General features: G+C 38.6%; 2 protein-coding genes across 2 annotated transcripts; one reads left to right on the top strand and one right to left on the bottom strand.

Annotated features, from left to right (window-relative positions):
* Positions 1 to 28,042: 28,042 nt before the first annotated feature.
* Positions 28,043 to 29,302, bottom strand: LOC111895542 (cell number regulator 6). The gene is made up of 4 exons (XM_023891627.2): positions 29,204 to 29,302; positions 28,914 to 29,028; positions 28,541 to 28,806; positions 28,043 to 28,431 (listed from the first exon to the last, which is right to left on the bottom strand). Exons 1-4 carry the CDS (start codon positions 29,300 to 29,302, stop codon positions 28,168 to 28,170), a joined length of 744 nt encoding a protein of 247 aa, XP_023747395.1. The 3' UTR covers positions 28,043 to 28,167.
* A 31,039-nt stretch (positions 29,303 to 60,341) lies between these two features.
* LOC111895537 (uncharacterized) lies at positions 60,342 to 61,733 on the top strand. The gene is made up of 3 exons (XM_023891622.2): positions 60,342 to 60,530; positions 60,610 to 61,252; positions 61,339 to 61,733. Exons 1-3 carry the CDS (start codon positions 60,342 to 60,344, stop codon positions 61,731 to 61,733), a joined length of 1,227 nt encoding a protein of 408 aa, XP_023747390.2.
* Positions 61,734 to 67,144: the final 5,411 nt, after the last annotated feature.

Genomic DNA, 67,144 nt, shown 5'->3' with positions numbered 1-67,144 from the left:
ATATTTTGGGAATAGAGTGGTCTGATTTGTGATGCCTTTGCCTAGGAATTACGACTACTATGAATTTCTGTGAGTACAAGTAAGTAGTAGAGAAGAGCTTATGAGGAATCTTCTAGAGAGTAGCTTACATTCCGAGAGTCATAGAGTATTTGTGATCTGAGGTCCTAGGAGGAGGACTTGGGGTGAATATGAATGCGGTGTGGAAGGTAGTATTGGGCCCATACTACTGGAAACACCAGATTAGTGAGCAGCCTAAGTAAGAATCCTTTGGATGCTATGGAACCAGTAGGGTCGGGTGATCGAGTGTGTGTATACTCGAGCGAGTCTCTGATTATTTTGTGTTGTGTTTCAGAGGCGTCATTGGGAATGCGCCACAACCCAGGAGCCAGTGGTAACAGTGATGAGGAGATTCGTAGGATGATTCACGAGGAGGTGGCCGCAGCCATTCGAGCTGAGATACCAGAAATGTTTGGGTCTATCAAGACCACGTTGATTTAGACATTTGACGAGTGATATGCTGCTATTACCGAGGCTGCTGTTGCAGCCACCACAGTTGTCGCCACTGCTAGGCCACAGGGGGGTGACTCGTTGTTGTACCGGGAGTTCAGCAACACGAAGCCACCAGAGTTTGATGGGACTCAGGATCCGATTGTCACGATGAGATGGATATCTGACATTGAGGGATGCTTCTACACTTTCTCCTGTCCAGAGCACTTGAGAGTACGGTTCGCGCTGAACCAGCTTCACTTGGGAGCAAAGGACTGGTGGAAGTTTGTGACAGCTCATTTCACCCCTGCAGAGCACACTGCAGTGACATGGGAGATGTTTACTGCTATGTTCCGAGACGAGTATGTTCCCCTGGTGGAAAGGGAACGGTTGGCCCAGGAGTTTCTGTCCCTCAAGCAGGGACAGAGTCAGTGACAGTCATCACGATGATGTTTCATGAGAGGGCAATGTTCTGCCTTGAGCACATGTCGAACGAGCAGGCACGCATGAGCCGCTATATGAGTATCCTGAGGAGGGACATCCACGATTTCATGGAGAACTCATCTTACCATACGTTTGCCAAGCTTCAGGCAAATGCCCGAAAAAGGGATATTGAGCTGGAGACTCAGGCCAGGGAGCAGGCGGAGTCTCAAGGGAGGGATCGACGGCCGACACAGTCTCAGCCGACAGCCAAACGGGCAAAGCCCGCCGATTCCAGATCCAAAAGCCAGAAGGGCTGCACTTGTGGGAAGTGCGGCAAGGGTCATGAGGGGGCCTATTGAGCAGGCGCTTGCTACAAGTGTGGCAAGGAGGGGCACATAGCCAAGGATTGCCCCAAGGGGTTCACAGTTTGCTTTCACTGCAACCAGACCGGCCATAGGAAGGCCAAATGTCCACAGCTTGTCCAGGGACAGGCATGGGGATCTGCACATGTTGCCTTGCGCGTTACAGATGGTCGTCCGGTGAAGGCCGAGGCACCGAAAGCCCGTGGTAGAGCATTTCAGCTGACAACAGAAGAGGTCCGTGCAGCACCTGATGTCGTGGCCGGTATGTATTCCTTTATTATATTATTCAATTTAATTTCTGATTGTTATGTCTTATGCATAGGTACTTTTCTTGTGAATTTTGTACCTGCCTTGGTGTTATTTGACTCGGTGCGAGTTGATCCTTCGTATCACTAGCATTTAGTCGTCACATCAGCATCCGACGAGAGGCGTTGAGTCGACCTCTGAGAGTTTCCATATCCGATGAGCGGGCGGTGTTTGCTACTGATGTGATTCGAGGATGTGTACTCGAGATTTTTGGTGTGGAGTTTCTGATAGATCAAGTTCCGATTGCTATGGGTGATGTATGTGTCATCGTGGGCATGGACTGGTTGAGCCAATTCGGAGCAGTGATCGACTGTGAGCGTCAGTTGGTGACCATACGAGACCTTAGTGGGGGAGTGCTTACGGTGTACGGCGTGGGTACCCGATCTGGGCCAGCGTTTTGCTCGGCTGCCCGAGCGAGACAAAGTTTGTAGTAGGGTTGCATGGTTTTCTGGCGTATGTGGCAGATACGTGGGTTGCTACAGAGAGACCGAGTTCTATCGTTGAGGTTCTGATCATGAGTGAGTTCCCGGATGTTTTCCCCAAGGAGTTACCGGGTGTGCCTCCCGAGAGGCAGGTGGAGTTCCACATTGATTTGATTTTGGGGGCGACGCCTATCACCAAGGCACCCTATCGCCTTGCGCCACTAGAGATGCAGGAGCTATTCTCACAGATTCAGGATCTGTTGGGGAAGGGATTCATCCGACTGAGTAGCTCGTAGTGGGGAGCACCGATCCTTTTTGTCAAGAAAAAGGATGGTTCACACCGGATGTGAATTGATTACCGGGAGTTGAACAAGCTGACGGTCAAGAACCGTTATCCACTACCGAGGATTGATGATATGTTCGACCAGTTGCAGGGTGCGACTTAGTTTTCCAAGATTAACTTGAGATCTAAGTATCGTCAGATGAGGTTGCGTGAGGAAGATATTCAGAAGACAGCATTTAGGACTCGTTGTGGGCATTACGAGTTCGTGGTGATGCCTTTTGGGCTCACCAATGCACCAGCAGCGTTCATGGATCTCATGAACCGGGTATGCATGCCTATGTTGGATCGATCGGTGATCGTGTTCATCGACGACATCTTGGTGTATTCGAGATCCAGAGAGCAGCATGAGGAGAATTTGAGAGAGATCCTTGGAGTATTGAGATCGGAGAGGCTTTACGCCAAATTCTCCAAGTGTGATTTCTAGTTACGAGAGGTCCAGTTCTTAGGGCACCTCGTTAATTAGAATGGGATACTATTCGATCTGGCCAAGATTGAGGTTGTTATGAGCTGGGAGGTGCCGAGATCCCCCACCGAGATCAGGAGTTTTCTGGGATTGGCTGGCTACTATCGGAGATTTATTATAGATTTCTCCAAGATTGTTGTTCCTCTCACCAGATTGACCCGGAAGGGCGTTACTTTTACTTGGGGTCCCGAGCAGCAGACCTCGTTCGAGACTCTTTGCCAAAGATTGTGCGAAGCCCCGATGTTAGCCCTTCCTGAAGGGATGGAGGACTTTGTGGTTTATTGCGATGCGTCCATTTCTGGCATGGCTGCGGTGTTGATGTAGAGAGGGCACGTGATAGCGTACGCATCGGGGCAGTTGAAGCCTCATGAGACTAGATATCCCACCCACGATCTAGAACTGGGGGCGGTGGTGTCTACCCTTAAGAGCTAGCGTCACTATCTGTATGGGGTTCGGTGTACCATATACACGGACCATAAAAGTTTGAAGTATCTTATGGATCAGTCCAACCTTAACATGAGACAGAGAAGGTGGTTAGATGTGGTGAAGGATTATGACTGCAAGATCCTGTATCATCTGGGCAAAGCTAATGTGGTAGTCGATGCCCTGAGTCGTAGAACAGAGAGTACCCCAATCCGAGACGTGTGTTTGAGGATGACAGTGATGACTCCAATCTTAGACATCATTCGAGAGGCCCAGACGGAAGCTGTGAGACCGGAGAACCGCAAGAGGGAGCGGGTGATTGGGCAGGTGTCCGAGTTTATGACGGACGGTCGGGGGCTTATGACCTTTCGAGGGAGGATTTGGTTGCCCTATACGGGCGAAGCTCGACGTACACTAATGGAGGAGGCGCATAGATCGAGGTTCTCGATCCACCCTGGGGCCACTAAGATGTACTTGGACCTGAAGAGAGATTATTGGTGGCCCTGTATGAAGAGAGACGTTGCTTGGGTAGTCGAGAGGTGCTTGACCTGTCGCCGGGTTAAGGCCGAGCACCAGCGTCCTCATGGCAAGTTGCAGCCACTGGAATTTCCCTAGTGGAAGTGGGAACAAATCGCTATGGATTTCATCACCAAGTTGCCAAGGACCGCGCAGAGTGTCGATGCAATTTGGGTGATTGTAGACCGGTTGACGAAGAGCGCCCATTTTCTTGCTATCAATGAGATCTCTTCTGCAGAGAGGCCGACAAAGATATATGTGAGAGAGGTGGTGGCTCGACATGGAGTGCCAACTTCGATAGTGTCAGATCAGGATGTGCGCTTTACTTCCAGGTTCTGGAAGACGTTTCATGAGGAGTTAGGTACACGATTGCACTTTAGTACAACCTACTACACTCAGTCAGATGGGCAGAGTGAACGGACGATCCAGACACTCGAGGACATGCTTTAGCATGTGTTATGGATTTCGATGGGAGTTAGGACACATATCTGCCTCTGGTTGAGTTTTCTTACAACAACAGCCACCATTTGAGTATTGGTATGCCTCCCTTTGAGATTTTATACGGAAGGAGGTGTCGGAATCCTATCTGTTAGGGAGAGTTGGGACAGAGAGTGATGGGTAGCACCGAGATAGTGCTTAAGACGATCGAGCATATTCAGCAGGTCAGACAGTGGTTACTAACAACCCAGATTCAACAGAAGAGTTATGCGGATAGACGATGATCCGAGCTCGAGTTTCAGGTCAGAGACTTCGTACTCCTGAAAGTGTCCCCTTGGAAAGGAGTGATGCGATTCAAGAAAAGGGGAAAGTTAGGACCCCGATACATCGGTCCTTTCAGAGTGACCGCCAGAGTAGGAAAGCTAGCCTACCGTTTAGAACTACCTGAAGAGTTGAGTCAAATTCATAACACCTTCCACGTGTCCTAGCTGAGGAAGTGTGTGGCCGATGAAACGGCAGTGGTACCACTAGAGGAAATTCAGGTGGATGCGAGCCTGAATTACATTGAAAGGCCGATCGCGATTTTGGATCGAAAGGTAAAGGTCCGAAGAAATAAGGACGTGCCCCTGGTGCAAGTACAGTGGCAACATCGAAGGGGATTTGATTTGACATGGGAGCCGGAGTCAGAGATACGGGAGCAGTATCCGGAACTGTTTGCGGAAGCATGACTTCGAGGACGAAGTCTAATGCTAGTGGGGGAGAATTGTAACATCCCGGGATCATGTATATCTCTTTGGCCGTTCTACTTTCCTTAAGTTGTCAAATTTAGTCCTTGAGAAGATTATGTGATAATCGAGTACGATGGGCGTACGGGAGTGTACGCTGCGCGTACTTGTGAGCATGTTCTTGACGCGTAGGTCACCCAGTACGTTGGGCGTACTAGGCTCAGGATGAAAACCCTAAATGAGGGGTGAGCCCTATATAAGGAACATGATGGCCTCATTTATGGCCACCATTTCCAGTCCCCAACCCTCTCATAAACCCTAAATCGCATCCCTTGTGCTAAGAGTCCATTTGTGAGCTTGAAGTAGCCTTGAGATATTCTTAGAGTGAAGGAGGTGCCGTAAAGAAGATAGAGTTGGAGTGCAAGCCTTGGATCTAAGCTTCTCTGAGGTTGGAGCATCTGCTGGAGGTAAAAAGTTCAAAGCTTTCTCATCTTTTTTATATGTGCATGTTTGGACCATTTTAGGGTTTTGGTCCCAAAGTTTGGAACTTTATGAGTTTGTTTAACTCCAAGACCTAATACCTACTCCTTAAAGTGTCCTTAGTAGAGTAGAATCATAAAAATGGGATCTTGGACTTCATGACCACCCCATGCATGAGTTATGAGCCCAATGTCTTAGCGGGTTAAGACCAAATAAGTGGAAAGAGCAAAACTGGGTCGTGCGTCGAGCATAATTCTGGTACGCCTAGCGTATGGTCAAGGATCCCCCGATGCATGGCGAGGCTGTACGCCCAATATAGAGGGTCGTACGCCCCACGTACGCGAAACTATTGACTTTCGTTGACTTTTAGGGTTTGGTCAATAAGTGGACTTTTGGACCCATAGAAGGGTAAAATGGTCTTTTACCCTTCTGTGAGTACACAAGAAGGGTTCGTTTGGCCTGTTGAGTGCTATTATTAAATAGGGATATCTAGTGTGTATATTAAGCGGAGGCTAGATTGGTGAGACGAGTTCGAGGCTATCTGATTGTTGACAGGTGAGTCTTCTCACTATACCTTACCCCGAGTGGTAATTATGTGTGACCGGAAGGTCTTATGTGTTTATAAGTGTTATGTGATATATGTTATGTATGATATGTATATGTTTGCATGGTTTGGACCGGAAGGTCAACAGGGTTTGGACCGGAAGGTCATCATGGGTAAGACCGGAAGGTCTACCAAAGTTGTGGGACCGGAAGGTCCCACTGAGAGACAATTGACCGGAAGGTCTCGTAGAGCTATAGCCTCGAGTGGCTAATTTTATGTATGTGGTATTTTAGGGAACTCACTAAGCATGCGTGCTTACCGTGTTATGTGATATGTGTTTCAGGTACTTCAGAGGACCGCGGGAAGGCACCGACATGATTGTACACACGCACAGTTGAGACAGAGTTATGGATCCTGGATTTGATTTAATGCTTTGAAAACTTTGTTGACTGATATTTGGTGTTTAAATAATATGACATGTGTTTTTATGAGATTAAAAATGGAAAATTTTGGTTGAAAATTTATGTCGTTACAATTTACTTAGGAGATACTTTAGTATCTTGGAAAAGTAAAAAAAAACAAAAAACAAAAAAAACAAAAAACAAATAAACAAACAAACCAATATTTCAAGGCCCTCCACCGTCATTGAGTACAGAGCCCAGGGTTCTGTTATTTGTGAGATTTTATGGATTTTGAAAATTCTTACTGGTTTGAAAATAACAGTTGTAAAACCTGTTCTTATGTTTTGTGATAATCGATATGCTATTCTTTTAGCTCTTAATCCTATTTTTCATGAAATAACTAAACATATTGAAAATGATGTTCATTTCATTCATGATAAAGTTTTTGATGGTATTATGCAGATTCATAAGGTTTATACATCATTACAGGTTACTGATTTTTTAACCAAATCTTTGTCTTTTTATCAACATAAATTTTTAAATGATAAGTTGAATCTTATAAATCCTTTCCATTGATTTGATTGGGAGGGGGTGTTGAATAATCATCTATTCAGGTGAATCTATAAATAAAAGGATTCTTGTTATTATATTTGATAAGTTTGAAGTCTACAAGGTGTATTTGTCTTATTTTGGAGTTAGGGTTGTATTGTATTTTTGTTAGTATGTAAGGGTGTTTGTTTGTAATTAATGTGATATACATTAAGTTGTTGCTCATTGTATATGTATGTGTGTGTTGAGATAAAATATCTCTCTCTGATACCGTTCTTCTTTTCCGATTAAGGTTACTTCATTGATTCTTGGTCAATCTTTGAGAGTAGGTCTAGTGTAACACCCTATTCTGAAATTATCCATTTATGGATTTTAGAGGCCAAGGCTATGGGTGTTTTGATCTTTTATGGGTTTTGAGTTTTTATTCGAGAGGTTTTGGGTTGGGGTGTGTCTCTAGAAGCGTAGGGATTCTCGCCACCTTTTCGTGGATATAAAGTTCGTCGGAAACGGACTTGGAATGAAGGAGTTATGACACTTTTGAAGTTATTGACATTATTGGCCCTTAATGGAAATAGAGGACAAAGAAGGACCATGCATGCAAGGTGGTAAGCGCGCGAGTACGCCCAACGTATAAGGTAATAAGGTCGCGGGTGTTTTTGGCGTACGTCCAATGTACATCCAGTGTCCAGAAACCCTAACTTTAAGGGTGAGCCACTGTATAAAGAACATAATGGCTCAAACCCTAGCCTCTTTATATGTCCCCCAACCTCAGAGAAACCCTAGAACGCCTCATCTCTGATGGGTTTTAGCCATAAGAACATCCTATGTGCTCATGCAACTCTAATGCTTGGATCTAGGTTTCTCTATTGTACATGCTATCCATCCAAGACTTTAAACCCTAGTTCTAGCATAAAAGTAATCATATTAACATAAGAAATAGGTTTAGATCTTACCTTGATTTTTATGTAGCAATAACAATCTCAAATCCTCCTTGTAATGACTTTTAGAAAGCTTAGAGTCACAAATGTCACTCCTCTAATGGCTCACAAACACCAAGAGCAAGAGGATGAAGAATAAGGAGAAAGGAGGCTGCCCAAAACGTGTGGAAACCCTAGAGAACAAGTTCACCACGTTTTTGGGGCTTAAGGGTACTATATATATACATGTAGGCTATTAGGGTTTTCAACTAAGAAACCCTAATTTGGATGCTTAGGCCCTAAGCAACCCATGGACCCTTCTTTAATAAGCCTTGGACGATTTCTAATGGGTTTCCCCATAGAATTCGTCCAACCTTATATTATAAGGTGATCCATAGCCTAATTGCAATTACCTTATAATTACAATTCCAGTCCCTTAAGTTTAATTAATCTCTTTTAGTCACAAACTTAACTCTTGTTAATTCTTGACTAATATTAACTAAACAATATGATTTCTCCTTTAATATATTATTCTCATAATATATTAATAAATCATAATTAATCCTTTCTCTCCATAATTCATCCTATCAAGTTGCTTTGGTGAAGGCAACCCAAAAGGACCATGCACCATCGGGTCAAGTACATACCAAAATAGTTATGGACTTAGACACTAATCTAATAGTCTCCCACTTGGATAAGTCTAATAACTATTCTGCATATGACTTCAGATCCTGATCTGCAATTGTAGCTTTCTAAAGACGCTGTCAACTCTGATCTTATCAGATACGCGTGTCCTTTAGATAAGGGATCATATATTCCTCCATTCTAGATATCGTATAGATATGAGACATGAACTTAATCATTCTCTCTATACTGTTTCCCGACTTCCGATTTATGATGACTGACAACAGACTACAATTGAACACATCAATTTAGTCCCGGCTTGGCCAAGCGCTTAGGTGCCATCAGTAAATCATCGAGGGGCCCAAAGATATCGCTTTTATCCTACTTTGGATAAAAGGAACAGATAAACTTTGACTCAATGCTCGCTTGCACTCACTCACCGAATCACACACAACAATATGTTTTATAACACCAAGTTACTGGTACGTTTACATATTATCAATGTGTAACCGATTCGCAAGATACAACTCACATATCTCGGTTTCAAGAATATAAGATGTTATCGTCTCACTAATCACTCGTGATGAAATCCACGAAGTGATCCAAGTGAGTGTGGGTTTAATCCAATGCTCAAATCATATTCATAAGCACTCATGAACGTTGTTATGTCTAATACACTTTAGACAATCCACACACCAATTCACGACAGTCTTCATTCATACCTACTTCCAAGATATGAACGACTGTGGTCCGTTCGAATAATTTGACTGTTCTGAACCAATTAAATTATTCAGGAAGTAAAAACATTCAAAGTGAAACACAAAAATAATACTCATACCATATGGTCTCAAACCTTTGAGTATAAACAAAACACCTTTTATTTATCACCATATCGATTACTCATTATTTGTTGTTTCGGTTAATCAACTTCTTACTTGAATTATAACTATACTTGTCCCATGTTCTTAGCATGCACACAATGTTTACTTACGGTCCTTACTTTGTGAAATAGATCAAATGAACACATTTCCAGTCATACTCATTTCACAATTCCCAATTCCTATCACAAGTGTAAGAATATCAAATTCTTGCCACTTATAGAATATGCTAGATTCTAACATTTTATGCAATGATCCTTTTGTAATGTCACTGCACTAAGGTCACAATGACTACTGCCAATGAATTACAAAACTCTCTATCGGAAATTGTTACAAGACAATTCCATAGATGTGATGTCTCTCACTCAAAGTACATTCCTTTGAACATCCTTTTGCATAAAAGTTTCTAATCTAGACATAGATTCTGAATATCCAACTCCCAATATGGAAACCTTTCCATACTTACCATATGACAACTCATTCTTAATAGAATCTTATTTATTCATAATAATGTCGATATGCTCCATCCAATATCATACTTCCAACTACTCACAAGCAACCAATCCTCAGCGAGCTTTGGATCGTCCTTTGATAGTTGTTTAATTATCTTAGTCAAAACCGATTCTAGTCATTCTTCCTTCTAAATGCGCTAGACATTTGGAAAATTTTAGAATGGTCAAATATTATAGCATTTGCAATCAATCCTATACCTGAAGCGTATGTGACACGATGCATAATGTCTTACATAAAGATATGATACTTTATCAATCTTCTGCCATAATATTTTATGTGCCTCGTTCTTACAACTCGAAATATGAAGAGGGATACCGTAATCATAATCGAAATTTAGGAACACACTATGTATCCTTTGACTAAATTTATTAAAATTTCTCAATCTAAGCTTTAGATATTGAAACGAAGTATAATATTCTCTCCCTTTATTATAGCAAAACAACTATTCAACCTTTACGACTTTGCAAAGTATAAATCTTGTTTTCTATAATTAATATTGCTAACTTGCAATACTTGTTTTAATAATCATACATGCACAACATTTATGCTCCCACTATCATGATGATTATTATCAAATAAGCATAACTCTTATGCTCCCACTAGCTTTGACATGTATTCAGAAACAACTTAACTTCCAAAAAAACAATACCTATTGGATTTCTTAAGTTCATATTTCTAATACTTAATGCTTTGATAATCTTTTATCTAAGCTTCTTAAATTTATACACCTTTGCCTTAGATAGCTCATATGTGTGTCTTAAACAATTCAGACTAATTGCCAAATCTCACAATTCGAATTATGGAAAAGGATACCGTAACCATAATCAAATTTGAGAATACAATTTTGCAATCGCTATCTTCTTAAAATCTCTCTTAGTGAAAGCATTTCCTCACATCCATTTTCATGAAGGAGGAAATCTTATGAAACTTAGATTTTAACGGTGTATATGTTCCTATCCATGTGAATTGTCAAAACCAAAGTTTGCGACAAATCCAAACTCTTATGGACCGAACTTTCTTAATCTTGATCTCTTGCCTTATGGTAACACGGCTGCCCACCATGTCTTCCAAGTAGTTAAGCAGCTCACCCTTGCCTATCAATGTACTTTTCATTGATCAAGGTCCTTGCCTTTTATGCGTTCAAATGAGAACTCATAGAACTCACATGCATAATTAACTCAATTGGAATTGCACAGAAACAAGATAATGTCAACACGATAGGTTGTAAACCTCAAGTCGTGTGCTAGTGATGATCGATAAGGTTTATTCTTGATTAGTTCTTGAAACTTTTCGAGATCATTAAGACTCCCACTGACTCCTTGACATATAAGATTCTTTTGTCAATAAACATTTCTTGACAAACGAATATTCAAGAGTTAGTGTAGCTTTTATCAAGACAAAACACTTCATAAAATTGGTCCTAGTTGGTCTTTGTCTTATCCAAGACATCACAACTTTCCATATTTGATGAATGTTATCAACCTTCCTAATACTTGTCACTCAATGTCACAATCTTAACTCTAAGATTTGGTTTTGGAACGAAGTATGATTGACTTCTTGATTTAACCATTTCTTCAATTCTTGATTCCTCTTCTTAGACATAAAATTTGCACAAAGATTCACTTAGAGGATCAATTGATATATGGTTCTTAATCATTAAGACCTATCATAAAACATAATAAAAGGTACTCTCCCTTCATCATAGAATAGAGAAACTTTTATCTTTCTGCCTACTTGATTCTTCTTATTCGTTCTGCTATTGATTTAAACCTTTTTAATCAAGTAAGAATTACACTTAATCTCATAAGTGTGATCATATTTACTTAACCTTAGTAAATCATGACGAATATCTTTGTCACTCTTGTGGTGGACTTGATCAACACATAACCTTGTGTAATTGATCTCCTAGTCCTTCACTTGACACTTTGTCAATGAATTAGCCTAATTTTCAAATATGAAACTTCTCATTCATCATGCAATACTTGTTGTATGATTCCAAGTCTCTATCCAATTGAAACTTGGGCGATGAGAAACTTTCCCTATTTGGTAAATTCTTGACCTTTCCACAAATAACATAATTAAGAATCACATCCATTCGTTGTAGAAATATGCAAACATCAATTTTTCATAACGATTTCATTGCAAGGAAATAAATAAATAAATAAAAATTTATTTTATTCATAAAAGCAGTGGAAAACATTTGTCCTTACAATGCAAAATCAACTGAAAAACTATGTAATTAAATATCCCTAACAACTCTATCATAACTTTCTAAGCTCAAAATCAAATCTTCGAATCCATGCGATCAAGATCTATTTCTTCGTGATTAGACTCATCTTGCTCTTTCATCAAGCTTCCTCTCTTTTCACTGATCCTGCAAAACATTCAAATGCAATCTTATCACATCATGTATTAAGAATCAACGAATAGGAACTTAATGGATTTAGATAGTGGGTTTTACCTGAAGCATAGCCATACTCTTTGACTCTCCCATCTTCTGGAATCTTCAGGCTCTTAGGGCAGACTTGTATCCAACGCCCTTTCTCTTGGCAGCAAACGTAGGTCGGTTCTCCTAGAACGTCCTCGGAAGCATGGTTGGTTGACTTTCCCAACAAATATGCTCCATTGCTTTGCCAAATCATTTCTGATTCAGCAGCAATGAGCATGTAAGTTAGGTCAATGAGGTTTGCGTCATGATCCATCATATAATACTTTCTTTTGAACTTATTATATGATTCAGGGAGTGACTGTAGAACCCAGCCTATAGCCAACTCATCAGGGAATGACACACCCAACATAATCAACCTATCGATGTGTGATTTCATTCCTAGAACGTGGGCACACACGGGTTTACCATCTTCATGTTTCATTTCCAATAGGGCTTTAGTGACATTAAACGTTTCAATTCTTCGATCTTGTGGGTTAGGGAGAATAATTGGAGGAGGAGGAGGAAGTGAAATCAAACTAGTCCACTTTGATTCTTTACTCGAATAGTGGAATAACTTATTTTCAGCAGGAACACCTTTTCCTTGAAATTTGGGAAGACCATGAATGTCATACTTTGACATCTACAAAACGGGAGAAAACGAATTCAAGTTAGTTGATTTATTGAGTCCTTAGTAAATCACCCAAATGATATACTAAGGCTAGGACCCAACACAATATTCCACAACTCGGGAGAGGGATGCCGTAACCCAAATTGCAGAACATTTGAAGGTAAGTGAATGACGATTCACTAATTTTCCACCATGAAAAACGAAAAACAGATTAAGTTTTAAATGTATTGAAAACTCCTAGATCCTTTAAGATTCATTGAACTTTTCAATGGCATGTTTAAATCTCGATATGCCCCTCTAGTTTGTGACTAGGATCCCAAGGATCACAAAGCGGGTGTGAATAACCATGCAAATCTACATGGTGCCCCCACATGTTACAGTCACCTATTCGATGTGCCGGTTAACCACACACGCTCCACCGAACTATGACAAACATTAAGTCACCCTTTGCTACCTTTTCTTAGAACCATTTAGAGTGCCGGTTAACCACACACGCTCCACTAACGTCTTTGCAAGGGTACAAAGTGTAATTTCATGGAATTGCATCAATTCACTTTTGCCTAAAGTAACTAAGATTGGGAATTTGAAAAAGTGTTTAGTTACTTTTGTACTTCATTATACTTATAATGGAAGGTTTCTGTCCTATCCTACCCATTCGGCTAACGACCCTCCACTAGTCAAGAGTGCGGTGGGTAAGAGTGGATACCCATTCAATCGCCATTTTATAGGCAATTTCCTTAAACACCCCTTATAGACCAGCTTCGTGAATGAGGCCTACTAACAGTAAGACTTGACACTTTACTCATACATATATAATATTAGACTTTTAATGATATATATATATATATATATATATATATATATATATATATATATATATATATATATATAGTATATGGTGTATTTTACACTTTTAAAATACTAGATGGTCAAATTTAATAATCATACTTTTAATTTAATTAAATTGTAAACCAAAATTTATGGATTTATTAAATCTCTTTTAATTATACACCTTAATTAATTAATAAAACCATAAGGGTGTGAATTGAACTTTTCAAAACTATACTAGGGTTTTAGAATTTAACATTCCTAAATTAAACTTTTAATCAACTTTTAAATTCCAAAACTTGAGGGCAAGTTTTGAAACATTTCAAGACATTAGGGTTTAGAATTTAAATATTTCAAAATCAAAACTTTGTAATCAAAAATTTAAATTCCAAGACTTGAGGGCAAGTTTGAAACTTTTCAAAACACAAAGGATCAAATAGCAAATAATTTAAATTAAACAATTAATTTAATGATTATCTAAATTTGACCTAAAATCAATTTCTTGCAAGATAAGTTACCCAATTAATACAAATAATCAAACTTTAATCATATAAGGAAGTTATTATCTAATCAATTGGTAATTATCTTTTGTTTAATCAAGGATATACTCATAAATATGTTTAAAATCGGATTTTAATGACCCAAAACAGTTAAGGCAAGTACCCATGAGCAAAACAGCAAGAAATCCCAAAATCCCCTCTTTCTGACACTCGAACTCGCCGAGTTCCTCTATGGACTCGCCGAGTTGAGGCCTACTCGCCGAGTCCACATTGGAACTCGCCGAGTTCACCAGGCAGAAAGCCAAAATTTCGATTTTGCAACAAGAATGAACATACAAGGCATCAATACAATAGAAACTAATCAAGTCTCTGATACAACTGATGGGTTTTAACCATAAGAACATACTATGTGCTCATGCAACCCTAATGCTTGGATCTAGGTTTCTCTATTGTACATGCTATTCATCCAAGACTTTAAACCCTAGTTCTAGCATACAAGTAATCATATTAACATAAGAAATAGGTTTAGATCTTACCTTGATTGTTATGTAGCAATAACAATCTCAAATCCTCCTTGTAATGACTTTTAGAAAGCTTAGAGTCACAAATGTCACTCCTCTAATGGCTCACAAACACCAAGAGCAAGTGGATGAAGAATAAGGAGAGAGGAGGCTGCCCAAAACGTGTGGAAACCCTTAAGAACAAGTTCACCACGTTTTTGGGGCTTAAGGGTACTATATATACATGTAGGCTATTAGGGTTTTCAACTAGGGAACCCTAATTTGGATGCTTAGGCCCTAAGCAACCCATGGACCCTTCTTTAATAAGCCTTGGACGATTTCTAGTGGGTTTCCCCATAGAATTCGTCCAACCTTATATTATAAGGTGATCCATAGCCCAATTGCAATTACCTTATAATTACAATTCCAGTCCCTTAAGTTTAATTAATCTCTTTTAGTCACAAACTTAATTCTTATTAATTATTGACTAATATTAATTAAACAATATGATTTCTCCTTTAATATATTATTCTCATAATATATTAATAAAGCATAATTAATCCTTTCTCTCCATAATTCATCCTATCAAGTTGCTTTGGTGAAGGCAACCCAAAAGGACCATGCACCATCGGGTCAAGTACATACCAAAATAGTTGTGGACTTAGACTCTAATCCAACAATCTGTTCATCCTTGGGTGATTTTACTTCAAGAAGCTCATTTTGGTGGTGTAAGCTTGGAAGAAGAAAAGAAGAAGTTGGCAAGGGAGAACTTGGGAAGTTAGAGCTTATAGATCTAGAATAGCATCATCATTTGGAACTTTTTGGAGGTATAAGTTCATAACTTTACTTAAGAATGCTTAGATCTAGTGTAGTGTGGTTTTGGAGTTATTTTGGCAAGGAAGAAATTGGGAAGTTAGAGCTTATAGATCTGGAATAACATCATCATTTGGAACTCTTTGGAGGTATAAAGTTCATAACTTTACTTAAGAATGCTTAGATCTAGTGTAGTGTGGTTTTGGAGTTATTTTGGTCCCAAGAATGGACCCTTATGATGAAATCTCGTTTGTGAGCTTAGGGTTGCCACCCTCAAAGCTAAAAGGGTCCCATAAGCAGTAAAGTCTCCATCTTGATTGACTTAATGGGTTCATGCATGGGATCTAGCCCTCTTTATGAATAGGATTATCATTCTTGGGAGTTTGGGCTTATTTAGGCCAAGTTAAGTCACCAAGTCAGTGACTTTATGGATTAAGACATGGAAAAGGACTTGGATCTATGTTTGTAGCTTCTGGAGTAAAGTGTTAAGCACTTAATGGGAAAGTGACTTAACATGGGGAGTATGTTGAGCGTACATGCAGGTACGCCCAGCGTACACACCATCGGCTAGTACACTTAGCGTACGTGAATGTACGCCCGACGTACTCTGTTAGTTTGGGCTTCGTGTTATTGGGCCTCAAATTGGGCCACACTTTGGACTTTGGGCCTTAGTGGGCCAACATAAGTCAGATGATGTGGGCCAAGAAGATGTTTGAGCTTAGGGTAAAGCCCATTAGAGGGATTGGACCCGATTTAGAAAATTGGGCCATTAGTGGGCTTGGGAAGCTTACCTAGTATTGGGCCTTAGTTTTGGGCCTTAGATATGGACCAAGATGCACTAGGGGTAGCATGGTCATTTTACCCTAAGAAGGATTATTGTATTGGACTAAGTGATGTTTGGTATTGGTAGTTTGGGAAGCCAAAGGGTCAGCAGTTCAGGAATTGCCAGTCAGCAGCCAGAGGAGTATCAGCAGGGTTCAGTAGTGCGAGGTGAGTCTCCTCACTGTGTGAATGGGTCTAAGGCCATAATGTCAACCCATGTAGTTTATGAGTAGGAAGACCGGTTAGCCCTAGGCACTGTATGCTAGTATGTTATTCCGGACCAAGGTCCGATGTCGGGCGGGTGCCCGAGGAAGGGTTATATGTATGTGATTCTGGACCAAGGTCTGATGTCGGGCGGGTGCTCGGGGAATGTTTGTATGTTATTTTATACTTGTTGTCTGTGTGATACTTGTATGTGCCTGGTAGGGAGGTGAGTGTGGGCGATGTCCCGTATCTCACCACTAGCAGAGTATGGACGGGGTTCCGTATCTCATTAGTAGCAGAGCAAGGGCGAGGCCCGAGTTAGGAGGGAGGTGAGTGTGGGCGGGGACCCGTATCTCACTATCAGTAGGAGCGTGGACGGGGTTACATGACTTATCAGAAGCAGGACAAGGGCGGGGCCCATGATAGGCGAGGCTTTAGAGCATGAATTCAGTAGAGTATGTTTAGTTTATATGTTATATGATTGTATGTGTTTAACGGACAAGGCCCGGAGCCAAGCGAGGTTCGATGCTGGGGCGGTCCCCAGAAGTAGTTATGTATGCTTGATGTCTCTGTGATTCATACATGTTGTATGTTATGTGCTATGTGTTTCGGGCTTCGTTCCGATGTCGGGGTAAGCCCGATGTATGCTTGTTTATATGTTATATGTTATATGTTTCAGGCTTCAGCTTGATGTCAGGGCAAACCCGATGTAGATTTTATGATTATGATTATGTATTATGTTGTGTATGTGACGGGGTAAGCCTGATGCTGGGGTGAGCCTGATGCCCGATGCAGTCGGATGTTGGGGTGAGCCCGATGCCGGACAGGAGTCTAATGTCGGGTTCGTCCCGATGCAGTTGGGCGGTGTCCCATCATTGATTTATGTGTGATATATTCTGCATATGTGGTATGTGGTAGGTTGGGGAACTCACTAAGCTTCGTGCTTACGGTTTTCAGTTTTTCTTTCAGGTGCTTCCGGTAGCGGATGAAAGGGCTCAGGATGATCGCATCGCACACATCAAGAAGTTTTAGCCTGAGATGTTAACTCTGATATAAAAAGAACATGTTTTGAGATGATACTCTGATTTTAGATAACTATCATTGTCTATGAATGAAATGGTTGATAATTATGGTTTTTATTAATGATTTAAAACGAAATTTTTTGTCATGATTTTTTGGGATGTTACATCTAGGAGAAAGTAGAGTTTAGATATGTGTAGCGAGGATTCAGTTGTACTCTTAAAAACAAATTGGTCATTATATAAAGTGATTGTTTATGTTGGAACTTCGCGTTCTTTACATTTCTATTTAGAAATGTATTGACCTTCCTTCTCATCTTCTTACTATTTGCAACAAATGGAATTAGGAGGACGATCATGAAGTGTGATGTTGCTTCCAAAATCCTAGAAAGAACAGGAAGGTGGTGTGATATTCTTATTCCAATGGATCATTGAGTTAGAAGTTTTGTGCTCCGGATGATAACACCTCATTTTTTTGCTAAAAGGAAAAAGTTGCATCAGGTGGTTATTTCCAATGCATAGAAGGGCATTGGAATTTTAGAAATGCTCCATTGTTTGCTTCTAACAAGCCAAGAAAAGACACAATTATTTATAGTATAATATTATTTTCTTATAATTAGGTTGTAGATAGAAAACACAATCTTAATGTTAGACTCTTTTGATTCAAAACCCAATTTTAAACAAATGCTATGTAATTTTATCGTTTTATCATGTCATTGCAACTTTTTTATTATAAATCATTTATTCGTTTTAAAAAAATTGAAATTGTAAGTTGAATCATCATCAATCCATCTACAATCCCTAAGTAATCCATCACAAAGTGAAAAAGCAAAAATCATCGATGATTGAAAAATATAGCAACAATCGCTATATGTCGCACATAAGTGACTTTGATACTCACTTCTCAAGTAGCATGATTACTCATAAGCGATGTTCTAAAAAGTTAGTAATGATTTTGCCAAGACATATTATGTTCCAAAGCTCGCATATTACGTCACAATTCACACCATAAAAAATACTACTTTAAGTCATTTATATATAGAATTTGGATAATAGTAAAGAACATATATATTTATCTGTAAAAATATAAATTATACACAAAATTTCTGCCTAATATCACATCATAGAAAATGCTATAACTGGTCATTTCTCATAAAACTTGAGTCTTGACCTTGCTGTCAAGTCATGTCTCGTTATTTAGAGTGACAATGTATATATTTCACATTATATTTTTAGAAAGGGAAGTATCCGTACACAACAATTTTTCTCTATACACAACAATATGTGTTTTAAAATGTTGTATTGTACAACTCCACAAAGCATAAGTTGTTGTGTATAAGTAACACACTGTTGCGCATGTATTAAACAAATAAATTTATCATTACTGGTTGCACTAAAAATATAGCACAGGGAAGCAGGTCGAATCCTTAGGGACACAGCCTAATGGTCAATGTCTTTTTGCATCAGGCACATCTAGTCAAGAAACAGAAAGTATAAAAGGGGGATTTTAAATTTAACAAAAACTAAAAATGCAGTGATATTAAACTAAATGAAAATCAATAATAAAAACGATTTCAGTTCTGCTGTGACTTTCCTAATCATGTAACTGATCCAGGTCTGATTATTAGAGATGCGTTCTATCTAAGTTGGTACTAAGAAAAACTAACAAGCTCTAGTAATTTCTCTTTTACCTAAATTAGTTAATCAAAACAAGCTCTTCAATTAACCCTAACTTTTTACTGTTAAATTAAAAAGCTCTTAATTAAGATCAGAAAAGTTGCATTAAGCTCTTTGTAAAATTCCCAGCAATACCCAATACTTCTCACAAGCTCGGAAGCGTAAATGTATGATTTTTACAGTTTATAATAAAGTCAAATCCCAAACACGGAACCGATTTATTACTTTTTACTTATTACCAATTAATTAGAACAATTACAGATTCTATTAACTGATTAACTGGAATGATAAAACCCTAGCTAGGTGATCAAACTAACAAGAATCAAAATCAAACATTCATTAAGAACAAAACTGAAGAATGTAGGTAGAAACACAAATCAAAAACCAGATCTAATGATCAATCACATAAAAAGTACTTGTCTTTTGCAGAACTGAAACTAGGGTTTAGCCAGACATGGCTAAAAGCTGATAAAAACAAATGAAAAGAGACATCAAACTACTAAATCTTACTAAACTAAACGTAAGAGAAGATCCACAGTCTTCAGATCTTCATAAGTTGTTGAAATCGGAGATGAAACGCCTCCAAAATCGTATTTTCTTCGTCTGGAACCTCTGGAATCGTCAACTTAGGTTACAGGAATGCTATCAGGGTCTATTTATATGTCCAGCAACAAAAACGGCGCACCTGCAATCGCATGTACACAACCTGCGATCACAGGTTTTGAAATAAGCGTGTTTGGTGCCTTTTTAATGAAGTAGGATGCTATTTTGACACGTTTTGGCCAACCAGTGATCGCATGTACACAACCTGCGATCGCAGGTTTTGAGTTTCACTCCCGGATGAATTTTGGGCACAAAAGAACCTCTAAGGCAACCTGCGATCACAAAAAGGGTCACCTACGATCGCAAGAAGACAACCTACAATCGCAGGTTGTGCCTATGACGTCTGAAATTTCATCTAATTTTCAAATCATTTTGAATCACATTAAACGGAGTTACGGTTATCGAGGTATGGTTAAAATATTGACAGGGGGTCAAAGCTGCCAGCAACATCCTTTAACTTTAGATTGCAAATTCTATATTCGTGTGATCAATTAGATCGAATATTTCTTGATGAAAACATCTTGCAATCATTCCTCAACATACTCCATAAGTTCCAAGCTCCATTTTATGTTCCAAATGTGCATCCAACTGCTCGCAAAACACTGCTCCACTCGAACTATCTGAAATTGACATAAAAACATGAGCAGTACGAGAATTCTAAGAAAATACATGAGCTGAACATTATTTAAATAAATGGCATGCAAATGTACAAAATGTGATGCTAAAATGATGCTAAATACTACCCTATAAGATGCATAAAATGGCATCTAACAAATCTCTCCAAGCTTAAACCTTACTTGCCCTCAAGTAAGAAAAAGAATAAAACATTATAAACAAATGGAAAGATGTGGATGACATAAAAAGGAACTTAGAATAAAAACTATAGCAAGATTAAGGAAACTAAAAATTTAAAATTTATCAAACACTACACTCTTTTTTTTTGTCACATGATCAGATTTCACAACGAGGAAGCTCCAATGAAATCACTACCTAGACAACAGTCTCAATACTTTATATTAACGATTCATAATTATATTTAATTAGTTAAACCAAACTTGAGCAAATAATTTTTACGCCGAATTAAATTTGTGAAAACAGTGTATTTTTAAAAATAATTTCACGAAAATTCGTTTAAACTTAGCTTGACTAACCCCTCTTTTTTTTTCCGAACTCGTCCAGTAAACGCGGTAAGCTCCATTATGGACAGAAAATCTAAGCTTACCCTTATGATTCCACTATCGAGGGATCAATCCCATTATACCACATATCTTCTTTGTCTTGATTAACTCTTCATATTTAACTTGCTTGCTTCTTGATTTCGACTTGAACTTGACTTGGATTTAACTTTGAATTTCAGATTTCTTCAAGTTGCTTGATATATAATTTCTAACATATATATATTGACTGGGCGCGAATTTTACTTTGAGGCCCTCCATATATTCAATACTTCAAAAATGATAACTATTATGGGGGTATAACGAGAATTCCCTCCTAACCTCAAAAGGCGTAGAAACTATAGGGTTCAGTACTTCTAGGAATGATAAGGGTTATCCAATCTAGGTTCTTTTTAAGGCATTCAAGGAAATTATTTTCAAAACACTGTTCGTTTTTCCATCGTTCACTTTCATTATAAAAATTATCTGACTCATATGTTGGTTGATATTGTAAACATGTAAAACACTTGAAAAGATAATTCTTAAAATTGATCGTAATGAGACTGTTATTTTTGGTAACTATCACATTTCATCTTAACAGAGCTATCGAATGTAAAAAATATCCTCATCTCATGTAAATTTTTAATTTTTTAAGATTTTGATATGCAGAAAATAAAAAATAACTAGAAATAAAATCTTTTTGGGTTTTTGTTCACTTATTTATGAATGCAGAAAAATAAAATATTTTTTGGATTTTTTGAGATTTTTTTATGCAAATGCAATGCAGAAAATAAAAAGCAAAAAGAAAATTTTAAAAAAAATTTAACTAAAAAAAAACCTAAAAAATTAAAATTTAAACAAAAATGCAATTTTTTTACACTAATCCCCTCCCCAAACTTAAAATGATGCATTGTCCCCAATGCTTAGAGAGGAATGAACAACTCAATAAAGCAAATAAAAACAAAAATGTGCAGCTAGGAAAGAATGTACCTGATAAGGTTGCAGAAATATGATTTTGACGAAGATGTGGCGAAAAATCTGAATTTTAGCAACTCTGTCGATTCTCTGATTTCCCCAAGCTTGCTTGGGACTGCGACTATCTCTTTATTGAAAGCGGAAAAATAAAAACTAAAAACTACTCATCGGGTTGCCTCCCAGAAAGCCGCCCATTTTTAAAGTCGTTGGCTCGACTTTGCCCCACCAGATTATTAACTAGTGTGGTTGGGACTTCTCTGAAGCTCAACTCTTTTCCTTGTGACTCCAGATCCCTTCAAATATGGCAATATGGGTAGATCTGGAACTTGTTCAACAAACTGGAAAGACTCCAAATAGTTATCAAATAAGTCTTTCAGTTGATTAGACTTCTTTGTCTTTCTGACCTTCTTTTTCTTCCCAAAAATCTTCTCTTCCTTTTCTTTAAAATTTATTCTTTTTCAGATTCGTATATGAAATCACCACTTCCACCTTTTCTTTCTCTAAAAGTTTTTTTCTTTTCATATTGTTATTTGATTCTTCTTCCGTAGCAGATTTCATCTCAACCTCTTCCACCTCCCCAAGCTTATCATCTGCCAGCTCCTTGGATATATTATCAGATGAATTCCTATTTAAAAATTTTTCTTGCACAGAGACATTAGAAAACTCACAGCAGCCCTCAGACAAAGGACTGATGGTAACCATATAATTGACCGAAACATTATCGGAAGGAAAATCATCATTATTAATTTGAAATTTAACCACTTCCTCATCAAACTCCATTGAAATCATTCCATTAAAAACATCAATTTTTGTTTTTGCAGTTTTCATAAAAGGCCTTCCCAAAATAATAGAGTTCACATGTGAAGTATCCAAGTTTCCCATGTCCAATATATAAAAATCAGCGGGAAAAATCAGATTATCCACTTGGACAAGAACATCCTCCAGCACACCTTTTGGGTGTACTGTTGAGTGGTCAGCCAATTATATATAATGGTCTCGGTCTTTTGTAAGGTTCCCATTTTCAATTTTTCAAAAATAGAATAGGGAATGACATTAACTGAAGCTCCTAAATCAAGCATGGCTTTTGGAAAATTAAGTTTCCTCAATTTACAAGGAACTGAGAAAATCCCCGGATCCTTGCACTTTTGAGGCAAACCTTTTTGTAAAATAGAAGAGATATTTTCAACAGCTTTTACAATCTCATTAAATTTCATTTTTTCTTTGATTTGCACAAATTTTTAAGAAACTTAGCATAGTGAGGGATATGTTGGATAATATCTAAAAGTGTGATATTTACCTCAACCTTGCGAAGAATTTCATAATATTTTCATCATCTCTTTCGCGCTTCGTACTCTTCAGTCTTGATGGGAATGGAGGTAATGACTTGTACTCCTTCAGAATTGGCTTGGGTAGTGTTGGAGTTTCTTTTTCTTCCAGCTTTTCATATTCTTCTTCAACCAACACCTCTTCAAACTCTTCAGCTTCAGCTTCTTTTTCTATCCCTTCTACATCTCCTTCTTCTATCAAAACCTCTTCAAACTCTTCTTCATCTTTGTTTTCTGGTTCAGATGAGCTTGGGCCTTCATATGTATTTCTACTTCTCAAGGAAATAACACTCAAATTGTGCTTTGGATTGTTTTCTGTATGCCCTGGTAACTTTCCTTGAGACTCCAGACGACCTATAGAAGTGGCAAGTTGAGACACCTGTTGCTCCAGATTCTTGATACTAGCTCTAGTTTCGGTCTGGAATGCTTGGGTGCTCGTGGCAAGACTCTTCACTATATATTCTAAGGCCATGTTGGAACTACTGGGTTGATGTTGCAAAGGCTGTTGGAAATTTTGGTGCTGAAAATTCTGCTGATTCTGAAAATTTTGTTGAAAACCCGGCTGCTGAAAATTTCGCTGTTGCTGAAATCCGGGTGGAGGCTGAAATTGTTGTTTCTGCTGATAATTATTCTGAAAATTCTGTTGGTAGCCCCCAACAGCTTTGACTGCAACTGTATCCTCTTGCAATATTGGGCACATATCTGTAGGGTGATCAGTCTTCAAGCAAATCCCACATTGTTTCTTTGTAGCTACTTTTTATTTAGTCAAGAGCAAAACAACTTTCATCAATTCAGATATCTGAGCTTCCAGATGAACATTGCTGACTTCCTTAACACCCCTTGGTTGATTTGGATACCACTCATCTTCATTCCCTGAATGTTTAGACTCAATCGCCAGCTTTTTGATTAGCTCTCTTATTTCAGTTGGGGTCATGTCTGAAAGTGACCCCCCACTTGATGCATTTATAAGTCGCCTCTCCATGGGTATCAAGCCTTTGTAGAAACACTAGTACAACTGATAATCACTAATGCCATGTTGAGGGCATCAGACCAGCAGCTTCTTGAACCGCTCCCAATAAGTGTGGAAAGCCTCTCTTTTGCCTTACTTTATACCAAGAATCTCTCTGCGCAGGTTTGACACTTTCGCCTCAGGAAAATATTTCTCTAGAAAAAGTTTCGCAAGTTCATTCCAGCTTGTTATTGTACTAGACGAGAGGTCATATAACCACTATTTTGCTGCATCTTGAACCGAAAAGGGGAATGACCTTAGTTTGATCTGGTCTTCAATAATTGCATGTGGCTTCATTCGAGAACATATCACATGAAACTCCTTGAGGAATTTATGTGGGTCTTCGTTTTCTAGTCCTCTAAGCATAGGGAGAAGGTGTATCAGCCAGATTTAAGTTCGAAGTTCTGGGCTTCTGGAAATGTAATGCAAAGGGGTTGTTGGTTGACCTCTTGAGTGGTCCACTCTCTAAGGGTCTTTTCTGCTTCGTCTCCACTCATAACTAAGTCTTCAGATTTGGTTTCTGAAGAATCTGTGGTTTCAGTTTTAATGAAAGAGGGTGGGGAGTAAGTTTTATATAGGCTGTTTTGAGGAGAAGATGGGGGGTACTTTTGGAAAAAACGGATCTGATTCGTTCCACAAGGGATTGCCTTGTGGTGTGGAGGTTATTGGAGGTAGGGAGGATGATGAACTAAAAAGACCAGCTAATTGTTTCTTTCTTGCTGCCTCTTTTTTCAGTCTCCTTGCAGTTCGCTCGATTTCTGGATCGAAAACTAAAAGTGTACCTGAACGAAAAATTCTTGGCATAAAACTATTAGAAAGCACCGTGTCCCCGACAGCTGTGCCAATTTGTTAACACGCTGTCGTGCATGTATTAAACAAATAAATTTATCACTGCTGGTTGCACTAAAAATATAGCACAGGGAAGCAAGTCAAATCCTTAGGGACATAGCCTAATGGTCAATGCCTTTTTGCATCAGACACATCTAGTCAAGAAACAGAAAGTATAAAAGGAGGATTTTAAATTTAACTAAAAACTAAAAACTAAAAATGCAATGATATTAAACTAAATGAAAATCAATAATAAAAACGATTTCAGTTCTGCTGTGACTTTCCTAATCATGTAACTGATCCAGGTCTGATTATTAGAGATGCGTTCTATCTAAGCTGGTACTAAGAAAAACTAACAAGCTCTAGTAATTTCTCTTTTACCTAAATTAGTTAATCAAAACAAGCTCTTCAATTAACCCTAACTTTTTACTGTTAAATTAAAAAGCTCTTAATTAAGATCAGAAAAGTTGCATTAAGCTCTTTGTAAAATTCCCAGCAATACCCAATACTTCTCACAAGCTCGGAAGCGTAAATGTATGATTTTTACAGTTTATAATAAAGTCAAATCCCAAACACGGAACCGATTTATTACATTTTACTTATTACCAATTAATTAGAACAATTACAGATTCTATTAACTGATTAACTAGAATGATAAAACCCTAGCTAGGTGATCAAACTAACAAGAATCAAAATCAAACATTCATTAAGAACAAAACTGAAGAATGTAGATAGAAACACAAATCAAAAACCAGATCTAATGATCAATCACATAAAAAGTACTTGTCTTTTGCAGAACTGAAACTAGGGTTTAGCCAGACATGGCTAAAAGCTGATAAAAACAAATGAAAAGAGACATCAAACTACTAAATCTTACTAAACTAAACGTAAGAGAAGATCCACAGTCTTCAGATCTTCATAAGTTGTTGAAATCGGAGATGAAACGCCTCCAAAATCATATTTTCTTCGTCTGGAACCTCTGGAATCGTCAACTTAGGTTACAGGAATGCTATCAGGGTCTATTTATAACAAAAACGGCGCACCTACAATCGCATGTACACAACCTGCGATCACAGGTTTTGAAATAAGCACGTTTGGTGCCTTTTTAATGAAGTAGAATGCTATTTTGATACTTTTTGGCCAACCAGTGATTGCATGTACACAACCTGCGATCGCAGGTTTTAAGTTTCACTCCCGGATGAATTTTGGGCACAAAAGAACCTCTAAGGCAACCTGCGATCACAAAAAGGGTCACCTGCGATCACAAGAAGACAACCTGCATTAAACGGAGTTACGGTTATCGAGATATGGTTAAAATACTGACAGGGGGTCAAAGCTGCCAGCAACATCCTTTAACTTTAGATTGCAGATTCTATCTTCGTGTGATCAATTCGATCGAATGTTTCTTGACCAAAACATCTTGCAATCATTCCTCAACATACTCCATAAGTTCCAAGCTCCACTTTATGTTCCAAATGTGCATCCAACTGCTCCCAAAGCACTGCTCCATTCGAACTATCTGAAATTGACATAAAAACATGAGCAGTATGTGAATTCTAACAAAATACATGAGTTGAACATTATTTAAATAAATGACATGCAAATGTACAAAATATGATGCTAAAATGATGATAAATACTACCCTATAAGATGCATAAAATGGCATCTAACATGTATGGAGAAAAATTGTTGTGTACTAATCACTGCCCTTCTAAAAACCTTTGTCCTGTACCAAGGGCGAGCTGGGCTACAGGGCAGCAACAGTTATGGGGGCATCAATTTTATGGAAGATGTTATGGATATCTTCAATTTGGGCCAACAAAACGATCCATACGTCTGACAACAAAGTCCAGTCCATTGAAAAAGGTAGGCGTCAACCTAAATTTGAAAGCAGGAAGCCGCCAAGCCGCTCAACAAATTAAATCGTACACCTACTTGAAGAAGACGAATGGATTAGGAGAAGACAAGGAGACGAGTATCAGGATACTAAACGACACATAAAACTTACTAGATGCTGAATATAAAGTGCCCGAGGAAGTTATTCTCTTTAAATTTTTGAGTTTCAGGTAATAGAGAGTGATCTGGACGATTTTTCGCTTAGGTGGGTTTGATGGTAAAGTTTATCTTGAGCTCCTGTAGTTTTTAATATGGATGATCTGAAGGTTAGCAAAGAGTGTATATGTGTTGTTAAAATTTGAGATTTTCTTAATCTATTTTTGATCAAAATGGTTTTTTACTTTTATGTGTCTCTTGACACGTAGAAATCCTTACCCCTTTGCTTATGTTGGATCTATTCTATTCGTGTATTAGTTTTAAGGTATTTTGTTAGAATAGGTTTTGCTGAAATTTGAAAATAATGAATTATATTTAGTTATTTTAATTTTGTTGGGATCTTGATCTTAAAGCATTGTAACATATTTGTGAAATTTTTACTGCAACTCATTGACTTTTAGGTCCACCACTACCATCTTCTGAAGTGTGGAATCACACCAGCTACTATAAGGCCTCTCTCTCACACTCGTGTATATGTGTGTGAGTGTTGATAGATGATTATATTCACAAATTTGTTTAGAAAATAACTAGATTGCTTTTTTCGTTTAGGTTAAATTCAAAAATTACAATGAAAATTTATTTTATAAAATGATAGTAAAGAGGTTGTAGTTTTTTAAATACATATTAGCTTGCTTAGGTGTTAGGCTTCATATTAAATCTTTTAAACATTTTATGATTTGGTTGTTTGCACATAAAAGGCTCGGATTTTTTTAATGTTTGAAAATAGGATTCTAAGATCCTTATGTGTGTTTTGTCATTTGTGTATATGAGGGTTAAAAATGGACATTGTTATTAATGTCGCCCTCGGCACCATAAACCAATGGACGGGGCCCTCATGTACCATAATCGTCCATTCCATTTGCCTTTTATAAAAATTACATTATTTTTCTCAACACTATATAAATAACTCATCCTTTTCTATTACAATTAAGTAAACAAAATCATTAATGTTTCATTCTTTTTTTTTTCTATTTCTCAATGTGAAATACTCAACTTTCCACAACTTGAAGCTCCGTATTCTTACTATCTTCACTTTCTTGTCGAGTGGAGGAGGAATAGGATGAAGATGAAGAAGCAGACTCAACGTCTTTTGTGTTTTCTTCCTGAATGGTTTTCATTTCTTGAATGCGAGGTGGACTCATAAGTGTCTCTTCGACATTCTCAGCTAAATGCAACTTCATCTCACGGTGCTCTTGACATAACGCACACCAATGCAAACAACAATGTACCCCACAAGGGTCACAAGGAGAATCCTGCACAAAAATCTTAACCATAATTAACTAATTCTCAAGTACTTTGAGTTATGGAGTGCTTATATATACACGTGTTGGATCAATGATGAAAGAAAATTTTATGCAATACCCTTAGGTGATATTTACGTTGAAGTGACTGTCGTGCCATGCCAGTATAAATACCACACATCCACCAAGCGAAGAGAAGGCCCTCAGTAATGAGACACGACGTACTTGGATCTATTCCCGGGACCAATGCAATAACTGTCGCTAAAACCATGCCACCTTCTACACATAACGCATGACACATACATGCATTGTTTGCGGGAATCTCTTCATTGAGGCTCTCTACGTTGCGCCCAAACAACATACATGGACAAAACAACCCCGTCACGCCTAAAAAAAACCATTCAAGTATTTAAAGAAATGAACATGTATATAGGTTTATAGTTTATGTATAATGTATAAATAGATAGCATTTAAAACAAAATATCAAAACTTACAACTTTCGGAATCATCGGCACAACTAAATATTCCCGTAGACCAATCTTCATCGGCAGGTGGCTCATATGTTGATGGTAGGGCTTGCCCACATTCTGGGCATCTACGAGCTTGCAACTATCAAAAGATACTAACATTAGTAATTCGGTTATTAAGAATCCGAAATTTTATCATAAAATCAAAACCCGCCAAAGGCAATGTGAATCAATACATAAAACACATGTGCGTGCATGCATATACACATACAACATTAATTTACATGCACATTGTTTTTGGTAATAAATTTGAAAACCTCATGAATGTCAATTGGTTGATTGAGCTCCCCGGGTGTGACATCTTGTAGCGATGCTTCTTGCTCCTTCGTAAGCTTCACATAAGACTTTTCTCCCATTTCTCTTTATTCTTTTCTTTCGGAGATAGGAAACGATAGTTTAATTTTTACTCATAAGTTCCACCGATTATTCGCACACAAGTGTGTGTTTCTACGTGTATTTATGTATGTATTCTTGACCCTACATTTTAGTTCGAGTGAGAAACTATCTCTCAATTGTTCAAAAAAACGTGTGGACCAAACTTGGTCTTAATACTTACATATTGAGAACTTGATTTCTTTCAATTCGAATTTATAAGAATAATAATAGGAAAATTAAAGACAAAGTTAGATTGTTCATTACCACATGTTGTTTGCTTTGACGTAATTATGATAGAGGAGGCTTCTATATAAAAACCAAAGATTTTAAGATGTCAAACTCTTGTCTTAATGAAACAAATTTTTGAACATGCTCTGAGTTTTATGTTATGGATTAAACACAAAAAATAATAATGTCATTTTATTGTTTTGTTTATTGTATTATCATATTTTTATTGATGAGAAAATACCGGCTATAGACAAAAAATGGGGGAAATTTAAAAATTTAGTCACAAATTTTTTTTTTCCAGCTATAGAGATGAATTCCGCGGAGGGCCCTCTACGGACCTCCGCGGAGAGGGGTATTTTTGTAATTTACCTCCGCGGAGAGGGACATTTTTGGTATTTCACATTCATCTTTTCCACAAAACCGGACCCTCCTCTTTGGTCCCCCATTTCTCGTTTACGAAGACGAGTCTCCGCATCGACTCTCCACCGGCTTCTCCGACAGCACTCCCGCGACTGACGACGACGACGAAACCGGCGACCAAGATCGACTTCCGGCAGTAGAAATGGAGGAGAATCTCCCCAATATTTTGAGCGATGGTTTAGGCTCCCGGGTAATTGTCACTTTCCCTTATTTTGATTAATGTAATGTTACGAAATTGTTGAAAACCGGTTAGATTAAATTGAATTCTCAAAAAAATTTGATAAGAACTGAAAAATAAGGGGTTTAGGGTTTGACGGTGGGAAGATCCATTCCGCGGTGGGGAAGATCCATTCCGCGGAGGTTTATATCAGTCCGCGGAGGACCCCCCGCGGAGTGAACCAATGCTCCACGAAATATAGAAAAGAGGCTCCGCAGAGGGTGGAGGTCTATCCGCAGAGGCTTCTCAGCGTAATGACCTATAGCCTCCGCGGAGTGAACCAATGCTCCACGAAATATAGAAAAGAGGCTCCGCGGAGGGTGGAGGTCTATCCGCAGAGTCTTCTCCGCGGAATGACCTGCCTCCGCGGAATGACCTTAAAAGTGATTTTGTAAATTTTTTTTTATCTTTCTGTTATATGAAATTAAATTTAAATACTATGTTTTGCAGCACTTAGACATCAATCAAAAAGCTGATTTAACTTTAAAAGGTGTGGTGGGTACCATCATTAATAAGTATTTTCCGCGGCTAACACAATCACAACGACAATTATTCGAAGCTTTGCCGTTTGGAATATTTTTAGGGATGCATATCCCACATGGTGATCCGTTACATGTGCATCTGATGATGTTGCACGAAGTAAGGACACAAGAAGTATTTGAAATGGGGAGGTTTTTATTTGATATAGAAGGGAGACATTTGGAATTTGGTGAAACAGAATATATTCCCATTTGTGGTCTAAAAGTTGGTCATTATGTGGATTTACTCTACGACGAAAAAGGCCGGTCAAATTCAAGTCTTCGTGCTCGTTTGTTCCCAGACATTTCTGATGCACGTTTGTGGTTGAAAGATTTGGAAGACTTCATTATGTCTCCTAAATATTTGGAAGTTGAAGATGAAGATGATGTGATGCTTATCCAGCTAGTGTTTGTGTTGAAGGGACTCCACGGACGCGACATAAAAACGTGCATTCCCGCTGCAATATACAATCTTGCCGATAATAGAGATGATTGGAACAAGTATTATATTTAAATATTGTGTATTAATAGAATACAATAATAATAATAATAATAATAATAATAATAATAATAATAATAATAATAATAATAATAATAATAATAATAATAATAATAAGTATAATATTCATATTGCAGGTTTGCATGGGGTACGTATCTTTGGAGGTATACTTCGCGGATGATGCGTGGAATGTTTAAAAAAATAGTAGAATTTAGACAATTCAAGGAGGCCAATCCCGAATCCAAGAAAGTACACAAGTATACCGTTCCTGGTATTATGCTGCCATTTAAGGTTATTTTCTAATAAATTTAATTACTTATCATTGTTTTGTTTTTATACGATAATAACATTCAACTTCTTTCTATAGATCTGGATTTTGGAGACGTTCCCCGAGGCAACCAAATTTTATGTACGCATCCCGACAGAATTGCCAAGGATGAGGTGTTGGAGAAGTAATCAACGTTATCTTAGGAGAACTGTTGTAGAATAATCAACGTGTCTGTGGTATGCTTTTTATATTAAGGATTATTTATACTTACAAATTCCACGAATTTTCATTTTAAAGTAACAATTTGATTTTAATTTTAAATTTTTGCAGCCTAACAACCAACCTATTCAAGTGGTGGCAAACGAGACGGAGCCGATGTTGCCCTTTTATGTTCGATACGTGAATTGGACTCTTAACCATGAAGAGTCTCCTCCACCGCAACAGTCTCCTCCACCGCAACATAGTCCGGTCCGAAATAGTCCACCTGTTGTTCAGTCACCTCCTCGTAGTAGTATGTACAAGTCGGATACATGTTCGACTGAATCTACCACAAATACTTCTTCCTCGCAACAGCCTGAAATAGAAATGAGGGTGGTAAAGAAGAAGAAGAGTAGCACAAAGGCATTAGTGAAGTGTCTACTAGGTGTCGTGGCTGAATTATCATCTAAAGTAGACCGTGTATTAGAAGAAAAAGATGAGCCAAACAAACGGTTTGTAGAGGATGAGGAGGAAGAGGAAGAAGAGGAGGAGATGATAAACGAAGAGGGTGAAGAAGCATATTGCCATGATACGCAATTCGACTATGCTGGTTTAGAGGAGAAAGTTGCGCCTACACCTACAGAGCCGTCACCAGACTTGGGTGAACATGGCACAAAAATAGTGACTCCTATTGGTAGGCCGCAACGAAAGAGGGATCCAGCATGGTATCAGCTTACTCCGTTCACAGTGGTAAAAAACTCATATCTTAAACTTGGTATTTTTAAAAAATACTACATTATTGATAATGATTAAACATGTTGATTTTTTAGGTGCAATCGACACCAAAAGTAAAGAAAATCAGCAAGACAAGGAAGAAAAAAATAGAGGAGAGTCCTAAAAAAACAAATGAGGACATTGTCAATGCAGAGAGTAGTGACGTTCCTTCAAACAATCTCTTGTTGGACAGTATTTATACTACTAGTCCGATGAGTTTTTGGCAAGAATGGAGTTTAATCTCTCCCAAACTGATCACTAAACATAGGTTGCATATCCTCCCACTAGATATGGATTTTTGGGCGAGGTTACTTTCTATTAGTGACAAAGGGTGGTTAGTTTCTACGGTAAGATTCCTTTAATTAAAATTTTAACTATTTTTTAGACAAAAATCTATATAAATAATTCTAACATTTTTATATTAAAATGTACAACGTATTGCTATATGGAGATCCCTATTGATGGAAAGGCGGCCGACGAACGCTCGGTGGACTCTATATCCTCAAGGAATCAATTTGGAACCCGGAAAATCAATTTGGAAGTATGTGGATACGGTTAGTTAAGTTTAATAATTATTATTATTATATATATATATATATATATATATATATATATATATATATATATATAATATTACTGAAATTACTAGTATTTAATTTATATATTTTTTTGCAGGTTATATTTGTAATAAATGTTGTGCATGCCCATTGGTTTTTGGCGGTTCTACATTTAGATACCTGGAAAGTAGAAATTTTTGATTCAACACGAGTTGCGGGTTACTTATCAACGTACAACACTAATGGAGAATTCAAAAGTTTTGTAGATAGTATTATCTCAGAGTTGGATACCATTGATTACTGGAGCCATTTCCCCATTGGACACAGAGACAAAGAAAAGGTCGAGTTTGTTGATGTTATAGACGCCCCACAACAAGAATATAGTCTTGAAAGAGGGGATTGTGGAGTATTTGTATGCATGTTTATGGAAATGATTGTTTCTGGGGTACCAGTGGCGATTTCAAGGACATGTAGAGAAGCTGCATTTCTCTACAGAAATAAGATGGAAAATGTTATTTGGGATACTATATAAGTTGATATTAGGAACTTTGTATATATATTAATATTAAATACTTGTTTCTAGTATGTAATCGTGTCACTTCTGGTAGTATGTAATCTTGTAATTATCTTTTATATTTTTTAAACATAATTCACCAACAAATGTTACGAAACCATACATTCAAACAAAATAAACATTACAAATAACATGAATACATTACAATAGAGTCGTCTACATAAAAATAAGGTTTCTTACGACTAACAAACATTAGATAAAACAGTGGAAATAAAATACTCATCTACATGAAAAAAGCTTTATCTTTTACCAGATTCCAAACGTCCGTATACTCGAAATCATGTCCATCAAACTCGCATAGGTAATATCCATTCACATCTTCAAGAAGTTCTTCATCATCTGCTTGAGAGCGTCGCATTTTCTCATGATTGTTGTAACATCCCGGAATATCAAAAGTAGAGTTGAAGGGCTGAAAGTGTAAGTGGGAAAGGGAAACTCAGCGAGTCCACGAGTGGACTCGGCGAGTAGGGTCGCGACTCTGGTCGCGTGTTAAGTGACCAACTCGGCGAGTAGCATGGGTGGACTCGGCGAGTTGGTGCTGAGTGGAGAAAACCCTAATTTCGGAGGTTGAGCTCTATATAAAGAGCATAACACTTCTTCCCCAGCCTCTTTACCTCCCCTTTGAGTTCCAGAAACCCTAAATTCGTGTGAGCCTTCCTTGGTGAGAGATTAGAGCCTTGGAGGAGGTAATCTCGGAAGGAAATTGAAGAGCAAGAAGAATGGAGCAAGGGGCTTTGCAGAGAATTGGTTCATTTATCAGTGGGGGCCTTCATTTGAGGTAATAATATTCTGTTTGAGCCTTTGTACATCTAGATCTATCATTTGTGGGGGGTTTTGGTGCATAAATGAGGTCAATCTAGAGTTTGGTGTAAGATCTGAGGTTGCTACCTCAGATCTAGGTTGTTAATGATCCAGAAAGCCATAAAGTCTATGCTCAAGAGTTGTTGGTGAAGTTCTTTTGTCCCAAACCCTAGCCCTAGCGTGTAAAATGCCTAGATCTCTTTGGATCCACGTAAAGTTTGCCATTTTACGTGATGGATGGCTTGTAAAAGAGTTGATCTATGGTTTAGAGCTTCTGCATGGCTTGGAAAGCCTCTGTATGGTTTCAGATCTAGGGGTACTCAGCAAGTCACAAGGGTGTACTCGCCGAGTTGCTTGAAGATAGGCTGGAACTCGACGAGTTGGAAGAACAACTCGGCGAGTTGGATGAATATGGGCAGGAACTCGGCGAGTTGGAAGAACAACTCGGTGAGTTGGTTACAGATAGCCTTGCACTCGGTGAGTCTGTTCTTGGACTCGGCGAGTCTGGTCGTGAGGTCCTAACCTTTCTTCTGGTTGAGCTGTGAATCGGTGAGTCAAGGAATGAATCGGTGAGTCGAGTGTGAAAGGACTCAGAGTTATTGGACTCGGCGAGTCTCGGGGTGACTCGGCGAGTTGAGTCGCGGATTGGGGAAGTTCTGTGCTTGGGGACTCAGCGAGTCATCGGGTTGACTCGGCGAGTAGAGTCAGTCAGGGGTTGACTTTGACTTTGACTTTGACCAAGGGTTGACCAGTTGATTTCCAGGGGCATTTTGGTAATTGTGGCATTTGTTTTGAGTTCAATGTTTTGGTGGTTGGCCAGTGGTGGAGATCGTATTAGTGGTCGGAGCAGCTTGGGTTTATTTGTTCAGTCGGCAGTTGCGAGGTGAGTTATCCTCACTATATCGACAGGGTCTATGGCACCAAGGCCGACCCTTTTATCGGATTGTGATCCAGGTATTGTTGCTATGTTTTTGTTTGTTGTGTTGCATCCTGGTAGTTAGGATGGTATATGTTAGAGACCCGGTTAAGGTCGGTATCCTGGTATATAGGATGATGCTACGCTAATGACTGGTTAGTTCGGCATCCTGTTTAGGATGATGTTATGCTAGGTGATCTGTTAGATCGGTTTGATTGGATGTGATATGTTATATGATTGAATGTTTATGTGCACATGGTTGTTGAACTGGGGTTGGGTTGAGGCGGGACCTGCTTTGTGCTGTAGGCCAACATACCCAAGGCAGACCGGTTATCCCGAAAGCCCAGCGAGCGGTCCGGATAGGCTGTAGGCCCCAAGAGGACGGACTAGACGTGCCGAGGCTCGGAGAGTGGACCAGGCCGACTGAAGGCCCAGTGCGGGCGGACCAGTCATACTGTAGACTCAAAGAGTGGACCAGGTGGACTGAAGGTCCGGTGCAGGCGAACCAATCACACTGTAGACTCAATGTATGTGGTTAGACTCGGAGGGTGGACTAGGTGGACTGAAGGCCGGTGCGGCGGACCAGTCACACAGTAGACCCGAAGTGCATGGCTGTTCTGTGTTCTGTTATGTTATGGCATGTTATGCGTGTATGGTATATGTGGTTGGTATTTTGGGGATATCTCACTAAGCTTTCGGGCTTACAGTTGTGGTTTAATGTTTTCAGGTTTTTCAGGAGACCGTGGCAAGGCGAAGGCGTGATCGTACCGCTCCTCATTATTATGAGTTGTGATGTGATTCTGGGAAGACTCTGAAATAATTGTATTGAAAACCTTTTTGTAATAATTTCATGAAATCGAGCTGTTTTTGAAAAGTTTAAATTGGTTGGAATTTTATGGTCGTTACAAGTTGGTATCAGAGCCTTAGTTTGAATGAATTGGAGGAACATTCGTGTGAATCCAATCTCAAATAAAGGAGAGTTTTCAAAAAGAGAATTTAAAATGGTTTTCAAAATAAGTAAAGGATGACGCGGAGGTACGATCAGCTGGAGCTAGTAAGTAACCCCAAAATACCATATATGTTATTTGTTTTTGAGCTTTGATAGAACAACATGCTAGTACTAGGCTAGGGATCTTCAGGATTTGATATGTGTATTTATATATATATATATATATATATATATATATATATATATATATTTATACATTATATCTTAATATTTTGGCCTTTATTATTCTCTTTTAGAACTAAAAAGTACTTATAATGCTTTGAATTATGATTTGCAGCTATTCGTTGTTGATAGAGCACAAAAGAAAAGACTGAAGCGGAAATCGGGCTTAGAGGCTAAAAGAAAGGAAAAATGTTGGAGGAGCCATTTACGCCCCGCGTAATGGACTTGTACGCTAAGCGTAATAGGCAAATACGAGTTACGCCCAGCGTAATCTATGTGTACGCCCCGCGTGTAACGGCTGGCATCCAGATAACTCCATCGCGTATTAATCTTCACTACGCCCAGCGTACGTAAGTCAGTTACAAGGGTTATAAAAGACGATTATCAGCTAACCAGAAGGGGGGATTCGACTTCCAACCTAATTTAGTCGATATTTAACTTCGGTTAAGCCGTTCTGAGGGTTTAGAAGGCGGCCGGAAGGCCGTTAAGTTAACGGGAGCGGAGATCGGAAGGATTGGAGAGTGGATACATGTCGGTAATCATATGGGTTGTTAACATGACCATGTTTAGCATTCCATTGTGATACTATTATGTGTTTAGTTTTTGATTTGGGTGTAAAAACCTTTTACTTTGTGTTTATGATTTAATGAAACCTTGATTATTAGACTAGTTGCTATATTAAATTGTTTGTGTATGTTTAATTTATCTTGCCAAGCTTGTTAAAAGATCCTTACGTGTTAACGATAATTATTTGCTGTTAATTATTAAGTAAATTGAGTTGTATGAACATCTGTTTGATTACTTGTCTCTTATGATTTTGATGACCATCGAGATTATAAGTCTAGGAATAACGAATGTGAAACTAGGATTAACTTGGGAATAAGTAAGTTAACGTATGAGCCTTGTTTGATGACCATCAACTAGAGGTTAATTGAACGACCAATTTGATTAACTATATTTACAAGTCTTGTTTGATACGAACTGAACACTAGGAAGCATGTTAGTTTAATCAATTGATCACTGTTTGAATTAATTTGTTTGCTAAAGGATTAGTTATAGTGAACGTGAATCTAATCATTTTAGGAATCGGTGAACATGAATAAATGAGTTTGTGTATGCAATTGTCTATGTTTTTAAGGTGTAATTTATCTAAACCAAAGTACCTGAAGAGATTTGTTTTCCTGTTAGTTTATCGAGAGTTGTTAATTAATTGTTCGTTTGAAATTTATTAAATTACTTCTTTATTCTTTTCGTGTGACCTGTAACCTATAATCAAATATTTTAAATTAATTCACCACCGTTCCCTGTGATCGACACCCGACTTACCTAAGCTATATTGTAATCTGACTAGGTACACTGCCTATAAGTGCATAGTTAGTCTAAGTTTGTTAGGTTATAAATATTAAAATTAGTGGGTACTTTCGTGCACATCAAGTTTTTGGTGTTGTTGCCGGGGAACGACGCGTAATTAATTTAGTTTATTTGATTATTCATTATTTGTTTTTAGTTAGTTTTTATTTTTAGTTTGATTTTCGTTGATATCATTTCACTTGTCGGGAAGGTTCTTGTTGTTATTTGTAGGAATTTGGGATCATACATATTGTTTGACTTTACTTTTTGCATGGGTTTCGAGAATGCAAGCGATTAGGGAATTATAGACCTGCTTAGCCTACTACTTTGTTGATTTGTCCAACTCAATCCATGAGGCGTAGTATAGCAAGGCGTATTGTGGTGGTTAAGTGGAAGACCGAGCTCTTGCTGTTCTTGACTAGTTAGGTCACTTCTTGTTCCGCTTTTAGTTAAAGGTGCAAAGAAAACAAATGAAATATTCTAACGGGTCCCGAAAGTGGTTGTTTTCGCAAACCATTTCTTGCGTGCAAGGGTTTTAATCAACCGTTGTTGTTTGATCTCGACAAAGACAAGTGATCATGACGTCTCATTTTTTTTGTCACTCATCGGAAAGTCATCAGTTGTTGAAGCAATTAAAAGAAAAAAAAAATTAATTAATAATAATTATAAGTCCCCAAATTAATTAATTGGAAAAAGGAATTTCAAAAAAAAAGGGAAAAGGAAATATTTCAGTTAAGATTACGCCCAACGTAATTTTAATTTACGCCAAGCGTAATGAACCATTGATCGCGGATGACTTTTTCTCGGAGTTGGGGTTACGCCCAGCATAACTTTGCATTATGCCCAGCGTAAATCGACGACCAGGTTTTATCATTTTACCCTTTGACTTTTTTGTTATTCTTTCAAACTCCTCTCCTTCGCATTCGCTGTGACGGCAAGCTCTCCCAAAGAATCTCGATTTTTCTTCTTTTCTTGTAAAATTCAAGACAGAGGTATGTTATTCGGTTACTCTATGTCTTTGATTTGTGTTTGAATCAGTGAAATTTGCTGCATTATGCCTTTGTTTGAAATCTAGGGTTCATATATTTCTTGAATTGGGGCCGATTTCACAAATGTGTGTTTGATTATAGGTTAAATAGACCGATTTCCATCAATAGACTAAACCCTAGGACCTAATTTGGTCTTAATTCTGTCCAATGACCATCAATTTGAGTTTAGGGATGGACGCCTAGCGTACGCCCTATACACTCTTCATTTTTTTAACTGCCCCAATGAAGTTTTTCATGTGTAGTGTTTGCTAATCTTGAATAGACAAGGAACGAACAGGGAATTGATTCATATTCTTGGACATAAGTTTAAGGGTGGTCCCGTTTTTTTTCTACTGCCTTGGACCACGCAGTTGTATGTTCGATATGCCCCCCCATGTGTTTGACCCCTAGAGTATTTACTACCTGCGTATATGCTTAATTTGAAAGCTTTGTCATGGGTATTGATTTTAGAACAACAGGGGATTGTTACGCATTCTTCGATATATGCGTATATAAAAAAATACCTTATTTTTTTGAATATCTTGTAGAATACTCCTGCTGATATACATGTGTATTGTGTGACTTTAGAACAAGCAGGGGGACAAATTCGTAATTCTGGACGTACGCCCAGCGTATGCTGGATGTACGCCTAGCGTACAGTCATGCCCAAGGATCATTATTTTTGGTTTAAATATGTTAATGCTGGAATATTTTGTTTGGTTTTGTTGGTATTTAATTTGTGCAGATTATGACCCGAAGGACTCAAAGGACCAACCCACCCGAGGACGTGACCGATCACCGGTTCTTTCAATTTCCGCAAACTCTGAATGATGCAATCCGGGCATGATATGTCACCAATTTGAGTCTGTTGCTCACCAAGGAGATCGATATAGCACCATCATTCGACTGGGAATTGGCGAACCAGATTGGACTTGCTGCGCTAATCCAGGATTTTTTGCAATACACGCACTCGGACGCGAGTGGAGTGCATTTGTTTTATGTCAGGGATGGGCACGATTGTTCAGGATCTAGGAGCCTGTTTATCGGGAATTTTTGCTACAGTTTTACGCTACAGTTTCCTATGACCCTAGGAAGGGACCCGATGATAGGATAACCTTTTCCTTCAGACTGGGGGGTGTGAGCCGGGAGTGCAGTGTGATAGAGCTCGCGACTCGAGTGGGGATATATATAGCAGATAAGACGAGGAGTGTCCATTTCCCGGCATTCCTTGCTGATTGTCTCACGGATCGGCCAGATGACTATAATGAGAACACTTTTTGGGCCGAGATTACAAGGGGAGTATATATGCCATCTACTGCACGGGGGAGGATGATTTGGTCTACTACATACAGACTGTTTCACCGTTTGATTTCCATATCTCTCACGCACCATAAGAACATTGAGAGAGTGCCTTCGACAGACTTGTATTTCTTATGGGCACTTGTTACTCCAGGGAGGCACCTGAACCTTCCAGTTTCCTTAGCCGCATATTTGGGTAGGAGGGCCAGGGGACTTCGGGAGGATAGCCCGATTTCCGGGGGGCATTTTATCACGCGATTAGCTCGATCATATCAGTTGTTGACGCGTGAGATCATGAGATCGATGGTGTTTCATGATATGAGGCCGATGAGCCTTCAGTTGTTGGAGTCGATGCGTGTACTTGAGCAGGGCGGAGATGTTGTCTTGAGGGTACGACCAGATGATGTGGCGGACGAGAAGGGTGCCATCGAGCCACAGCCGAGACGGGTCTAGCGGCATAGACCTGCTCCTCGGGGAGCGCAGCAGGGACCTGAGCCGTAGATTGATATGCGTTACCTAGCTCAACGCATTGACCACATTGTCATGGGGGTTCAGAACCTTGGTGAGTATGTTGCACATGTGGACAGACAACAGCAGTGGTATGGGGATGTGTTGACCGCATTCTTTGCCCACTAGGGGTTTCAGTACTCGGTTCCTTTCCCTCCACCATTCCAGTCACGACATGATGGAGCCGGTACTTCTGGGACACAGCATCATGATGATGGGGATGATGAGTGATTTAGTTATCCTTTTTATTTTTATTTTTGTGTTATTTTTAGTTTATTTTTGTGTTGCTTAGTATTAGTATTTTTACTTGGTATGTAATTAAGTTTAATTTAGGGTGTTTTACTTTTGTTTTCCATGTTGATGCTCTTTGGTTGTTTAGATCTCTGCAGAATTTTTGCCCTTAGAAAGCTGGCAGTAAGTTCAGCAGTTAGGTCCGACTGTTGCTAGGGAGAGTTGTGTGAGAGTTCGAAGATTATAGTCAAGACCCACAATTTGTCATAAGTGTGGGGTGCATATTGATTTCGTTAGCAATTGTTTTGAAGATTAGCATTTTTACGATATTTTGACTCTTATGATATGGATGAGCTGTTCCCACACCATAGAGTTCTATTTCGACGCGAGGAAGAAGTATCATCCCGGCTGCCACGACATGGTTGACACTTTCCTATGTTGTGGGGGATTTTTCATCGCGAGAAGAGGATGTCATTCTTGACAAGACGGTGTGGTCGACACTTTCCCACGTCATGGTTACTATACATTGCATTTGTTTGCATTCTTTTGCACCACATTTTTCGAAGCCGGTACTCTTGATTTTATTTTTCGGCAAATTCAGAAGCAGCAGTTCCAGTTTTCAGTCTTTCAGCAATATTTGAAGCAACTTGTAACAGCCCCATTCGATCTCGCCACAACTACCCCAGGGGAGTCTGTTCCTTTTTCTCCCTTTTTATGTTCTTAATTCGTTTTAGCATACAATGAGGGCATTGTATGAAATAAGTGTGTGGTAGGGGGTCGGTAAAAGTAAATTAAAATTAAAAGAAAAAATGAAATAATAGTTTGGAAATTGCTAGATTTAGGAAATTTAAAAAATTTATAAAAAAAATTGAAATAATAGTTTAATTTAAAAAATCTAGTGATAATTTAAATTTTGCTAATATTGTATGAGATGATCCGATGAGAACTCAAATGTTTAGTTGAGCAAATACACGTTATAGTGCATTTGTGGCCTCCCTTATTTTAGTGAAATCATGGAACAAAAACATAACCCCACTTGGCTTGAGGGATGCAATATGTTTACATCGTGTACCAGAAATGTATCTAGGAAAATTATTATCGTTAACCAATAAAGGTTGAGGTTGAGCGCCCCTGCTTAAGCATGTAGGTTTTTGAGTGAAAAAGAGAGGTACATGTAAAAAAAAAGAGAGAATTTCAAGAAAATTTTGAAGAATTTTGGAGCAATTAAAGTGAAGATCAAAAGATCAAAATTCCAAGAAATTCAAAAAAGTTGAAGATACCAAAAAATCAAACAAGGTGGTGAATTCAAAGAAATCAAAGATCAAATTATCAAGGAAGTGAAGAATTCCAAAAGAGCTCCATAGTGGTATCATAAATTGTAATTCTAGATTATGTATGCTTGGGTTGCTCAACCAAAAATACCTTGAGGTTAGGAGGTTTTCTGCGGATGGATTCGGAGGGATGCATAAAATTAGCATTGTTCGAAAGAAGTGGACGAGTGTTTATGAAGATTGTGAGTATTTAAAGTTGGGGGGGGGTACTTTAGGAAAATTTTAGACACAAATGCATGCGTTGCGGTCTTGACATAATGGCTGAGTTTTAAATGGATTGTTTAGTATGATATTGGTAAAATAAAAGTAAATTTGCTTGGGGGCTAGCAAAGGCTAAGTGTGGGGTATTTTGATATGTGTATTTATATATATATTTTTATACATTATATCTAAATATTTTGGCCTTTATTATTCTCTTTTAGAACTAAAAAGTACTTATAATGCTTTGAATTATGATTTGCAGCTATTCGTTGTTGATAGAGCACAAAAGAAAAGACTGAAGCGGAAATCGGGCTTAGAGGCTAAAAGAAAGGAAAAATGCTGGAGGAGCCATTTACGCCCCGCGTAATGGACTTGTACGCCAAGCGTAATAGCCAAATACGAGTTACGCCCAGCGTAATCTATGTGTACGCCCCGCGTAACGGCTGACATCCAGATAACTCCATCGCGTATTAATCTTCACTACGCCCAGCGTAATCCGACTTATGCCCAGCGTACGTAAGTCGGTTACAAGGGTTATAAAAGACGATTATCAGCTAACCAGAAGGGGGGATTCGACTTCCAACCTAATTTAGTCGATATTTAACTTCGGTTAAGCCGTTTTGAGGGTCTAGAAGGCGGCCGGAAGGCCGTTAAGTTAACAGGAGCGGAGATCGGAAGGATTGGAGAGCGGATACATGTCGGTAATCATATGGGTTGTTAACGTGACCACGTTTAGCATTCCATTGTGATACTATTATGTGTTTAGTTTTTGATTTGGGTGTAAAAACCTTTTACTTTGTGTTTATGATTTGATGAAACCTTGATTATTAGACTAATTGCTATATTAAATTGTTTGTTTATGTTTAATTTATCTTGCCAAGCTTGTTAAAAGATCCTTACGTGTTAACGATAATTATTTTCTGTTAATTATTAAGTAAATTGAGTTGTATGAACATCTGCTTGATTACTTGTCTCTTATGATTTTAATGACCATCGAGATTATAAGTCTAGGAATAACGAATGTGAAACTAGGATTAACTTGGGAATAAGTAAGTTAACGTGTGAGCCTTGTTTGATGACCATCAACAAGAGGTTAATTGAACGACCAATTTGATTAACTATATTTACAAGTCTTGCTTGATACGAACTGAACACTAGGAAGCATGTTAGTTTAATCAACTGATCACTGTTTGAATTAACTTGTTTGCTAAAGGATTAGTTATAGTGAACGCGAATCTAATCATTTTAGGAATCGGTGAACATGACACTACAAGAAAAAAAACCCTTTTACGACGTGCAAACCACGACACTTGTTGATTTATGTTACGCAAAAGAGAGTGACGTTAAAAAAGTATCATCTCTTCAAAAAATTTAAGGATTTAGGTCACGCATTATTGCGTGCCCTTAAATTAATGTCGGAAGAAAAAAATTAAAAACACGGAGGGTGTTGTATCTTAAGCGCGCGTCCACTATAGGTGTTGTTTTATAATTTTAATGAGTGCGCGTTTAGTAGAAAGGGGGGAAATGAAATCCCTAAAAAATTAAAACCCCACCTGTTGCGTCTCCCATTCTCTTTCTCCTTCATGTGTTCTCTTCCTTCTCCTTCGTGTGCTTTCCATTTTGTTTATCTCAAACCCTGTTTGAATTTCACCAGATAATTTATTGTCTCCACCAGCCAATAACCTCCACTCTCTCCTTCTCCTTTTCTCTACAAACCCTAATCCGCCTCCACCACTACTGAATCCCTTTTATTTATCCTTAAGGAATAACCCAACCAAGCTCGTATCTCAGATCAAGTACTTCGGCGTGGAGTTAACCCCGCAACTTCAGATGCAACTCAATACTCTCTCCAGAGCTCTCCGTAACGGCCTTGAACTCGTTGGAAAATTCTTAATCTCCAGCCGTTGGAACGTCGAGACGGTCGAGAAGAAGATGGAGAAGGAGAAGGTCGAGAAGAAGATATCGAGGTTCTTACAGTGTCCTCTTCGAGCTCAAGTCCTCTATGACGTGCATCACTTGAGATTCGATACCACTGGGTGGTTTGATCGACTTGAGGGCTCCGCTCAGATGCTGGAGTAGCAGATCGGGTCCATGAAAATCGGAGGAGGCGTTGAAGGATGGTGGTTGGAGGAGGCGATGAATTCTAGCTAAAATTATCCTTGGAAACTGCACCGGATCAAAGACCTCATGGTGTTTTAGGTGTATGCAGTCCCATACTCTCAGCAATTGGGAATGCATTCAAACTTCAGGTCAAATAATTGAACTTCGTGGATCCAGCCTCTCTATTTTGTAGTGGCATTATTTTACCAGTTTCTCACTATGCGTTCAAAGTATTATGCCATGACATTTATATTTCTTCAACTAGATCTTTCTGCTTTTTTATATGACTATCACTTTAATTTATTTAGCAGCAATGATTCCCTCCCTTGCAATGGCTAAGGGCAGATCCCGAAATGGAGTATCTTGCTGAGATTCATTTTAATCAACATGTACAGATGTGGGTATGTATGTTCTTGTATATTATATTCTTTAATTTTTATACATTTCTATATTTGAATGTTTTGAGAATCTATATAAACGCAAAAACCAGATAAATCAATTGGAGAAGGACAAAGATGTTGTGTCTCAAGTACAATGAATCATGGCACTAGAGTTGTTCCCTCAACTTCTTTCAATTATTAATGCTTTAAGTAATGTCCCCTGTCATTCTCAGGTACTCTTTCCCTCTTGTGCACCAAATATAAACATACTTTTTGTTTATTTCTTCTACCTGTCCATTAAAAAAATCTACCCAGTTATAGAATTTTCAAAGTAAGAAATTCTTTTAAAGTACAATGATTTAGTTTTCTGTAAGAAAATTATTAAAGTGCAACTATGACGTTTTCTACCTTGTTAAGGCCTTTTGGCGTGTTCGGATTGAGGCGGACTTTGCTTTAGCTAGCACAGCATCCGAGGAATATACTTGTTTGTATAAATGAGTGAAATACCCTTTCTAAGATTATTACTAGATTTTCTTGATATTGGTCATTGATGCATCATTTACTTTATTGTTCTTCTAGAAAATTTATTGGGCTGGTTTACTGCATCTAATTAAATTTTATAAAAGTCGAAGAGATGATGAGAAAATTGGATTCCCAAAGTAAGTGTTGCATCCTTTCTCAGTTTTAATAGACATCAAAACAATCTCAAAAGTTTTACTGACTGAAATACCCTTTCCTAAAGATTAATTTTCTTTTCATGCTCAGGCCAAATGACTTTCATGATTTTGCAGCGTATTTTGTACTCGAGGTAATGCAATGAGGTAAGATGTGTATTGTCAACAATGTCCAAAGTTTTTTTAAAAAACACAACATGTTTTGATAATCATATTGATACAAGCAACATATTGAAATGACATTTCAGCTTTTTAATACAAATATATTTGTATTATTTATACAATATTATTTATCTAGGCAAAATCATTTCTTGAATTTGTTTAATTTTGTGGATTGTGATGTCTTGACAGGCTATTCCACATGTTGTAGCTTTGGTTAGAGCAGCAGATAAGAAATCCCTCGTGAAGCTGTTGATTGCATTTTACAACTTTTAAAAGTAAATCTTTCTTCCACTATTCCACTCCCACACATATTACCATTTCATTATCTGTTTTTTGTATCTTCAATGGCGTTTTCTTTTTTGGGGGTACTTTCAGTACAATGAGAACAATAGGAATCCGTATTCTGATCTTTTCTGGCTTGCTGCATTAGTCCAATCAGTCGATGAACTTGAGTCTGGACAACAGGTTTGTTGGCAATTGGCATGCCTTTATATCACATATATAAATTTAAGTTTCATGAAAATATTTTAATAATCAATTTTTTATCTTTTGATTATTCAAAATAAAGTACTCTACTTACATTTAAAAGCAAAGTTTGTTTCTTTCTGTAATATGTATATATTCAAATCAAAATTAGATGCTGCATATGCATATGTGTTTATGATTGCAACATGCTATATCAAATCCAATGATATGAGAAAAGAAAACAAATAGTTCCTAACTTCTTATTAGAAGCTCTATAAATCCCATAAACATGCTATATATCAAATCCAATGACATTATTGTTTCTTGATAATTATTGCAGTACTGATAATCAAATTAAGTGTTGATAGAGCATGTCATATTGGACAGAAGAAGGATGTTATTGTATACCATTTGATGACTTGTGGTACAGTTGAAGAAAAGATATACAGACAACAGGTTAAACATCATCTGATCTTTGAGTTCTTTATTATGTGGAATATAGCTTATTGCTTAAATTTAATGAGACAGATATACAAAGGGGGTTTATTCAAAAGTGCTACCGAAGACAAAGAGCAAATTCACAATTTCGATTATTGGGTGAGTACTAGAAAGTTGGACATTATTCTTATTTTATTTCACTTAATAACTAATAAGTGGGAAACAATACTCACATGTGCTTGATATCTCAGGATCTTAAGGAGTCTTTCAGTCTCCCCGAGCAGGGTTTTGATGTTTCTCTAACTCAGCAACAGTTACATAAAGAGCATAATTTAAAAAAAGTTTGGACTTAATGGGAAAGCCTAATTTCCTTTACTTTCCCTATTAGATCCCTCTTTCTAAATTAAGTCAAAAAGAAACATGCATATATAGCTAACCAGATAAAGTCTTGTCCCACTAAGTCCATTAAGTAAAAAAGAAACAAATTCTAATTAGTTACTTATGATCATCTCATTATTAGATAAACATGATGCCTAACTTTGGTATTATTTTTTAACCATTTCTTTAATATGTTTATTTATTTGTTTGTTTTATTTATTTTTGAATTTTCTTTCTTTGTCATCTAAGAACTTGGTAAACCTTGCAGGTTCAGAAAGAGCTGCAAAGACTGGTGCAGAAGGTGTTTGCTTGAAAGAGGGATAATAACCATTACAAAATACAAAAGTATTACTAGAGAAATATGTATTGGGTATATAAGCATATGAATTTTACAAAATACAAAAGTATTACTAGAGAAATAATAACCATTAGGCCCAACTTTGACCAGTGTATTTTGGCGCTTATTTGCTGGAATAGCAACTTCTGCTTTATGTAAAAGAGGTTGAAGGGAACCTGCAGCTGCTTTAGGGTCGCTTGCAAATGCACTCAGACATGGTTTCAGGTACATTATAAAATTATCATTTGAAATCTTACTACTATTCTTACAGCAGTAAAATTTGGAATGTCAATAACAATTGAAAGCAAACTTTTATCTCTTTCTCAAGGCTAAAGAAAATTAGGTGATGCTGATGTCAGATTTTATCGTATCAAGGATTTATCATGCTAACCCATTTCCTATTTTTACTTTGACCCATACTCTCGCCCAACTGAGAAAAGAGGTGGTGCATGGATGGATGAAGTTGCAAGAAGTCGTGTACTATTAGATGAAACTCTGCTAGGTTACCAATTGCCCATATGGTCTGCAAGCAAATGCCACCTGTTGGAGACAAGCCAAGCCTTATGACATTTCGTGAGTTACATCCATCCATCCATACATGCATACTGCATAGCAAAATGAGATGATGAAAATATGATGTAATGTAATGTGTGCAAACTTGTGTTGTTTATATTTTGGTTGAAAGCTCTTAGTTAATCTAATTTTTAAAAAAAGTAATTCATTTGAGTTTGGGCATATATTTTTGGTTATTAATTTAGGTGGATATCATCTTGTACGTGCATGAGCGATATGAGGAGGTACGTTGTTATATTATTACCTTTGGTTTTCTTGTATATACCTTACCTTTTGAGGTGGTTGGATTCCTCAGGAATTGGAATTGAATTCCATTTGATTCACAAAATCCTACCAGTGATTCCATAAATTCATGTTATTTCAATTCTAATTTCCATAAATATACAAGAATACGCAATCTAAACCCCACTATTAACGTTGTAGTATGCTAGTTATCATCAAAATTTGTAGTTGGATCTTCTGCCAACCAAACACGTGACAGATTCCAATTCTTCTTCGATTCCAGTTCCTGCCAAAACATTGTTACTGTTGAATACAAGGTAGGGGCATTTATGTCTTTACACCAATCTTGTTGCATATTCTTAACTTATCCAATTTTGGTAGGTTGATCCTGGTACATGGCCAATAATGGTCTTTAGGGTATGCTAGAAGGATTGGAGATTAATTGTTGTTAAGCTTCTATCTAAGACTTCACGCCAAGGATTTGATGAATTTAAGCTAGCAATGTTTTACTTGATTTGGACATGAACCCCAAGATATCATACTTTGGCATGGCTAGAAGCTTTGGAGGAAACGAGACTCAAGCAAAAGCAAACACAGAGAGAGTTGTTGGCACATAGTAAGCTAGATAATGCAATTGTATATAAATTATGCTTCAATTCTCTTGAGTTCATTTTTTTATAAATTTTACTCACTATTGGAATAATTATTTGTATTTGACATATTAGTGAAATGAATTATCTTTGTTATTTATGGTATTTTATTTTGTATTATGAGATTTTTAATGTATTATTTCATTTGAAAATTAGTAAATCTGTAAATAATACTTTTTTTTAAACATTTAAAATTATGATACGCAAAAATGTGTGTCATCTTCATTTATGACATGGCCTTTCTTGACAGGGGCTTTCTTGATACGCATTGCGTGTCATTAATACGCGCGTCGTAAGGTTACGACACGAGAATGCGTGTCGTCTTTCTTTATGACAGGGCCTTCCTTGATACGCATTGCGTGTCGTAAAAGCGTGTCGTAATTGCGCATCGTAAATGCGCGTCGTAAATGCGCGTCGTCTCTCTTTATGACAAGGCCTTCCTTGACGCGCATTTGCGCGTCGTCTGAGCGTTTTACGACGCACAATGAGCGTCGTAAAAGGCTGCTTTTCTAGTAGTGTGAATAAATGAGTTTGTGTATGCAATTGTCTATGTTTTTAAGGTGTAATTTATCTAAACCAAAGTACCTGAAGAGATTTTCTTTCCTGTTAGTTTAATAAGAGTTGTTAATTAATTGTTCGTTTGAAATTTATTAAACTACTTCTTTATTATTTTCGTGTGACCTGTAACCTATAATCAAATATTTTAAATTAATTCACCACCGTTCCCTATGATCGACACCCGACTTACCTAAGCAATACTATAATCTGACTAGGTACACTGCCTATAAGTGCATAGTTAGTCTAAGTTTGTTAGGTTATAAATATTAAAATTAGTGGGTACTTTCGTGCACATCAGGATTTCATGATAATGTTGCCTGATTTATGATGCCTGTTAGCCTAGGGTTTCCTTGTGGGAGATTTCTAGTGTTCCTCTAGGAGTGAGGGTTGAGTGTTGTTATGTATGTTCTTCACTAGGGTGTTGTGGTATAATTGATACAAATATGGGTAGGTGTGGAAGGTAGTATGGCCCCGTACTACTGAAAGCATAGGACCCATATGCGTATCAAAGAAACCATGACCTCTAGGTATGGGTTGGTGGTTGGTTCCCGGGTTAGTGGGAAGTATCTGAGATCTTGCGGTGATTTTTTTTTCAGTATGGAGGTTTCGAGGCATGCTGGGAGTGGATCCGGATCAGGATCGGGAGTAGGAAAGGGCGGTCTGGGTGGGTCAGTACCGCCCGAGGTTATTAGTCAGATGAGCACATGCGAGTTGGATGCTAGGATTCGTGAGATCCTGCATGATGAGGTTGTTGCGTTGTTCCGGGCTGAGTTGCCGGAACTGTTTGGGTCGATCAAGACCACTATGGTTGAGTATTTTGATGAGCGCTATGCGACTCTCACAGAGACGGCTACATCGGCTGTAGCAGCGGCAGGGGGAGGAGCTGGTCGGGGTTTTCAGTATCGGGACTTCGATAATACGAAGCCTCCTAACTTTGAGGGGGTTTAGGACCCGATTATTGCTATGAGATGGTTGTCGGACGTGGAGGGGTGTTTCTTCACGTGTTCATGCCCTGCTGATTAGAGGGTGAGGTGTGCTCTGAACATGTTAAGGCTCGGAGCGAAGGATTGGTGGAGATTGACCACGGGGTCGTATTTGGATGCGTAGAGGGCTACGGTTTCATTGGATCAGTTCCGGGAGATGTTTAGCACTCATTATGTGCCGCGGGTTGAGAGAGAGAGATTAGCTCAAGACTTCCTAGAGCTAAAGCAGGGTTCGGAGTCGGTGACTGAGATCACCAGGATGTTCACTGAGAGGGAAATGTTCTGCCCTGAGTTTGCTTCGTAGCAAGCTCAAATGACCCGATATCTGAGTATGTTCAAGAGGGATATCAGGCAGTTTGTGTCTACGCAGAGGTGCGAGACCTTGTTAGAGTTGCAGGAGGCCGCCAGGCGGCGTGATTTGGAGATTGAGTTACAGTTGCGAGAGCAGAGGCAGGCTCCGGTGCAGTCGCAGCCGGCGCCGAAACGGTCCAAGACCGTTGATTCGAGATTAAGAGATCAGAGCAACCACACTTGTGGGAAGTGTGGGAAGGGTCACACCGGAGTTTGTAGGTCCGGTGGTGCATGCCGCAAGTGCGGAAAGGAGGGGCACTATGCGAGGGATTGTCGGCAGACAGCTCGGTTCGGGATTTGAGGATTTGTTATCATTGCCATCAGGTTGGACACTTGAGGGTCAACTGTCCACAGGTTGCTCCAGGACCGGTGCAGGATCTAGCACCGGCCACTTTGAGGATTACGGGTGGAGGTCAGGGTGGAGCGGAGCCCCCAAGGGCTTAGGGTCGTGCTTTTCAGCTTACAGCAGAAGAGGTCAGGGCAGTGCCGGATGCAGTTGCAGGTATGTTTCTTCCTTGATGTCTTGTTATTTTGTGATTATTTTGGAGTATTATTTATCTGCTAGTCTCGTTGTGTGGTTTCTAGTATTGAATTCGTTATTCCTTGAGGGTTATGGTATGGTTAAGGGTTTGGTGTTGGGAATTTCGTTGGTTATCTTTCATGAGGGTTATTAGTGGGAATTTGGCTTTTGGTCCGAATGTCGAGTATCATCTGCAGTCCAAGGAGTGGTTGCTGAAGGTGGGTTTCTTTCGAGCCGAGATGATCTGTGTTGATATATGATTTTGTGAAGGTTGCTCGTTCTAGTGGGAACCAGATCGCGTGTAAGGGATTGTGTTGTGTAGGGTTGATAATGGAGGTCGGTGATGGCGACCAGTGGTTGATAGTCAGTGCTCTAAGTGGGGGAGAATTGGAAAATTCTACGGAAGATCGATGAGCATGAGAGGTTGTTTAGCTGCTTGGGATTCAGCAGTGGTTCTGTCAGCCAAGAGCGTAGGCTGGTATGAGTAAGTGGCAGGCATGCGGGGCGGGATACAGACCAAGGGTGATTGATTGTGGAAGGCCTGGGATCGGGCCGGGATTGAGTATGTAGGGTGGAGATAGAGTTCGGAACCCCTAGAGGGCTAGAACAATATGCATGGGAGAGTTTTTCCTGGAGGGATAATTCGGGATGTTGGATGCTGGTTGAGCGGTCCGGATAGACTGAAGGCCGATGGGCGTACCAGTCAGGCCGAAGGCTCGGAGAACGGTCCAGACAGGCTGAAGGCCCTGGAGGGCGGTCCAAAACTGCTGAAGGTTCTGAGAGTGGACCAGATTGGCTGAAGGCCTGGTAAGGCGGTCCAGTCATGCTGAAGACTCTGCATGTGTTGATAGATCGGTACGAGTAAATGGATTGAGTATGTCGCGGCGTGTTAGCGTCAGAAGGTCTGGCCCCGGGTATCGATCGTGGTGAATGGAAGGTAGAGCATGGACTAGAGAGTCCTTGTGAGCGGATCCAGAGCATGCGTGGTGCATGGCATAGCGGTTATGCTATAAGAGAATGGTGTAGTATTGGGTGAGCACCGTGGCACTTATTGTAGTGACAAGGCGGCCAAGTGGATTTCCTTGGTAAGAAAGGGAAAGGAATGTAGCTTCGAGAGGGAGTGTAAGTTCACGGAGGTGAAAGCAGTAGTGCAGAGTTATGATTGAGGTGTTCCAATCATGGTTGATGAGCAGTGTGTCTGTGGCTGTGGTATGGAATCACATCCGAGTTGGATGTTTGTTGAGGCCACAGAAGGAATTTCCGAGGGTATAGAGCCAAGAGGCTCGGAAGGAATGTAAGGATGGAATCTTGGATTTCTAGTTTGATTTTGCTCAAGGATTTATGTATGTGGTGGAAATTCATCCTGGGGGATGTTTAAAGGTGTCGTCAGTGTGTCGGGTTTTTCCAACCCGAAGATGCTAGAGCCAGTTCTGCATGGGTATGAGATTGCGGTGGAGAAATCATGGGGGTTGCTCTGAGGCTGAAGGATGTGTCATCCTGTCAGCATGGATTGGATAAAGTTGGGCTCAGACCGGGAATTCCGGTGGTTCATGGTTATTTCCAACTCGTATGAGTCGAGAGATTGTAGTGTTTTGGAGCAAGTGGAGTATTATGGAGTGGTACTCAGTTGATAAGAGTGGTTATCAGAGGATGAGACAGATGGCCGGTTTGAAGCGATGGTCAGAACACCGCAGGAAGGAATTTGGGTTTTGGGGTTTCGGTGGTTGTGCTTTGAGGAACCTAGTCTGGTTAATTCCAGGTGGTGCATTGCGAGAGTAGTTCTGGAGTTGTATTGCCGCAGGCTTCGAGGACGAAGGCTAATTTAAGTAGGGGAGAATTGTAACATCCTGGAATATCAGAAGTAGAGTTGAAGGGCTAAAAGTGTAAGTGGGAAATGGCAACTCGGCGAGTCCACGAGTGGACTCGGCGAGTAGGGTCGCGAATCTGGTCACGTGTTAAGTGACCAACTCGGCGAGTAGTATGGGTGGACTCGGCGAGTTGGTGCTGAGTGGAGAAAACCCTAATTTCGGAGGTTGAGCCCTATATAAAGAGCATAACACTTCTTCCCCAGCCTCTTTACCTCCCCTTTGAGTTCCAGAAACCCTAAATTCGTGTGAGCCTTCCTTGGTGAGACATTAGAGCCTTGGAGGAGGTAATCTTGGAAGGAAATTGAAGAGCAAGAAGAGTGGAGCAAGGGGCTTTGTAGAGAATTGGTTCATTCATCATTGGGGGCCTTCATTTGAGGTAATAATCTTCTGTTTGAGCCTTTGTACATCTAGATCTATCATTTGTGGGGGGTTTTGGGGCATAAATGAGGTCCATCTCGAGTTTGGTGTAAGATCTAAGGTTGCTACCTCAGATCTAGGTTGTTAATGATCCAGAAAGCCATAAAGTCTATGCTCAACAATTGTTGGTGAAGTTCTTTTGTCCCAAAACCTAGTCCTAGAGTGTAAAATGCCTAGATCTCTTTGGATCCACGTAAAGTTTGCCACTTTACGTGATGGATTGCTTGTAAAATAGTTGATCTATGGTTTAGTGCTTTTGCATGGCTTGGAAAGCCTCTGTATGGTTTCAGATCTAGGGGTACTCGACGAGTCACAAGGGTGTACTCGGCGAGTTGCTTGAAGATAGGCTAGAACTCGACGAGTTGGAAGAACAAATCGGCGAGTTGGATGAATATGGGCAGGAACTCGGCGAGTTGGTTACAGATAGCCTTACACTCGGCGAGTCTGTTCTTGGACTCGGTGAGTCTGGTCGTGAGGTCCTAACCTTTCTTCTGGTTGAACTGTGAATCGGTGAGTCAAGGAATGACTCGGTGAGTCGAGTGTGAAAGGACTCAGAGTTGTTGGACTCAGAGAGTCTCGGGGTGACTCGGCGAGTTGAGTCGCAGATTGGGGAAGTTATGCTGCCATTTAAGGTTATTTTCTAATAAATTGAATTACTTATCATTGTTTTGTTTTTATACGATAATAACACTCAACTTCTTTCTATAGATCTGGATTTTGGAGACGTTCCCTGAGGCAACCAAATTTTATGTACACATCCCGACAGAATTGCCAAGGATGAGGTGCTGGAGAAGTAAATCAGCGTTATCTTGGGAGAACTGTTGTAGAATAATCAACGTGTCTGTGGTATGCTTTTTATATTAAGGATTATTTATACTTACAAATTCCACATATTTTCATTTTAAAGTAGCAATTTGATTTTAATTTTAAATTTTAGCAGCCTAACAACCAACCTATTCAAGTGGTGGCAAACGAGACGGAGCTGATGTTGCTCTTTTATGTTCGATACGTGAATTGGACTCTTAACCATGAAGAGTCTCCTCCACCGCAACAGTCTCCTCCACCGCAACCGTCTCCTCCACCGCAACATAATCCGGTCCGAAATAGTCCACCTGCTATTCAGTCGCCTCCTCGTAGAAGTATGTACAATTCGGATACATGTTCGATTGAATCTGCCACAAATGCTTCTTCCTCGCAATAGCCTGAAATAGAAACGAGGGTGGTAAAGAAGAAGAAGAGTAGCACAAAGGCATTAGTGAAGTGTCTACTAGGCGTCGTGGCTGAATTATCATGTAAAGTAGACCGTGTATTAGAAGAAAAAGATGAGCCAAACAAACGGTTTGTAGAGGATGAGGAGGAAGAGGAAGAAGAGGAAGAGATGATAAACGAAGAGGGTGAAGAAGCATATTGCCATGATACACAATTCGACTATGCTGGTTTGGAGGAGAAAGATGCGCCTACACCTATAGAGCCGTCACCAGACTTGGGTGAACATGGCACAAAAATAGTGACTCCTATTGGTAGGCCGCAACGAAAGAGGGCTCCAGCATGGTATCAGCTTACTCCGTTCACAGTGGTAAAAAACTCATATCTTAAACTTGGTATTTTTAAAAAGTACTACATTATTGATAATGATTAAACATGTTGATTTTTTAGGTGCAATCGACACCAAAAGTAAAGAAAATCAGCAAGACAAGGAAGAAAAAAATAGAGGAGAGTCCTAAAAAAACAAATGAGGACATTGTCAATGCAGAGAGTAGTGAAGTTCCTTCAAACAATCTCTTGTTGGACAGTATTTATACTACTAGTCCGATGAGTTTTTGGCAAGAATGGAGTTTAATCTCTCCCAAACTGATCACTAAACATAGGTTGCATATCCTCCCACTAGATATGGATTTTTGGGCGAGGTTACTTTCTGTTAGTGACAAAGGGTGGTTAGTTTCTACGGTAAGGTTCCTTTAATTAAAATTTTAACTATTTTTTAGACAAAAATCTATATAAATAATTCTAACATTTTTATATTAAAATGTACAACATATTGCTATATGGAGATCCCTGTTGATGGAAAGGCGGCCGATGAACGCTCAGTGGACTCTATATCCTCAAGGAATCAATTTGGAACCCGGAAAATCATATTTATTTAGGAATGTAGCAGATGGTTTTGGATGTTGTCATAAATGGAAGGATGTGGATACGGTTAGTTAAGTTTAATAATTATTATTATATATATAATATTACTGAAATTACTAGTATTTAATTCATATTTTTTTGCAGGTTATATTTGTAATAAATGTTGTGCATGCCCATTGGTTTTTGGCGGTTCTACATTAAGATACCTGGAAAGTAGAAATTTTTGATTCAGCACGATTTGCGGGTTACTTCTCAACGTACAACACTAATGGAGAATTCAAAAGTTTTGTAGATAGTATTATCTCAGAGTTGGATGCCATTGATTACTGGAGCCATTTCCCCATTGGACACAGAGACAAAGAAAAGGTCGAGTTTGTTGATGTTATAGACGCCCCACAACAAGAATATAGTCTTGAAAGAGGGGATTATGGAGTATTTGTATGCATGTTTATGGAAATGATTGTTTCTGGGGTACCAGTGGCGATTTCAAGGACATGTAGAGAAGCTGCATTTCTCTACAGAAATAAGATGGCAAATGTTATTTGGGATACTATATAAGTTGATATTAGGAACTTTGTATATATATATATATATATATATATATATATATATATATATATATATATATATATATATATATATATATATATATATATATATATATATATATATATATATATATATATATATATATATATATATATATTAATATTAAATACTTGTTTCTAGTATGTAATCGTGTCACTTCTGGTAGTATGTAATCTTGTAATTATCTTTTATATTTTTTAAACATAATTCACCAACAAATGTTACGAAACCATACATTCAAACAAAATAAACATTACAAATAACATGAATACATTACAATAGAGTCGTCTACATAAAAATAAGGTTTCTTACGACTATCAAACATTAGATAAAACATTGGAAATAAAATACTCATCTACATGAAAAAAGCTTTATCTTTTACCAGATTCCAAACGTCCCTATACTCGAAATCATGTCCATCAAACTCGCATAGGTAATATCCATTCACATCTTCAACAAGTTCTTCATCATCTGCTTGAGAGCTTCGCATTTTCTCACGATTGTTATAACATCCCGGAATATCAGAAGTAGAGTTGAAGGGCTAAAAGTGTAAGTGGGAAAAGGGCAACTTGGCGAGTCCACGAGTGGACTCGGCGAGTAGGGTCGCGACTCTGGTCGCGTGTTAAGTGACCAACTCGGCGAGTAGCATGGGTGGACTCGGCGAGTTGGTGCTGAGTGGAGAAAACCCTAATTTCGGAGGTTGAGCCCTATATAAAGAACATAACACTTCTTCCCCAGCCTCTTTACCTCCCCTTTGAGTTCCAGAAACCGTAAATTCGTGTGAGCCTTCCTTGGTGAGACATTAGAGCCTTGGAGGAGGTAATCTTGGAAGGAAATTGAAGAGCAAGAAGAGTGGAGCAAGGGGCTTTGCAGAGAATTGGTTCATTCATCAGTGGGGGCCTTCATTTGAGGTAATAATCTTCTGTTTGAGCCTTTGTACATCTAGATCTATCATTTGTGGGGGGTTTTGGGGCATAAACGAGGTCCATCTTGAGTTTGGTGTAAGATCCGAAGTTGCTACCTCATATCTAGGTTGTTAATGATCCAGAAAGCCATAAAGTCTATGCTCAAGAGTTGTTGGTGAAGTTCTTTTGTCCCAAACCCTAGCCCTAGAGTGTAAAATGCCTAGATCTCTTTGGATCCACGTAAAGTTTGCCACTTTACGTGATGGATGGCTTGTAAAAGAGTAGATCTATGGTTTAGAGCTTCTGCATGGCTTGGAAAGCCTCTGTATGGTTTCAGATCTAGGGGTACTCAGCGAGTCAAAAGGGTGTACTCGGCGAGTTGCTTGAAGATAGGCTGGAACTCGACGAGTTGGAAGAACAACTCAGCGAGTTGGATGAATATGGGCAGGAACTCGGCGAGTTGGAAGAACAACTCGCCGAGTTGGTTAGAGATAGCCTTGCACTCGGCGAGTCTGTTCTTGGACTCGGCGAGTCTGGTCGTGAGGTCCTAACCTTTCTTCTGGTTGAGCTATGAATCGGTGAGTCAAGTGTGAAAGGACTCAGAGTTGTTGGACTCGGCGAGTCTCGGGGTGACTCGGCGAGTTGAGTCGTGGATTGGGGAAGTTCTGTGCTTGGGGACTCGGCGAGTCATCGGGTTGACTCGGCGAGTAGAGTCAGTCAGGGGTTGACTTTGACTTTGACTTTGACTTTGACTTTGACCAAGGGTTGACCAGTTGATTTCCAGGGGCATTTTGGTAATTGTGGCATTTGTTTTGAGTTCAATGTTTTGGTGGTTGGCTAGTGGTGGAGATCGTATTAGTGGTCGGAGCAGCTTGGGTTTATTTGTTCAGTCGGTAGTTGCGAGGTGAGTTATCCTCACTATATCGACAGGGTCTACGGCACCAAGGCCAACCCTTTTATCGGATTGTGATCCGGGTATTGTTGTTATGTTTTTGTTTGTTGTGTTGCATCCTGGTAATTAGGATGGTATATGTTAGAGACCTGGTTAAGGTCGGTATCCTGGTATATAGGATGATGCTACGCTAATGACTGGTTAGTTCGGCATCCTGTTTAGGATGATGTTATGCTAGGTGATCTGTTAGATCGGTTTGATTGGATGTGATATGTTATATGATTGAATGTTTATGTGCACATGGTTGTTGAACTGGGGTTGGGTTGAGGCGGGACCTGCTTTGTGCTGTAGGCCAACATACCCAAGGCAGACCGGTTATCCCGAAAGCCCAGCGAGCGGTCCGGATAGGCTGTAGGCCCCAAGAGGACGGACCAGACGTGCCGAGGCTCGGAGAGTGGACCAGGCTGACTGAAGGCCCAGTGCCGGCGGACCAGTCGTATTGTAGACTCAGAGAGTGGACCAGGTGGACTGAAGGCCCGGTGCGGGCGGACCAATCACACTGTAGACTCGATGTATGTGGTTAGACTCGGAGGGGGGACTAGGTGGACTGAAGGCCGGTGCGACGGACCACTCACACAGTAGACTCGAAGTGCATGGCTGTTCTGTGTTCTGTTATGTTATGGCATGTTATGCGTGTATGGTATATGTGGTTGGTATTTTGGGGATATCTCACTAAGCTTTCGGGCTTACAGTTGTGGTTTAATGTTTTCAGGTTCTTCAGGAGACCGTGGCAAGGCAAAGGCGTGATCGTACCGTTCCTCATGATTATGAGTTGTGATGTGATTCTGGGAAGACTCTGAAATAATTGTATTGAAAACCTTTTTGTAATAATTTTATGAAATCGGTTTGTTTTTGAAAAGTTTAAATTTGTTGGAATTTTATAATCGTTACAATTGTGGCATCGATTGAACCATGTGACCTTAAACTTTAAATCCATTCATTTACTAACAATATCAGGTTTTAGTCGTTTGTGTCCTTGCCCGACCTGATAGTTGAACAAAGCTATGAGGCGGGACCATTCATCACCTACAAGGCAATTCAGGGGAGCCACTACTGGTAGACCCTTGTAAATGTTAATCCAGCTTTGTATTAGGACCAACAACTTTGTTGGCGTCCATGGAGATGTATAATTTGTTGGAGACGCTGCATTAGATGGATTTGTTGCATTCGAAGAATTTGGTACACTGGACGCCATTTCTTAATTGATCTACTATCAACTAAAGAATTGAATTTCGTTTAGACACTACGTTTAATATATATACAAACATATGTTATACAAAGATATGTCAGTAACGCGGACTGACGAGTCAGTAACGCGGACTTACGAGTCAGTAACGCGGGCTGACAACGATTAATATATATAAAGAGTTTCTTAACGCGGACTGACAACGATTAATATATATAAAAAATTTCTTAACGCGGACTGACGAGTCAGTAACACGGACTTATGAGTCAGTAACGCGGACTGACAACGATTAATATATATAAAAACTTTCTTAACGCGGACTGACAACGATTAATATACATCAAAAGTTTCTTAACGCGGACTGACGAGTCAATAACGGTGACTGAGAACACAGTAACGCGGACTAACAAGTGTATATAAAACGCAAACAACAATGTATCACTTCATCTAAGGTATTTTAGTTCATGTGCTTTGTATGTTTTACAATGGGTTCAAACCAATGGACCGCTAAAGAGTATTTCCTTCTAGCTCGTGCATATATTATCAAAGAGAACACCAGTTTGGAGGATAGAATGTTTTTCGTCCAACTAACGAATACCTTCAACACTGACGCTAAAACCACCATACAAAACCATCGCAACACGCTTGATATAGCTGCAAAATGGTATGAATTGAAAACGGAAGTTGTGTTATTCAACGATCTTTATAATAAGATTGAAGACAATCGTGTCAATGATACTGAGGAAGAGATCTTGGAGGTGGCTAAAGAAGAATAGAAATCCATTAGCAACAGACAGAGTTTCGAGTTTGAAGCCCCTTGGAATCTTTTGAAAAATATACCGTTTTTTTAAGTAGAATTGCATTTTGTATTGTTCTTGTATTTCTTTATTTAAATGTAATATCGTATTTATCCTTTATTCTAAAAAAAACATTTGACCAACAAATGTTACAAAACCATACATTCAAAAAACATTATCTGACAAACAGCTTACGCAGACTGACAAATAAGCTACGCGTAATGACAACACATTTACGCGGACTGACAAGTAAGTTCTGTGGAATAATGTATACTAATTCCTTATAAATTGGACAACCATGACGAAAATTTACAAGGTGTCGAAAGTTGTGAAAATGAGTTCAGTCAATCACGTATTAAGGAAAAGTTTCTCCAGCCTACCGACTTTTTTCCATAATCTGCAAAGAAGTAATCCTACCACCTTCACGTACATTACGAAGGATCAGTACAATCGTTTCCAAATTTGTTTCATGGCATTGGGATGCGTGGTATGTAGTCCCTTATAGTAAATAAATATTTAGTTATTTCAAGTTGTTATATGCCTAATATTCTTATGTTGACTTACAGATTCGTACGTTCCTCACGTCTATGATACCAATCATATTCGTTGGTCAAGTACCTCTAATTGGGGTGTATGTAACATCCATGTACATTGTTGTTGCTTTAGATGGAAATCATGAACCCCTTCTCATAGCGGTTGCCTTGGGAACCATAAATTGTGACAATTCATGGTTATGGTTCATGAGGAGGCTTAAAGACTGTTTAGGTGACAATACAAAATTTGGTTTCATAAGCCTAATGTCTGATTCTATAGACTTTGCAGTCCAAAGAGTCTACCCTGATTCATATCATGGCTATTGTTGTAAAAATATAGCCGAGAAAATACGCGCTTCCATCGAAACCAATACAGTCGTTGAACAGTTGTCCTGGAAGACGTGTAAAGCGTATAATTTATCTCAATTTTATGCATGTTTGAACAATTTAAAAAATGAGGTAAATGGGAATGATCTTCATTGGCTTGACAATATTCCCATTGCAAAATGGGTACGGGCTTGTTTTCCAAGAGTACGTTTCAATGTTAAATTCATTGACATTCCCGATGTTGTCAATTGGTTTAAAACAAACACGCATGAGTTTCCAATAACAACAATCATTGAAATGGTTCATGACTCAATGCAAGCAGTGTATCTTCGACGTACTGCGTTTGGAGGCAATTATAAGTTATGACATCATTAAAACGGTGAATTGATATGTTTATTATATGTTAGGAAATTATAATTTTTTTTATTGATTCAGTTGATTTCACAGGGGATTTCCATAATCTTCTAACCCCTTATGCACTTAAGGTGATTCATAAAAGATTTATCCACTCGGATGGTTGTAGGATTACACATATTGTTGGCGATAGATATGAAGTGACTAAGTATTCAACAACCGAATATGTACAATTAGACCGTGGTATTTGTAGTTGCGGTAAATGGCAAAAATGCGGTATACCTTGTGAGCATGCTATAGCTTCACTACACAGACTTGAAATTGCAGAAATCCATCAAATGGTAAATTTAAAGTTATGTACAGCGGTGTATCGAAATGCTTATCAAACTGAGACGGTCAATCCTATTCCAACCCTTAGGCATTGGGAAAAACCAGTCGAAAGTGTTGTGGTCTTACCTCCACGCCAATTCAATTGAACTTTATTGTATGGATCACAACGAATATTAGTTTGTATTTAGTTCTATGTTAACCGTACTTGTAATGGTTTGTTGGCGTTGTTTACTTTTTAATAAAAAAATGTTTACCTTTAAATAAATAATTGTATTCTCATAATTGTAATATGTATGCATGACAACGACTAGACAAAAAAACTATGCGAACTGACAAACGCAGTAACGCGGACTGACAACAGATCTCTGCGGAGTGGAAGGGATTATATATAGTCATGGATGGTCGTCGGATTTTTCGTATAGAGTTATAATTTTTTTTTAAAGTTAAAATGACTTCATCTTCATCTTTGTATATTTGCTTGTGCAACGAAGTTGATTGTTTCTATTGTGATCCGATCGACCCTTTTCTTGCACCATCACCAAATTTAAGAGAGCCATATATGTCGGAGGATACTTTCCAACAACTACAATGGGCTGAAGCACAATAAAAAAAAAGATAAAGACTCATCTCGGGCTCTCACTGAACGTCGTGACCTCATTGTGGCGGAGTGCAAAGATGTTGAGGAAAGGATGACGATTACAAAAAAAAAAATCAAAGATCATGAGGAATGGATAAAAAACTAAGAAGAATCTCAAACTGTTTGAAAAATGGCTTGCTGACAAGGATGCAGAAATGATAGAACTTGGTAGGCAAAAGGAACGTATGGAAGATAAAATAAGAATAAGGGACGACTACATAACAATGGAGAAAGAAAAGTATCCTTTGCAATTCCCTTAAGTTAATTACCGTTGTTGTATGTTTACTATATGTTTCTAGTTTGTTGAATGTATTAACTTCGAGTATTAGTTATTATTCTACTAGTAATTATGCAGTAATATAATCATAATATTACGCATCATCTTTAAAATAAACACACCTGCTCAAAGTAGACAAATTAATGTCCTTTAAAACAAAACATAATTAATTAAAAATACAACATCAATCATTCAAATCAAACGTTGAACAATGGTCTTCTCTCTGCGTCCCACTTGTCCAACGCGTCTCTTGTGTCTCGTGCGTCTCTAGCGTCTCCTGAGTCCCTTCTGTCCCTTTCCCTTTTCCTTTTGTGTTACTACCTGATGTCGTACTAGTTTTTCTAGCCTTTTTTGTTTCTTTGGGACCAATGCCGGACAAGTCGTTGCATTATGTGTTGTACTATCACATCTACTACACCTTCTTATTATAGGTTCCTCACCTTGTGACGGAATACGATTTCTGTTTCTCGGTCTACCAACTTGACATGTATCCATTATCGGGGTTTTCACAACCATCATGTCAGCAGGAATCTCCCAATCACACGGTTCCGGAAGGGGCTAAACCGGCTCCTCATACGTACTTCGGTATGTTTCCATTTTGTAAGCATCTATAGCCAGATGTTCGAAGTTACTTTTTTTCAAGTGCTTCAAGACCATTATCACATGACCACAAGGAAACCTAGTTCCTTCCCAATATTTGCATGTACAAGTCTCTTGCCTCAGATCAACTATGCCACCATGTTTGAAATCATGAACTTCATAAAGTGCATCTGAAACACCAGAAACAGACCATCCTGTCGTACACTCTTCATTTTTACTAACTACTTTTTCAGCCCACTCGGTTAGCACTGTTGAACGTTTCCCTATAAATAAGATATATATAATTAACTAATTATTCGACCTAATTAAAGTCAAAATAAAATTCATACCTCCTTCGATGCGACGCTTGTAACACCATTCCTGTGAAAGACGTCGGAAGAACTCAAGAAGGGGTATTATAGCCATCTTCCTTGCATCTACAGATAAAGCATTGATGGACTTTGCACTGTTCGAGGTCATGTAATCGTAACGTTTCGACGGCGAATATGCTCTAGTCCATTTAGCATGGGGAATTTCACTTAGATACGCTGCTACTTGCGGCCTAGTAGAACTAAATCTATACCACAATTCTTCAAAAACATTTCTTTTGTAAGCTTTCACAAGCCTCCAAAACAACACTTTTGTTTTATCATTTTTCCCAAACTTGTGTACTATGTTTCCTAGTATATGAAAAGCACACAATCCATGATGAGCATGTGGAAAAACATTTTCAATACTAACGCGAATTGCATCGGCCCTATCAGTTACAAAAGTCAATTCTTGACAATCACCAACACATTCATACAACTTTTCAAGAAACCATGTTCACGTAAGACCACTCTCTTTTTTGCATATTCCATGCGCAAGGGGCAGTATCTGGTTGCTCCCATCCATAGCTACTGCATGCAATATGGTTCCTTTAAAAGCACCCTTCAAATGGGCACCATCCATAATTATAACTTTACGACAAAATCTTTTGAACGCTCGTATCTACAATATATAAAAATGGAACACATAAACACTCTATAATTTGTTTACAAAAATTATATATTAAATAACAACAAGTTTTTTGTATTTACCGTGCTCCCAGTGGCATAAAAACAACACTCGCAACAATCTTCAGAATCTATTTGAATATACGCAACTGTACCGGGATTATGCCTCTTCAAATTGTGAAAATAAATAGGAAGTTTGGCAAAACATTCTTCAGAGGATCCCAACAACAGTTCCATAGCATATTGTTTTGCATGCCAAGCTTGTTTGTAATCTACATTGATTTCCAGCAAAGCATTCAAATCCCTTGATATTTCATTAGGCCTCCAAACCTTGGAACGAGTTTTTCCCATAATATCATGCAATATAGTACCCATGACTTTTTTATTAGCATGCTTATGATTAGGGTGTATCTGTAATGACGAACATGTGTGCACGTTGTTGAAAGTCCTGATTTCAAATTCATCAGTGGGATCAAGGCGTTTTGCATACAAATGCCAACTGCAGTTATCAATTTCACAATATACCTCATAACGATTTTTGTTGTTGTTTTAAGACTCAAAGCAAAAATTAGTTGTTTTTTGTTGTCATATGTTTGATGAACAAACATATCATCATTTGGACCTAAACTGTGAAATGGTCCGGGTTCAACAATAGGACCAGGACAATCAGGTTTGGGAGGCATACCGTAAAATATGTCTGAAGCTTTTTTCCCGTGTGTGAACTCATATTCTGACCATCCTTCATTTGACTCTTCACTGTCTGAGAAAGTTTTGTCAGTCAGTCTTCCAAACTCATATAATTTTTTTTCTTCAACCGTATTCAGTTCCACAGTTTCTTCTTCTGGACAATCTTCAACATTATCAGATACAATGTTTTCAACATTGTATGGTACAACTTTCTCAGCCGCTTCTGTCTGTTCGACCAATCCCTGAAACACCTCTAAATACAAATGCACAATCTCCTTCGTTTCAGAAATTACATTTCTGAGTTGATGAACATCTGCTTCATCTAAAATATTCATCACATACCCATGAACCGGGTGTTGAAATGACAATGATATATTACTATTGAACACCTTAGCCTTACTTTTGACCAAATCAAACAATATTCGACAATCAAAATTTGGCGGAAGCAGTAAACCCAAGCCGTTTAACTTTGGTCTAACGTAGGTGTTAATCCCATTACTTATCTGCTAAAAACCTCCAGTACATAAAATAACAAAACTCATATTTGGTTTTGAAAATAAAATGAAAACGAACTGATCTATCGACCAAAATGAAACAAACATATGAAAAAGAACCTTTTGTATCAAAAAACTCTTCAAAATTCGCTCCAACCACCCATTCCGCGGAGGCGTTACTCTCTCCGCGGAGCTCCGCGTCGACCTTTCCGCGGACTCAGTTATGACTTCCAACTGCTTCCTCCGCGGAGGCATTACTCTCTCCACGGAGCTCCGCGTCGACCTCTCCGTAGGGTATTTACGAGATCCAATCAGCTCTCTCCGCGGAGGTTATATTCAATCCGCAGAGACCCCTTCCGCGGACCATGCTTAAAAAGGCTAACAACCTATTTTTCAACCACTTCGCAGAGATGACGTCATTCCACGGAGGTCCGCGGAGGGTCCTCCGCGGAATGCATGTCTATAGCTGGAATTTTTTTTTTGTCTAAATTTTTAAATTTCCCCCCTTTTTTTGTCTATAGCCGGTATTTTCTCTTTATTGATTTCTATGCAACATTGTTTTGGATGCTATTGTGTTCACACCATACTACATTAAAGACGGCTTATTTTATGACACATCTATCTAACTTTATTTTTTCATCATTATCTAATAATATATAATTATTTGACTATCTTTTATTCTCTTACTTCATTATAAAATAATTATTATTTACTTTATTATTTAATAATTATATTTTTATTACTAACTTTATTAATATTCATTTTGAATTTATCTTTTAATAAGATAAAAAACAACAATAATCTAGAAACAATCTAAGCCATTTATTTAACAAATCAATGCTAAAAATCTTTATATGCTAGATATTATACAAGAACAAATGAAACAACTACACATTAATACCATAAATAAAGACTCGGATGATGAGTCAAACATAGATGATGCCCAAATAAATAAAATTAATAATTACGACAGTAAATTTGCTAGAAAGCTTGTCCAAAGATTATATTATTATCCAAGACCAAGTCCCCAAGATGTCCTACACGAGGAACAAGAATATGAAATTAATAATAGTTACAGTGGTAAAAATGTTTATGAATGGAATCTAGATGGATATACTGAAAGACAAATTTATAATATGATTCATAGAATGTTAATGTATAGCACAATTGCTAAAAATACAGGAAATAGTGATAAACAAGTAGCTAACATGCTAATTGCCGGATTCACTGGCCAACTAAAAGGCTGGTGGGACAATTATGTTGATGAAAAAACTCAACAAGCTATTCTTAATACAGTAAAAACAGAAAATGGAATAACTACTCCCAATGTGGTATACACTCTTACTTGTACCATAATAGAACATTTTACAGGAAGATGGTCAGATAATTCTGAAAACATTCGTACCTTATTAAATGGATTATTTTGTAAAACTCTTACGTCCTTTCGATGGTATAAGGATACTTTTCTAAGTAGAGTTATGGAGCTTAATGATTGTAATAGTGTTTATTGGAAATCAAAATTCATAGATGGTTTGCCAAATCTTTTTGCTGAAAGAGTTAAAAACCAACTAAGAATAGATAATACAATTCCTTACGAAGATTACACATATGGAAAATTAATAGGAACTTGTATACAGGAAGGTTTGGCCCTATGTAGTGAAATAAAACTCAACCATCAAATAAAAACCCAACATCTTAATGAAAAAAGACAATTAGGAGAATTTTGTGATCAGTTCGGAATAGAAACCAGTAAAAATAAGAAGAAACAGAGAAAAGAATTTCAACAGAAAAAAAGATTTTATAAAAGAAAACATAACGATTTTAATAGAAAAGATAAACACATAAAAAAGAAATTTATTAAAAAGGAAAATAAAAAACCTCCTACTTG

The sequence above is a fragment of the Lactuca sativa genome, chromosome 3, assembly GCF_002870075.4.
Source record: "Lactuca sativa cultivar Salinas chromosome 3, Lsat_Salinas_v11, whole genome shotgun sequence".
Classification (NCBI taxonomy): Eukaryota; Viridiplantae; Streptophyta; class Magnoliopsida; order Asterales; family Asteraceae; genus Lactuca; species Lactuca sativa.
Note: the sequence above shows the minus strand (reverse complement) of the source record. Positions and strands in the feature narration are given on the sequence as shown.

Coding starts and splice junctions, on each gene's coding strand:
- LOC111895542 (XM_023891627.2), bottom strand. CDS start 29,302: ATGGGAGAAAAGTCTTATGTGAAGCTTACGAAGGAGCAAGAAGCATCG. Junction 28,807..28,913: donor TGCCGATGATTCCGAAAGTT/GTAAGTTTTGAT, acceptor GGTTTTTTTTAG/GCGTGACGGGGTTGTTTTGT. Junction 28,432..28,540: donor AACGTAAATATCACCTAAGG/GTATTGCATAAA, acceptor ATTTTTGTGCAG/GATTCTCCTTGTGACCCTTG.
- LOC111895537 (XM_023891622.2), top strand. CDS start 60,342: ATGACGAAAATTTACAAGGTGTCGAAAGTTGTGAAAATGAGTTCAGTC. Junction 60,531..60,609: donor TCATGGCATTGGGATGCGTG/GTATGTAGTCCC, acceptor GTTGACTTACAG/ATTCGTACGTTCCTCACGTC. Junction 61,253..61,338: donor TCGACGTACTGCGTTTGGAG/GCAATTATAAGT, acceptor TTATTGATTCAG/TTGATTTCACAGGGGATTTC.